The sequence below is a fragment of the Paramisgurnus dabryanus genome, chromosome 1, assembly GCF_030506205.2.
Source record: "Paramisgurnus dabryanus chromosome 1, PD_genome_1.1, whole genome shotgun sequence".
Taxonomy (NCBI): Eukaryota; Metazoa; Chordata; class Actinopteri; order Cypriniformes; family Cobitidae; genus Paramisgurnus; species Paramisgurnus dabryanus.
Genome location: NC_133337.1, coordinates 53,678,611 through 53,739,558, shown reverse-complemented (window position 1 = coordinate 53,739,558; position 60,948 = coordinate 53,678,611). Strand labels below are relative to the sequence as shown.

Genomic DNA, 60,948 nt, shown 5'->3' with positions numbered 1-60,948 from the left:
TTTAAAGTTAATCTTTAACTGTTAAAGTAGTATTATATGGTAAATCATAAACTTACTTCTCGGTCACTCACTTGCGTCATCATGTGACAATAAAAATGATTTGAGAATGAACCATGTTGTGAATATGCAGGTAAACACCAGCAGGGGGCGCGACGCTCACGGCTCATTGTTGCGTTTACCGGCGCGTATGCGTGTTTGTGTATCCGTGAGTGTGTGTGTGTGTGTCAGTCCGTGTGACTCGTAATATGTGTCAAGAGTGTGAGGGGAGATTTCTCTATGTAACAGACTGAAGCTAATGTGTTTAACAGCAGAGCTCAGAAAAACAGAGGTTTGTCGAAGTAACAAGGTTTTCTCAATTGAATCCATCACTGCAAAAACGGGACTTATGCGAGAACAGTGCACTTGTCAATAAAACAAAGATTTACCAAGGAAACTTCTTGTCAGGAGGTGGTGAAGGAAATAAGCCGGACAAGTCAGAAGAGGATATTTATTTTGGGAAATCGTAATATGAAAAAGGACCAGGTCGAGATATTAGGTTTTGTCCCTCAGAAAGAAATCGTCTATAACAAACTTCTCCCGTACGCAGAGAGACTAGACCGCGAATCAAATGACATTTTGGCCCAGATTAAAGGGAACTTGGGTCGGGCTGTCCAGCTTCGAGAATTATGGCCCGGGGTTTTGTTTTGGACCAGGAAACTGTCCACGTAAGTAATTTTGTGAACCCAAAATGTTTTACTTTATAGTTTTAACCAGTTTTTATTGTTGTGAATAATACAATCAACGTAGCTTAGCGACACCGGTAGCTTTTAGCCGCTAACTCGACAGCTAATAGCTAAAGCTACCTGAGTCACTCAGCTGCCCTTGCTCTTATATAAACATCACCATGCCATTTTCTGGTGCTATCTTATGGTCTTTTATTATTTTTTAGCGTAAAATCAGTCTTCAGTCTAGCTTGTCAGTGTAGTTTCGGAAAGCAAATAAACGAAAATGAGGGTTTGCTGTAAGCTCATTTCTAAGCTAATCGCTAACAGGCTAACATCAGTGTTGGATAAGCTGCAGCCACATGCATCTCTGCAACTAGTGGTTATGATTTTCATAAAAATACAATTGAGTCAGAGAAAACGGTGTTAAGATTGTTGAACAGCATAAGTTATAACGTTACATTGAATGCTTTATGCTTTATTGATTTGCTTTATTTAGTTTGGTTCATTGTTGACATTTCAAAGTGTTAGACAGTGAAGTTTATCTAGGCTCATTAACACGCAAACAGCTGCTTAACTTTAACGTTACATGTTTAGTTTTAGTAGTTTTATTAGTCATGTTGCATTGCACGTGCGTTATGATACAGTATGAAGTGCATTATTATTGTTGTTTGTATGGCTGCTGCACTGACTTTTACTATTGTCTGTTAAAGCGGTTTGTGTTATACAAAGTACTTGACAGCAACTCTGCTTAAATGGGCAAGATGTTTACTTTGGCACCTAACCCCATCCTCAGGCCAAAAATGGAAATGAATGAGGTCTGTTAACATGTAGTTAAATGTGTTAAAAGTCTCTCTTACATAATCCACTTTCAGGAGCCACGTTAGCCTGACTCAGCGTTTGTCAGACTCATAGCTCTGTGTTATTACATGATCACAAGGTGGCCTTCATGTTTGCTTGTTTAGCGATAAGATCAGCCACCCATTTGTGCCCCCATCCAAACAAAACAAAACCAACCTTTCTTACAAGACAGTTTTCTTTTAATGTCAATGTTATAACTGCGATTTTGGGTGGTGGATGTCTACTTTCACGTGTCTATTATGTGATAGTTTATATTGCTTTGTGTATTGACACAGTGTTTATTGATAAATGAAATGGTCATAATCGTAAAAAAAAAAAAGGAGTAACAGCACACCCACTGACAGGTCTTACTCACCCACTATCATCTGTTATCCGTATCTCACCGCTATGACACGGTTTTGATCCCTCACAGGTACCTCCGTCTATATGGGAGAAAGTTCAATAAGGAGGACCATGTGTTCTTCATCAAGCTTCTGTACGAGCTGGTCACCATCCCCAAGCTGGAGATCAGCATGATGCAAAGCTTTGCACGACTTCTCGTCAGCTTACTGAAGTATGCAGATCCGTCCCAACCAAACACCTCATCACTGCCAACATCATAGAAGTGTTATAGTTAAAATAACTAATGATGTAATTTAATTGGTGTTTCTTAACGCTGCGTTCTTTCATACAGGAAGAAAGAACTGCTTTCCCAGGATGACTTGGAGTTGCCTTGGAGGCCTTTGTACGATCTCTATGAGAGTATCCTGTACTCCAAAACCGAGCATCTTGGTCTTAACTGGTTCCCAAAGTAGGTCTCTTTCTCATTTTTCTGCCTATCTGTCATCATCTGACTCACTTTCATCTGCTGTGAGCTGTGGCTAATCGTCTAAATGTCCTTAAAACAGTATTTTATGTTAAGACTGGATACCTTGTGACCAAAATCGGTCCTCACACTTATTTATCACAGAATTCCACTCCACTTTAAATGTTTGTTTATTAAAAAGTTTGCCTATTTTGTTTTTGTTTCAAAATAGCAAAAGGAAGATAAGGGTGGACCAACAGTACTTTTATATCATGTATGATATATATTTTGCAAGACATTTGACCAAAAAATGTTTTGGACACGTTTGCTGAATATATTATGTAGCTTTTTGTTAAAGGCGGAGTCCATGATGTTTGAAAGCCAGTGTTGATATTTGAAATCGCCTAAACAAACACGCCCCTACCCCAATAGAATCTGGACCTTCTGTTGATAGACCCGCCCCACACATACGCAACCCGGCATTTGATTTGATTTGATTGGCTATAAGTGTGTTTTGGTAGTCGGCCCGTCTCCTTTTCCAAACCGTTTTTCAAACATCGTGGACTCCGCCTTTAAATGTTTTAATTGTTACAATTAATCCTTTCTGTAAGATCTGCCCCCATAGTATGTATGGAATAAGCTCCCAGATTCTGTGCAGGCCTGCTCAGTGAACAGTGAAATAAAGTGTTTGTATCTGTGTCTTAGAGCCACGTGTGTCTATTTAAAGTAGGTCAGTGTAGTGTGTAAGGTAAAGTCATGGAAAAAAGCTTGTGCCGTATTCGGTTCTTGGAAATCAAGCACATTAATATATTGCCTGAGGTTTAGCGGTTTGTCTTTTTTTGATTTTCCTTTGACGTTTTCTTTTGCCGTTTTTAATAAATGCCGCTGTCTTGTAACCAGGGCCTAAAACTAACTTTTTGCCACACTTTCACATGGCCGGTGACTTGAGAAAATTTACTGGCCATAAATATTTTTTACTGGCCATGAAACAATTTTTTCAAACTACATCTACACTAGTGCTGTGACGGACTGCAGCTGATCTGTGAATCGGCTTATGTAAGCGTTTTTGTGTATGCACAGATGCACATGCGGTTGAATGTGCCCGGTCAAGCTTCAGTCAGACGTGATCACTATTCCCTTCAAAGATCAGAACTCTTGATGTGTAGACTATAGAGTTGCGCTACTGTTTCTCATACTGTAGTCCATTAACATACATTTGGCGAAAAGAGCAATGAAAAACAACATAACGCTTTCTGTGGGGCGACTGTTTATGCTGCACCGTTGGAATTCGCCCTCCGTCTGTGTGTGTACGTTTAAGTGCACTCAAAAGTTCACACATGGAGAGACGCGTTTCAAAAAGCTAGCGGACATAAAATGTGTCTGTTCTTCACAGGACACATACAAACAAAATTATCTTCACAGTATTCTTTTTCTAATAAATACATTTGTTTATGTCTTAAGTTTATGTATGAATTAGAGTCAAAAACCAGTCTGTTTATTTGGTCTTTAAAGGCGGAGTCCATGATGTTTGAAAGCCAGTGTTGATATTTGAAATCGCCTAAACAAACACGCCCCTACCCCAATAGAATCTGGACCTTCTGTTGATAGACCCGCCCCACACATACGCAACCCGGCATTTGATTTGATTTGATTGGCTATAAGTGTGTTTTGGTAGTCGGCCCGTCTCCTTTTCCAAACCGTTTTTCAAACATCGTGGACTCCGCCTTTAAGAGACAGTATTAACCTACTTAAGTCTGTGTCATTAATGTTGATCAAACAACACAATACAAAGGGAAAATCACTCCTGTAGCTCTAAAAAATAATAATAATTGTATTTAATTCATACAATAAAGACAGTGTAATTATTCATATTGGATTTCTGTACCTAATGCTAATTTTAGATCTTACTTAATGCGCAACTTTCTTCTTTTTTATAAATGTTTGTAATTTCTTTATTTGTTATTAGATTTTTCCCACCACTTTTTTTTGCTGATCCGAAAAATGATCCGATTTGTGTCTCAAAAACCGTTATTGTAATACGAACTGTGAGTTTTATGATCCATCACACCACTAATCTACACTAACTAAACATATTTAAAGATGGAGTGGGTGATTTTGAAAAATGTTAACTTTAGTCTGCCAGCATTGAAATCACAATCCCACCCTTCATTCAAATCACCATCCAAAGCTTCTCCAAAATGCATGAACAGACCGCTTCGTCATGTCTCATTCACAAGTGAAAAAACTTTGCAAGTACTGAGTTAATAACACTACTAAAACAAGCAAACATAAATAAAGATTTTAAAATCGGATTTAGATGCATCAAGTTTTGATTGTGTAGATGTAGAAATTTGCTTGTAAGTTATATGAATATCGTAAACAAAAGGTACATAAACATAATGCATTTCTATAAATCCATCGAAATAGAATCATATAAAAAACTGCAACCCCTTTGACCCTTTCAGACCTTTGCCTCTTGCAGCTGTCTACATCAGCTCTTGCTGATCCTGAATGAAAATGTTGTTGCCGTTTCAAAAAATGTCCTTTGTGCTTCCTGTGCAAATTGCATTCGTTTAGTCATTGTATAAGGTCCGAATGCAATGCTTGGTTGAACATTTTTTGGTCCTATGCATTTCACAGACAACATATATTTATAAAAATACATTGGACAACTTAACATATTGATTGCTATCAGGATGTAAGGACACTTCCCCTACTACACTGCCTTCATGTAAACATCAGCTAACCTGAACTGACAAAAATACTACTTTTACAGTTTACAATTAGCATTAACCTAAACATTTTCAACATCAAACATTAGTTGATGCCAAAAACCCTAGCTTCAACAAACAATGATTAACTATTACTTATCAGCTATCATTAAAAAAGAAATTGTTTATTGTAAATTTATGCTAGCTAGCTTGATATGCTTTCAGTCAGTCTTTTTTACACTCATTTCCTTTTTACCTCATTCTCCTCACATTTCTGTATTCACATTCAAGCCAGTTTCTAATTTATTGTTATTGAAACGTTGAGCACTAAGGAGTTGTATTGTTTGCGCATCAAGTTAACAGTTTTGGTGGAGTCTGACTTCTCGCGGCGCTGTGCAGAGTGACTTAATTATGACGTGCTCCCTATACCATAATGTTATAATTACTGATTGGTCTGTGCAGCGCTGCATGAAGTCGACAACACACATAAGCGGCGCGCTATGCCTAGAATTTAAAAAAACATGTCACCAGCCAACTGGCGATTTGTCAATTTCATATACTTACCAATGCCGATTTTTATTGGTACATTTGGCTTTTGGTGAGTTTTAAGTTTAGGCCCTGCTTGTAACACAACCATATTCATTAAGCTTAGCATCTACAGTGTTTTTATTGGTCGATTACAACTGTGACATTAATGATGTTGGTATGTTTAGCACTGGCTTACACATCTTTCCTTTTCTCACATTCAGTTATCGAGCAGAAGCCTCAACTAAACAAAAAATGCTTAATTTTGTGCGCAAGCGGTAAGCACAGCCCGTGTTTTACATGTTGTACTGTACTTTTTAAGGGCAGCCGCTTATGTTTAATTGCATGCGTCCGAAATTAAAGGCAAACCAACTATCTACATTACAAATGGCACCACAGCTTACACATGCGTCTGTATGTGCAATACTTGTTTTTGGAATCTAGAAACATGCATCACAACTTTTGATTTGTCCAGTGCAATTCCTGGTGGCTCAGGGGTGTCAGTCAGCCCTGTTTAACTTTAAAGTTAATTGTTTTCGCCTTGCAAACAATATCACCTATTGACTATGAAAAAAAAATTTTTTTAAAGGTAACCAATATGTTACCCACTATGAGATACACCTCCTCCAGGAATGAGACTATTTTTATCTTGCTATTTTAATCTTGCCTGCAATTGAGAGGGAAGGTGGAGTTTATTTTCTGTAGCGCCGAGTGAAAGATCAACAGCTGCTGTGTCTAGAATGCACAGATGAATATTAGGAGGTGAATTTGCTGTTTAGTAATTTTAATGTGTGGGTTTTTAGGTTTTTAATATATGATTTATTACTTTTACTGTAGCAATATAAGAGACACTGTTTATTGGTCCACAAAAAGTAAACAAATGAAATCTTTATACATTGTATAGAATTACAATGTATGTATAATTGTGGCAATACTTTACAATAAGGTTGTATTTGTTAAATGTGTCATATGAAGTTGCTAAAAATAACATTATTTTGTGTATTTGGTGTAATGCAAAGTGTTTACGCGGTATAAGGTTAAAAATGCATTATGTAAAAAATTTATACCGCACATTATTGTTGCTCCTCTATGCCCCACGTTTCTGAAACGTGCCGGTTTTAACAAAACTCATCTTTCTAAAAAGAGTGGTGTGCTCTGATTGGCCAGCTATACAGTGCACTGTGGCCAAATACTTTGTGATGGAAATGTTAAGGGCCTTACCATTTAGAATATCAGCCACCAAAGCACATCATCTCCACGACATGACAGCGGTGGAAACAAGCAAGAATAAAAGTTATGCCGCCTTTGTTTGCATATACATTTGGGTGGTGTTATGCAAATCTTACCATATAGAGATGTAGATACTTTATGTTGGGCCATGTTTGAATAGAGGCATTTTAGGAAGGTGTGGGTGAGCCTTTACTTTTAGAAAGAATATCTCTTTGGGTTTGAGATTTAATCTTTGTTAACTTCCATAGACTGTTTCAGCAGTAACAACATAAACAAGCGGCTTTCGTGGATCACACGTAACTTTTGGTAAACTCCGCAAAGACTCAATAACAACAAAGTCCTTTTAAAGGGGTTTATTTTTGATAAGCTAAATAAACAACAAGTTGATTACCTTAGTTCAACTCGTAGTTAAAACGTATCAAAAACTACACTAAGCTAATGTAACTGTGTGAAATGTGGTACTAAATGTATGCAATCTTAACGACGGATTAACCTTCCATCAAATAGTGTTAATCCATGATCGCCGTCTTTAGGAAACCAAAACTGTTGTTATTTTCGACGAGGTGTTTGTTCCAGAGTTTTATTTAGCAACTAGTCAGACCATTAAACGAACAGAGACTGGAAGTTAAGTTACGATCAGACGCGTAATAGCGTCACCGCATGTGTGTACGATGAAACCGTCTATTTGCACAAATAGTTTTTAATACTTCAAAGACTAGGGGTGCACCGATATATAGGCCGATGATGCTGGCTATGCATCTCAATGAATTACGGTGAAATGCTGCTACATCCAAAAGCCAGAGGGCGCTCTTGTGCAGAAACTTAATATGCGCTGCAGACGAGTAACTATGCACACGCAGCTATGACATGCAGCTCCAGGAAATGGCTTAAGGATATATTTATATTGCTATTTTTCAAATCTTTTCAGGTATTTTCATGATAATAAAGAATATGTATAATGATTATGTTTGACGAGTGTTGCTTTTTCAAATGGATGTTATAAACAAGTCAAACTAACAATTATTTCAGATCGATAAGGACTTACTGATCAAATGCCGAGGTACATGAAATAGCTGTGAATATTATTAAGAATAGTTATCGTCCATGTATTATTAGTGTATATCGGCATTTATTGGTGCACCCCTATCAAACACAAAGGAAAACATGAGATCGCATCATATGACCCCTTTAACATTAGTAAAGGCATTAGCTAATGTAAACTAACAATGAGCAATATAGTTTCTCAGCGTTTTTGATTTTACTAAAGGAGTTGTTCACCCCAAAATGAAAATTTACAGATTATTTACTCACCCCATGTCATCCAAGATGTTTATGTCTTTCTTTTTTCAGTCGAATGTAATCAGAGTTGTATTAAATAATATTCTGGCTCTTCCTTGCTTCATAATGGCATTGACAGGTGGTCAATGTTTTGAAGTTCCAAAAGTGCATCCATCTATCATGTAAAGTTATCCATATATAATAACTCATATTTTGACTTTTAATGATGGCTATAACGTGAATATGGCGGCATGAAATTGGTTGCCATGTGTTTCACGTGTCACTGTTATTGTTGGATGAAATGTGGGTGAGTAAATAATCAATACATTTCCATTTTGGGGGTAAACTACTATTTTAATGTTATTTAATGGCAATAAAAATGTTCATGTTTTTTTCATGTTGCAATAACTAATGTTAACAGTAACAACTTTTGATTTAAATGTATAAGTAAATGCAGAAATTAACATGAACTAAGTTTAATAAATGCTGTTGAACTGACAATGAACAAAACTTCATGTTAGTTAATGCAATTGCTAATGTTTACAAATGCACCATTATTGTAAAGTGTAACCATAATTATTTACTTATAGTAAGTATGACATTGAGGCATTTTTAATATCATCAATACACAGCCAATATGTCTCACAAATTTGATGTGAAAACAACTTCAATGTGACCTGTCCTGTATTTAATGTTTTTGTGCCCAGTGTTATAAAAAGCACACTAGGGCAACCTGATAACCTGGCATGTTACACCCATGCCAAGTCTGGTGTTGGGAATCCTTCGTTTAAACTTTCACAAAACACACTATAGTTGGGTTTCTGCTTTGCACGTGGTCTAATCGCATCCGGCCTTCAGCCTAGCTTTTGTTAAACTGTGAAATGTATTTTTTATCCATTCATGTGACTCTTTCCTCTCTCTCTCTAGCTCAGTGGAGAACGTGTTAAAGACACTAGTAAAGAGCTGCAGGCCGTAAGTGTTTCCTCAATCCTCTGTTACCTCCCTTCACGCACCATTGTGCCATCAGTTAAGGCCTATAAATGTTTGACCCTTTTGACAAAAGAATTGCACTTGGTGTTAATCAGATTTCCACTGTGCTTTTGAAAAAATCATGTAATCAGGCCGTTGTTAGACAAGCCCGCGGCTTTCACTCTTGAGCCGATTACAGCTCTTTTAACACACCACACTGATGAGTGTTCATATTCCTCCCAAGATACTGTTTTGCATATTGTCGTATAACAAAACAAGCCACCGCTATGAGTAAATGGCATGTAATTACTGATGTTTTTCATAATGTATTTTTGTGCATTTGTGTAGTTATTTCCCTAAGACTGCCACACAGGAGATGCTGGATGAGTGGCGGCCGTTATTGTGCCCATTTGATGTCACTATGCAGAAGGCCATTAGCTACTTTGAGCTTTTCCTGCCCACCATCATGCCCCCAGAACAGCACCACAAAGGCTTCAAGTAAGACCAGTATTGAATAACAAGAGTGTTGATCTGTAATCAAATTGACTCATCTTTTTAAGTTTGATTATGCAAATATGGATATTGGAGTGCCAGTATGACCCTGTCTTATGAAAGGTTTCATACATGTTTTAGGTTATGGTTTGATGAACTCATAGATCTGTGGGTCTCAGTCCAGAACTTGCCTGCTTGGGAGGGTGTAAGTACTTTTCATGTTTTTGTGAAGCTATGTCTGTGACCCCACATATGTGTAAAAAGCACTTTTATGACCACTTCAAAAAATCTTTTTGACTATTATACCCTGAGCCATTTGTTAACTGTTGTTTTCTTTACAGAATCTTGTCAATCTTTTTGCTCGTCTTGCTAATGACAACATTGGTTATATAAACTGGGATCCATACATTCCCAAGGTACTGTTCTGCTAATGCCAAATATCTAAATGACTTCATGTATGTTATCAGTGTGTTCTTACAGTATACATTGTTGTTGTTTTCACTTAGATCTTCACCAGAATACTTCGTAGCTTTAATCTGCCTGTTGGCACCAGCCAAATGATAGTTCCCAGGTACGTGACCAACTCTTACGATATTGGTCACGTTGTCCTTTGGGTTTCAGCCATGCTGGTAAGTATCATGGGTCACTCGTTCTATAAAACAAAATCGTGCCTTTATTTACAGATAACTTGCAATAATGCATTTTATCATCTTTATCAGGGTGGCTCACAGAACCAGGCCCAGAAACAACTTAATGGGCTCTTCAGCAGTATAGCATCCTTTTACCACCCCTCCAACAACGGCCGATGGCTGGTAAGATACAGCACAGCTTTTAGCAAACGAACCAGCCATTGCTTTTTGTAAAAAGCAACCCTGAAGCAGTGCACAACAGATACTTTTGTGTAATGAATGTGCCAGTTAAAGAGTTTTTGTCTTATTAGTTATTTGAAAATTTTCCATATTCATCTGCATATATCTACATACACAACCCCTGTTTTTTGTTATGGTCATACCCCCTGATTCCTTTTTTTTTCATCAGTTTAGAATAATAGTAAAGTCATACAATACTATTATGTTGCACAAATGATAGTTATCTAACTAGAACAAATAAACTAATATTTTATTTTATTTAGGTTAAGAATAAAGACAATTTTTTATTTGAAAGGTGACAGAAAATGAAAAAAAAATAACGTTTTTACCTTGTCTTAGTTCATGGGTCACCAAACTAAGGCCCGTGGGCCGAATCAGGCCCGCCACCCCCCCTTTGACCGGCCCCCCAGCCCCTCTGCCCCCCACTACTTGAACCGGCCCTATGAGGCAATTTTATTTTTGTAATTGTTTTTTTGGAAAGTATTTTATAACATGATTTTTTTTAAGATGAAAAATGATATTTAGTTATAAAATTAACTATATGCTCGTGATCAAGCGGTGACAGACAACGCATGTGCAGATAACTGTCACAGAACTGGAAGTGTTTAGGACGGCAAAATAGCTAGCATTAAACGAAAAGTTGATAAGAGAGTTTTCAAAGAACAGCTGACCAACGATTATTTTTCTGTTCAGTGTAAGGAGCGTGCAGTTTGTATTAAATTTAAAGAAAGTGTGGCAGTTTTCAATGAATATAATCTGTGTCGTCATCATGAAACCAGCCACAAACAGTATGCTAGCTAGCGAGGGGAAGCAAGAGAAGAAAGGATTCGGAGGATGAAAGGCGTACTCTGGTAAACCAGGCTGCTATAAGGTAGCTCAACTACTAGCTACCCATGGAAAGCTGTTTACTGATGGGGACTTTAGCTGTGCCAGGCCAGTAATCTCTACTGCTGGTGGTCATACAATTGGTCTGGGTCATACAATTCTTAATAGCTGACCCGGCCCCCCATCACAGTCAGGAACGATAATGTGGCCCCCAGAGAAAAAAGTTTGGTGACCCCTGTCTTAGTTGAATAACGGTAGTCTACCCGCATTCACGAACATATGAAAAGTGCTAGACATTCTAAACATCTCAGTTTCATAGAAATTCCTTTTTAAAAATGTCCGCCAGAAAATAGCCCAATCTGAACAACGGATACATATTACGTAAAATGCATCTCATCCCCCCACACTCTCATTCAGTTTCTTCCCCTTCAAAATAATTTGCATACATCTGGCCTCTCGTCTTCAACGGGAAGTAAATTGCTGCAGTGTTTGCGAAATTCAAGGCAAAATGGTGAGGTGTGCTATTCTATCTGTAAAATTTTGGTCTGTTGGTGTTCTGAAGACGGCAAAGTTTACATTCTTTGAGTGCCAGCAAAGGCAAGCCAATCAGTGTTAAGTGTTTGCATTTCATAATGAGGTTGCCATTAAGCATGAAGGGATGCCAAATAGGTGCAAAAACACGTTTAAAATCCCTAATATAGCTTTCTGAGAGAGGTTTTTAGAAAGCTTACAAACACAACCAAAATGTTGTTGTCTACATGTCACATCACACAAATACCCCATTCAATCATTCAATGTCACCTTTAATATCTATGCCCAAGTTCTGACTGGTAGTCTAAATAAATTCTGTTTTTTAAAATCCAATGATTTTTGACCCTGTTCAAGATGTGAGTGTCTGTCATATCTGTTTATTCCTTCTGCCTATCTCATATTTTCTTCTCCAGATGAAGTTGATGAAGCTTCTACAGCGTCTGCCTGCCAGTGTGGTTCGGCGGCTACACCGGGAACGCTATAAGAAACCTTGCTGGATCAGTCCTGTTCCCCCCAGCCACAGGCTCACTGACCAGGATGTGACCGATTTTGTAGAGAGCATGAAGCAGCCAGTGCTAATGGCCATGTTTAGCAAGACAGGCAGCATGGATGCAGCCCAGGCCCTTCAGAATCTCGCCCTTATGAGACCGGAGCTGGTCATCCCTCCTGTGCTGGAGAAGTGAGTGTTTAAGTTGTTTTGGGTTTTTTCATGATACCCAGACTTATTTTTAAATTGTCTGTTCTCACCAATAATGTATCCTGCTTTATAAATCTTAAAATCATGAAGTCACGAATCTCTTCGTTTTTTTACATATTTATTCTACATTACATAAATTTGATTGTTAGTGCATTTAATAATGAGGCTCCTGGGTTTTATTTGATATTCTGTAACATTTAATCAGATGTATATTATATAAAATGTTTTGTTAATATTCTCACAGCTTTATTGTAGCACATATTGTGGCCTTTTATCTATTGCCGGGGGTTTACAAATCCAATCTTTGTAAATAGGCTTTGTAAGCAGTCTTAAAATCCCACGTAAAGCTTCTGGGTGTAATGTTTGAATGTGCTGCCCCCTGCAGGACCTATCCAGCTATGGAGACCCTGACGGAGCCACACCAGCTCACCGCCACCCTCAGCTGCATGATTGGCATGGCCCGCAGTCTCCTCAGTGGTGGCCGGCATTATCCTGAAGGGCCGGCACACGTCTTGCCCCTGCTTATGAGAGCCTTGCCCGGTGTTGACCCCAATGACTTCAGCAAATGCATGGTGGGTAAAATGTGAAGGATGGGTTTATGAAACAGTTGCACTTGTATAGAAATAAAGTTATCGATCTACTGAAGTTTGTGTATTAACCCCAATTTTTTTGTGTTTTTAGATCACGTTCCAGTTCATTGCTACTTTTACTACTTTAGTGCCTTTGGTGGATTGTTCGTCGGCCCTCCATGAGAAGAATGACTTGACAGAGGTGAGGCTTCACTGCAAAGATGTCACATCATTGTAGTTTAGTCTAATTTAGTCTAACTATAACGGATTATTCATTTGTTGTAGATGGAGAGAGAGTTGTGTTCAGCCTCTGCAGAGTTCGAAGACTTTGTTCTGCAGTTTATGGACAGGTGTGTCTTTCCTCAAATGTGCATGCTTGAATGATCGATATATAGTATACAGCCCTGCATTTTTGTAACTAACATCTGGATTTGTGGACGTCTGTAGGTGTTTCGCGTTGATTGACAGCAGCACGCTGGAGCAGACGCGCGAGGAGACTGAGACTGAAAAGATGACTCATTTGGAGAGTCTGGTGGAGCTGGGGCTCTCATCCACATTCAGCACCATTCTCACACAGTGTTCCATGGAGATCTTCAAGGTGTTGCATATGATTAGACTCACAATGTTCTTATTAGGTTTATCTACATGACTGTCTTTTCGGGCTGTGACGGTGGCAGTATTTTGGTAAGGTTCCATTTCAGAAAAGAAGGGGGACAGCGTCACGGTCGCGTTTCTGCGTGGTTTTATACGCAAAATGTGAAGCACCCTTGATTCATCTTATTTATTTAAGCATTGTAGATATTGCAGCTAGAAATGCTTATGAGTAGTCGCGACTAATCGTTTGCAGAATAAAAGTTTTGGTTTACATAATATATGTGGGTGTACTGTGTATAATAGTTATGTATAAATTCACACACACACACACACGCGCGCGTGCACGCACGCATGTTTATAATTAAGAAACATTTGCATGTGTATATACATGTTTATATTTATATATAATCTATATTATATATAAATATAAATATTTATTATGTTAATATATTTTTTCTTAAAATTATACATGTATGTTTGTGTATTTATATAAACATAATTATTATACACCGTACACACACACATATTATGTAAACAAAAACTTTAATTCTGCAAACGATTAGTCACGACTAATCGTGAGGCAGCACTAATTGAAACTCATGAGTTTCACCAATCAGAGAGGTTCATTAATTTTTTTAAGCATGCAGTATTTGCTTGGCTATTTGGATGGGTACTCGAGACGGCGCACCCACGGGATCGACCCCTTTGTGCGGGTCAATGACGTGACGTTAATTATTTTGTGTCCGTATGGATAAATTAAATGTAAAAGGGTTAAAATTTTTAAATAAATTTGCAGATAACTTGCATACATTCTCTTTTTTGAGGACCAAGTCTAAAATGTCTGGTTTTATTTAATTTTAAAAGAATATTTGGGGGATAATTGCAAAAATGTTGATGTGGTGTAACCGATCTGTGTCATTTGGTGTAACTAGTATTTTTTTTAATTAAAATATAAATATATTCATAAAAAATGTGGAATCAAATATAATCATCTAGTTTAGTGTAATATGATTTTTTTACATAAATGTTTACATAATTTGTTAAAGATTATTTAGAAAACAGAGGCATATGTCAGGACAAATATTTCAAAAACGCATTAAAATGTACATAAAAAATAACAAATAAAATTATATTTTTAAAATATAATATTCTTTTGATGATTACGCTTACATGCCATCAAGGTGGATAAAATATTTAATATTTCTCATTCTTTGGCACAATTGCTGGTTACACCATTTGACATTGTCTTAACATTCATAAAAAATGGTGCAAATGTAATTTTTATTGCATAAAATAACATAAATACACTCTGGATTGAAATAAACCTGATGCATGCTTTTAAAACAAGTAAAAAAAAATAATTCTCTTCTTGCCAAATATTGCATATTTGCATATTTTTTGGAGGACTTTAATCCATGAAGCAACACACGGTTCAAGTGAGGAACCTTTTTTGGGGGTTATAATGTTTCCAGCCGTGCTGAAAACGCATTCTGATGTTGTGTTGGTAGTGTAGATTGATACTTCTTTGCAACCTTGACCAAGAGAGAATATCTTTCCTCATTATTCTGCCCCGAACCAGCTGGTCATCACTGATATCAGGTGCCTCCCCTTGCAAATAGCATGCAGTTGAGTCTGTTTGCGTTCACACAAACTCGCTGTACTTTATACTTTTCATAGTTTGTGACGTGCACACTACCGCAGCTCGTGCCATCTTTTTATGCTCAACGTAGTAGTTTGTGGCACCCATATTTAATTTTAATCATGCTGGTGCAACACTGATTCATACACAAGTAAACACTCTTTTAACAGTTGTTCTTTGCTCTGGTTCTGTCCATAGGTTGCTCTTGAGAAAGTCTTCAACTTTGCCACCACCAACATCTTTGAGACACGTGTTGCAGGCAGAATGGTGGCCGACATGTGCAGAGCCGCTGCTAAGGTAATCATTGCCCATCACACACACACACACACGCACACACACAAATGTGTGGCCGCATTTACTCAACTCTGCTCTTGTTTCCTTCAGTGTCACCCTGCTGAGTCTCTCAGGCTGTTTGTACCACACTGCTGCAACTCCATTACTCACCTTACTGCCAGTACGTACATGAAAATAAATGACCTGATGTTTGTGTCATCTTGAACACATTAACCTGTCTGCATTCTCACAGTGAGATTGTGTCCGTTTCAGATGAGGATGTTTCAAATGAGGAAGAACTGGACAAAGAACTGCTCTGGAACCTTCAGCTGCTGTCTGAGGTCTGAACACCATAATTGCTTTTTTGTCATACTCCACATAAAAGATACTGAAGCTCTGTTAAAAAAACATGATATATTTAGGCATGCAAAAACCTGCAATGCCTTTATAGTCAGCTTGTTTACTTTTTGGATGAGGTAATCACGAATTATCCATGATAAAGCTTGATTGTGGTGTTGATTATTAATATTACATATGTGGTAGTTTTTGTTGAGTAGTATTTTAACTTTACAAAATAAATGAATAATGCACAAGTTGGTTGTTTAACACTCCAAAATGAATGGTGGGCATGTCTTACATCATCAACCCCTCTCGTTGATCTTTAGGTTACTCGTGTGGATGGAGAAAAGCTCCTGCCGTACCGTACGCAGCTGGTGCAGATTCTGCAGCTAACCCTGCGGCTGCGCTGTAAGCAGGGCTACACGCTGGCCTGTAATCTGCTCCACCACATTCTGCGCTCCACAGTGCTCACTTACCCCACAGATTACTGCAGTGTGCCTGGCGGGTTTAGCAGGCCTCTGCAAGAGCACCTGCCTATTAAGGTACTATCAATGAATATAGATACTACAGTATGTAAGAAATAATTGATGACGGAACTTTGTTGATCTGGCTTCTGCCCTCTCCACAGGACTGGGGTCGCCCAGGAGACCTGTGGAACCTAGAGATTAAGTGGCATGTGCCGAGCGTGGAGGAGACAGCATTTGTCTTCTACATCCTGGACTTGCTGTTACAGCCAGAGCTCCAGCGCCTGCAGAGATATGCACAAGGAGAGCAAAACATGAGCAGGTTAGTGGTCAAGCACATGGGCAGTGGCTTCAATAGGATATAGGGGTGAGAGTCTTGGATTCTTAAAACATTTTACACTGCAAAAAAAAAAATTTCTGTACAAATATCTAAAAATTCTTAAATGAAGATGCATTTTCTTGATGAGCAAAATGACCTAAGAAAATAAGTAATTTTTTGACAAAAACATATTTTTTTTACAAATTTTTACATGTTTATATTGGAAAATAGTCAAAATTTAGAATTTTTCTTTTTGACTTTTTTGTATTTTTTACATTTTTATATTGGAAAATAGTTACAATTTTGAATTTTATCTTTTTAACTTTTTTTGTATTTTTTTTCTTTTTTTACATTTTTTATATTGTAAAATAGTTACAATTTTGATTTTTTTTCTTTTTGACTTTTTGTATTTTTTTCTTTTTTACATGTTTATATTGGAAAATAGTCAAAATTTAGAATTTTTCTTTTTGACTTTTTTGTATTTTTTACACCTTTTTTGTATTTTTTACATTTTTATATTGGAAAATAGTTACAATTTTGAATTTTTTTTTTTTACATTTTTATATTAGAAAATAGTTACAATTTTGATTTTTTTTTCTTTTTGACTTTTTTTTGTATTTTTTTTTCTTTTTTACATGTTTATATTGGAAAATAGTCAAAATTTAGAATTTTTTCTTTTTAACCTTTTTTGTATTTTTTTTCTTTTTTACATTTTTATATTGGAAAATAGTTACAATTTGGAATTTTTTATTTTTTAACCTTTTTTTGTATTTTTTGTTTCTTTTTTACTTTTTATATTGGAAAATAGTTTTTCTTTTTGACATTTTTTTTATTTCATGGTCTTTTCTTAAATACTGAAGTACAGTTTGGGATAGTATTGATTCTAATTGATAAATGGTGTAACTACTAAATTAAAAAAACATTTCACTTACATTTACTTCCTGCAGGGATGATGTTCTTCAGAGTCTGAATATAGTCCAGCACTGTTTGCTGGGAGCTGGCAGCATGCTCCCCCCTTTAAACGGACCACCAGTCACTGGCCTGTAAGTCCTAAAACCCACATAGATAACAAATATACATTATAGAAAATATTGTTTTTGTTTATTCTCTGCTTTTGATTCTCTATTTTTGTAGTGTACCCAGCATGATTAGTCTGGAGGAAACAAAGCTGTACATTGGTGTTGACTATGGTAAGCCACAAATGAAACATGTTGTGTTTAATACCGCTGTTATGAATGTGCTGTAAGAGCGATTTATCATATTTTATAGTTATAGAGGTTATAAAATTGGTCTCTGTAATACTGCTGTTTATGTCACAGACATGTCCAGAGAGAATTACCGGGAAGCTATCTGCAAAGTAATGAGACAGTTGCTTCGTGAGTGCTTTTTATTTATAACCTTTTGCTCCTAAAGCGGGTAAAAACTACATTAGCCATAATTCTTGAAACACTTACCAACAGCTACTTTTTCTGTAGATTACATTCTGGAACACTCCGAGGATGACACCAAATCACTTTTTGCCATTATCAAGGTGTGTGTTTGCAGGAGATAAACAATTTATTGACCAGTAAATTAACCAGTCAGTCAGTGGCTGTGTGCGAAGCTTTAGCGTTGTGACGTCACATTAACAAGAGAATCGAAACAGCATGTCTAATAAGACTGCTTTGGTTTAATGGGGATTAAAAAAAAGTATCAGTATTTTTTTCATTATAGGGTTGTTGTGTTTACACACTGCCAATACGGGTTTATAGCCAAACATGGATTTTGCGTAATAGGTGCCCTTTAAGGTGTTGACTATGTTCTGGATCATGACTGCCATTTGTTCTCTTTTCCTTTAGATCATCAGCGACCTAATGCATTTCAAAGGTTCCCACAAACACGAGTTTGACTCCCGTTGGAAGAGTTTTACCCTGGTGAAGAAGTCCATGGAGAACAGGGTAAGAAGCTGAGTCTGGGAAATCTAAAGCCACTGTGGCATTCAGTATTTGAAAGGGTACTTTTTTTCTTTTCAGCTTCATGGAAAAAAACAGCACATTCGAGCGCTTCTAATCGACAGGGTTCTTCTTCAGCATGAGGTATAAGCTAACACTGCTTTTTTTTAAAGTAATTTTGGCTCAAATACATTTTTTAAAGTGCTATATATGTTTTTTTGTTCTTCACTTGTAGATGCGCAAGTTGTTGGTAGAAGGTTGTGAATACAAAACCGTTCATCAAGACCTGCTAAGGGACCTTCTGCGTCTCTCCACCAGCACCTACAGCCAGGTTTGAATCCACATTGGCCATCCTACCGTGTTTAAAGCATCCACCTTATCTAAAGTATTTTAAAAAGTTTTTTTGCCCCTCAGGTCCGCAGCAAGGCCCAGAACGTGTTGTTTTCAGCACTAGGCACATATAACTTCTGCTGCAGAGACATTACTCCACTTGTCCTCGAGCTGCTGAAGCCAACACGGACCGATGTCACCCAGCAACAGTTCAAGGTACACGTCACGTCCACCTTTTTTACTTGTCATTGTCTGCACATGCAGTACTTGCTTATTTATTTTGAGTTGTATTTACCTGTAGGGGGCACTGTACTGCTTGCTTGGGAACCATGGTGGAGTGTGCCTTGCTAACCTACATGACTGGGACTGCATTGCTCAGACGTGGCCGGCCATAGTTCGCTCTGGCCTCAGCTCAGCTATGTCCCTGGAGAAACCATCCATCGTCAGGCTTTTCGATGACCTTGCGGATAAGGTCCACCGCCAATATGAGACCATCGGCATCGATTTCACCGTGAGACATTTACCCTATTTATACATTTTAGGTGTGAAGGTAGTGCCTGTAATGTCTTTCAGTTTTTTCAGTGAATTGTATGCAGTGTGTATGGTAACAATCCAAGCACTCATTCTTACACCCTTATCCTCTTGCATTTTTCTGGTTGAGTTTTCAGGTACCTGAGAGCGCAGTGTTTCTGGGCCAATGCATCACAAACTCAAGCCAACCCACTCCACACATGGGCACCCCTACAGACCAGGAGCTGAAGCAGGGCCTGGCACTTCAACAGGCCAAAAACCAGGAGGCAGAGCGGTGAGTAATAGATACAAACACACTAAGGGGTGGTTTTCCAGACAGGGATTACCGGTATCTTAAACCAGGACTAGGCCTTAGTTTAATTAGGAAATATAACTAGTTTTAACAAACATGCCTTACTAAAAACATTACTTGTGTGCATTTTGAAGCAAAACAAAGGGCACTGATATATTTTAAGATATGTCAGTGCAAGTTTTTTTCAGTTTGGACAGCCCTTACATTTATTTTAGTCTAGGACTAGTATAATCCCTGTCCAGGAAATCGCCCTTAAAAGTGTAAGATCAATATTAAGTCAACATTAGTCTGACTGCTGCAAAAAGATTTTTAGGAGAGATGCATGAACTCTTTTACCTCTGTAAACATAACATTTACTGACACTGATGTCATTAACACATTTTGTGTGTTTCGTCTTTTAGGAAATATGAACATCTTGTGAGAGCTCTGTTGGAATGTCTAGACAACCGGGACTTGTAAGTGCTAAACAGTTTCAAAAAATTGTACTTGTACAACAGCGTCACACATTTGTTAATAAAATGTTACGCATCTCATCAGGCCTTGGAAGTTTGAGCACATTACTATTGGCTTCCTGTCTCTACTCATAAGAGATGACTATCCTCTACCCGCCTCTGCAGTGCGCTTCTTTGTACAGAGTCTTAACCATGATGCTCTTGTTGTTCGCAAGGTATGTGGTACATACATGAGAGATATATCTATATATATCTATATTAACAGCGTTATGTAATTTCATATGGTCAGCAAAATGCAGTGTAAATATTCACGATGTCACTCAGCATATAAGCATTGTGTTTAATTTTTGCATGCGTACGTGCTTGGCCTGTTATGTTGAGTATATTAATGAGTTTTGCTGATGTAGATGGCGATCGCTGCAGTGGCCGGAATACTTAAACAGCTCAAAAGACCCCGGAAAAAAGTACCCATCAGTCCATATGATAAAAGTAAGGAAACTTTGTTGGTCTTATTCCTGAAGTAAGGAAAAACAGTTATGTTACTTGTCCATCTGTCATTTAAGGTTTCGCTCATTACATGTGTGCTGTGTTGCAGGTGGCGTAACAGAGCCGGAGGGGCTGGTGGCAGGTGACAGGCCAGGAAATAACTGGCTGCAGTATCACAGCGACAGCCTGCCACAAACCCAGCAGGCCTGGGACAGTTTCTGCTTTGTTGAAAAGACACACTGGGGCTACTACTGCTGGCCAAAGTAAATACTGTCTGCCATTAACCTAGTTTGAAGAACTTTCAAGTAGTTTGGCTTTAAAATACATTTGATTGCGCTTATGTTATGTGTAACATTAACCTACTGCTTTTAATAAGACATGCTTGGCAATGCTATGGTTAAAGGAAAACATCACTGTTTTTCAATGTTTTACTATGTTCTTACCTCAACTTAGACAAATTAATACATGCATGTCTTTAATCAATGCGTGCACTTTATCTTTGTACAGTGCATCGTGAATGTGTTAGCATTTAGCCTAGCCCCATTCATTCCTTAGGATCCAAACAGGGATGAAATTAGAAGCCACCAAACACTTTCTGGTGACACAAAACGTGGTGTTTTTTTTAAGCGGATAAACTATATTGTATGATGGAAGAGCACTTAGTTTGGAGCACTTAGACCTCGGGCGCAGTAATATTGCTTGAAGTTTGAATGAGAGGGAAGTAGCAGGGAGTGATGATGTTACTGCACACCGAGGTCGAAGTGCTGCAAACTAAGTGCTTTTCCGCCATGCAAAATAGTTCTCATTTTTTATCATTTTAATCGCCACGTTTTATTTTGTGTCACCATACTTACTCGTGTAACTACTCATGTAACAGTCTTTAAATAGGGAAAACCTGGAAGTGTTTGGTGGCTTCTAAATTCCTCCCTGTTTGGATCCTCAGGAATGAATGGGGCTAGGCTAAATGCTAACACATTCACGATGCTCTGTACAAAGATTAAGTGCATGCATTGAAAAAAGATAGTTTTGTTTTAATTAGTCTAAGTTAAAGTAAGAACATAGTAAAAAAATTAAAAACGGTGGTGTTCTTTGAGAGCCTCTATTCAGCCTTTTTTCTCACTGTCTCGCTTTTTTATTTTTTTTAAAGCAAGTTGATGGTTTATGCCCCACCAGATGAACAGCCCAAGAATCTCTGTCCTGACAACATGAGTGAGGTATACTTGCGTTCATCTTAACTGTGCTGCTACTTGTTCTGTAAATCTACTGACAAACCTGATGGCACTTTTGCTCACATTTGCTTAATTTAATTTTCCTACAGAGAGAGCGCATTATCTATGACAAGTTCACAGATCCCACATTCATTAAACAGCTCATAGAGTTCTTGTCCCTGGAGGACCGAAAGGGCAAAGACAAGTTCAATCCTCGTCGCTTCTGTCTTTTTAAGGTACTCTCATCATACATTTATCAAGGTTGAGGAGATATACATGTACCTTCCCTTAAAGAGCACCAATGGTTGGATTCACGATTTTACATTTCCTTTACATTTCCTTGGGTGTGTAAGTGTGTATTAGTACATGTTAACGATAAAGCTACATACCCCAAAGTAAACAATGAGGCGAGTTATTGTCTCCAACGTAAATCTCTTTTCTTGTACTACAACAAACACACGGATTTTAGGCAACAGTTTACTTCCTGGGATTGGTGATGTAGACAAGACCAACATTATCATAATTCCTCCCGCTTTATCGTAATTCCTGTTAGCATTGCGTGCAAATCTTTCAAACATGGTAAGGAGCGTCACATTTCCAGCTGAAAGTATTCAGGCCAATCACAACGTACAGATTACCTGGCCAATCAGGGACAGTTTTGTACAAAATCTGTGCGTTTCAGGAAGACCGGGAAATCTGGAGCTACAAAAATGTACATTATGTGAAAAATAATGTTTTGTAACCATAAACAACACAAACACGTATTATACCAAATACACAAAATAACGTTGTTTTTTAGAAATGAAACAGGTGTTCTTTAAATGGATAGTTCGACCAAAAATGATATTAAACCCATGATTTACTCACCCCCAAGCTGTCCGAGTTGCATATGTGCATCGTTTTTCAGAGAAACACATTTTCGGATATTTTAGAAAATGTTTTAGATCTTTCAGTTGATTAAATGTAATGATACGGGGTCCACCCATAGTCCACGACCTTCAAGTCCAAAAAAAGTGCGTCCAACCTTCACAAAATAAATCCAAACGGCTCCAGGAGGATAAACAAAGGTCTTCTGAGGGTAATCCGCGCGGTGTTGTTGTAGAAATATCCATATTTAAAACTTTATTAACCAAAATAACTACCTTCCGGTAGCGCCGCCATCTTAGACTCCTCTGTATTCAGGAGAGAGTATTAGCGTAGTGTACGCACTTTTCTTAGTGACGTATGACAAATTCGGAGGGCGGGGGCACAGAGCAGCAGCAGAGTAGCCTCCGTAGGCTGCGTAAGCTCTCATCCTGAATGCGGACGCGACTAAGATGGCGGCGCTACCGGAAGGTATTTATTTTTGTTAATAAAGTTTTAAATATGGATATTTCTACAACAACACCGCGCGGATTACCCTCAGATGACATTTGTTTATCATCCTGGAGCCGTTTGGATTTAATTTGTGAAGGATGGACGCACTTTTTTTGGACTTGAAGGTCATGGACCCCGTAACATTACATTTAATCAACTGAAAGATCTAAAACATTTTCTAAAATATCCGAAAATGTGTTTGTCTGAAAAACGATGGACATATGCAACTCGGACAGCTTGGGGGTGAGTAAATGATGGGTTTAATATCATTTTTGGCCGAACTATCCCTTTAAAGAGAAGTTGTTTTGTAGGAGGTTAGAAAAAAACTAACAAAATAGAGATTAAATTACACTAGGGCATCCACACACACACACACACACACACACGTAGTTTACTCTTAAATATATACATGGATGTTTATACACTTTAACAACCAAAAATATTATGCAAACACAAACTTTTATTTTGTATGCGATTTAATCGTTTGACAGCCCTAAACAATACATAAACTGACCAGAGTTTGGTGATCTAAACCAGTGGTTCTTAACGTTATTCCTGGAGGCCCACTGCCCTGCATGTTTTGTATGTCTCTTTTATCTGGCAGACTCAGTTCAGTTCATTGAGATCTCTTCTAATGAGCTGATGATTTGAATCAGGTGTGTTAAATAAGGGAGACATACAAAATGTGCAGGGCAGTGGGCCTCGAGGAATAACGTTAAGAACCACTGATCTAAACTACATTACAAAATTGTTAATTTAATTTGTGAATTGTAACTATATTGCTATATGTTGAACTACCTTGATGACATATAACGTCTACAACCCACCAGATTTTTCTGCACTTAGTTTTAAGTGCATGATTAACTTTTATAAGCATATTTAGAGTTCAAAGGATATATTAAATCCCCTATAATTCCTCTGGCCTCCTTTTTGGGTTCCCACCTGAATTAAAACATTTAAATGTATTGGCCCATTAGCATTCTGTATCATTACTATTACCAAACGGACAGCTCATGCAGTATGCGCCCATGACTTGTGAAGGACACTGAAAATAGGTCAAATGTACCCCTCTGCAAGTCTTTGCATTGAACTTATTCACCTGCCATGCTCACCTGTGGTTTAAGACAGAATACAGATGGCCTGCTTTTTCATTCCACAGGGACTTTTCCGGAACTACAGCGACGCCTTTTTGCCCGTTCTCAAACCTCATATGGAGAAGCTGGCAGGCGACTCTCATGAGAGCACCCAGCGCTGTGTTGCTGAGATCATTGCAGGCCTGGTTAGAGGCAGCAAGCACTGGAGCTTTGGCAAGGTGGGTACCACATCCTTTGGCATCCTTTACCGCATTATTGTAGCCATTTATATTTAATGATACTTTTATCTAAATCAAATTACAAATGGGAGAGCTTTCATTAAAAGCGACCCGCAAATGAGAGAGCATAACCATAAAACCTCTTTTTCTCTCAATAGGTGGAGGCACTATGGAAGTTCCTGAGTCCCTTGATGCGAACGGCATTATCCAACATTACCGTTGAGACCTACGCTGACTGGGGCACATGTGTGGCTACAGCATGTGTATGTTGTCACAATTTTTCCTGTTGTAAAACTGTATGTCAGCTGGACCCCTATTCAATAAAGGGGGTTTTCTTAAAGGCACACTAGTTTCAAATTTATCAAAATAGATTTTGGGTCACAAATGGACCTCAGGGGGAAGATTTTCTAAAGGTGTGGGAACTGACTATTGTGATGTTTGATGTTACAGGAGAGCCGAGATCCACGAAAGCTCCACTGGCTTCTTGAGATGCTTATGGAGTGTCCTCTCAGTGGGGAAGGAGGATCCTTTGTAGATGCGTGGTATGAAGTGTATAGACATTTTTATGTGTAGTAAACATAAATAATGCTTACACTGACGGTGAATCTCTTGTTTTCTTGTAGTCGCCTATATGTGCTTCAGGGTGGTCTGGCACAGCAGGAGTGGAGGGTCTCAGAGCTTCTGCACAGACTATTGAGTTACCTGGAGCCCAAACTCACCCAGGTTTATAAGAACGTGAGAGAGCGCATCGGCAGGTAAGTCAGGAATTTCGGTCACAATAATCTTAATTCTTCGTAGGTTTTCTCCTAAACTAAAATTTGCTTCTTTAACAGCGTGCTGACGTACATTTTCATGATTGATGTCGCCCTGCCGTACACGCAACCTACAAAATCCCCACGCATCGCCGAATTCACCGAGAGGGTGCTGTCTAAACTAAAGCCTCTGATCGAGGGTGACGAGGAGATCCAAAACCATGTGGTGGAGGAGAACGGAGTGGGTGAGCAGGATGAAAGGACCCAGGCCATCAAACTCCTCAAAACGGTTCTGAAGTGGCAGATGGCCAGCGCCGGGCGCTCGTTCTCGACCCCAGTGCCACAGCAACTACAGCTACTACCCCTGCTTTTTAAGGTCCTGCTTTCTCTTTGTCAATGTGTGCTTTTTGTTTTATTTGTGCTCTGTCTGTCGCTGACTTCCACTGTTCATCTGCAGATCGCTCCTGTTGAAAATGACGACAGCTATGATGAGCTAAAGAGAGATGCAAAAACCTGCCTGTCCCTCATGTCTCAGGGGCTTCTGTATCCTGAGCAGATCCCTCTGGTTTTGGAGGTGCTACAAGAGGTAAGGACACGCTACACACAACCCCTAATAACTGTTCAAAAGGCTGAATCTGACTCTGGGTGTCTAGCTGATCCTGAATTACCAGATTGTAAATTTATATTGTCAGATTATTTGCTTGTTTTACGATTTGCATTGAATCATTTTGCATTTGAAACGGTTACCTGGGGTGACACATATATGATGATTTTTCACCATAAAGATCGCCGGCAGCAGCTCTTGGCACGCACGGTTTTCGGTGCTGACGTACCTACAGATAATGGTGTTCTATAATCTGTTCACCATACTGAGCACTGAGCAGACGGTTCAGGATGTAAGAGCACTGGTCATCAGGCTGCTGGAGGACGAACAACTGGAGGTACCTTAAACAGCGTCATTAATTGTTCAGTTCATGTTAAAAAATAAATAAACATTCACGCCCCTCTTTATGTATCTAGGTGAGGGAGATGGCTGCCACCACTCTCAGCGGATTCCTGCAGTGCAACTTCCTAACCATGGACGCCTCTATGCAGACCCATTTTGAGGCTTTATGTAAAACCAGACTCCCAAAAAAGAGAAAAAGAGACTTGGGATCTGTAATGGACACAATCCCTTCAGTCGGTATGATACACACTTTTATCAGTGCTGTAATTGTGTGGCATGGCACTGGGGACGATAGCGGGCCTTCATGACGATAGTTTGCCCATTATAGTTTTAAATTATCATCATAGTTTCACATTAACAGGCGCATAGTTTAATGACTGATAAACCAAGCAAAAGTATCACAACAACCAAAGCACTAAAAAATTAACAAATAAATGAGTAAATTATTGCCCCGCCCCTGATACTATTGTGTATTGTCTCACAGGCTGATGATAGGGCGACCTCACTATGGGGCATATCGTGCAACACTAATGGCACAGCATTCATGCAAGCATGCATGTTAATTTCCTGCCTACGACTGTCCTGTCACAAACAGCCTGATTATAAAAAAACTAAAGTTTACAATAATTAATATCTTTAGACATCCCTGAACAATTTACTTAAAGGCGGAGTCCATGATCTCTGAAAGCCAATGTTGACATTTGAAATCACCTAAACAAACACGCCCCTACCCCAATAGAATCTGTACCTTCATTTGATAGTCCCGCCCCACACATACGCAACCCAGGCAACGATGTCGGTTAGTAGACACGCACCTTACTGCTGATTGGCTACAAGTCTGTGTGGTTGGCCCAACTCCCTTTTCCAAAGTGTTTTTCAAAAATCACGCACCCCGCCTTTAAGTAACCCATCAAGATAAATATTTTATCTGTTTTGATTCTCTTGTTAATGTGATGTCACACTGATAAAGCTCTGGCCACCGCTACATGCCTGACTGGTTAATTTCACCCAAAAGTCTTCTTTTTATTGTAAAAAGAGGCATAATATGTGCCCTTTAAGGATGTTTTGACTGAAAACCAGGCAAAGAATCATTCACATAACTTCCTACTCATGTATCGATTGACATGAACGCTATGTGTTTGTCTGTCCACAGATCTGGTACGGCGTCATGCAGGAGTGCTAGGACTCAGCGCTTGCATCTTATCCAGCCCGTATGATGTCCCAACCTGGATGCCTCAGCTCCTCATGGATCTCAGCGCACACCTCAATGACACACAGCCTATCGAGGTACACCAGTCGTTCACTTTTAGGGACTGTTATATTAATTACAAATCAATACAAGTCTCTCTGTCTGGTTTAGATGACTGTGAAAAAGACTCTGTCTAATTTCCGCCGTACTCATCACGACAACTGGCTGGAACACAAGCAGCAGTTCACGGATGATCAGCTTGTGGTGCTCACGGACCTTCTCGTGTCACCCTGCTACTATGCATAGACTGGTATGAAACGCAGCCACTCGTATCATCTACAGTTTGTGCATGACATAGGCAGTGCATTTAATGTAATAAAATTTCCTTTTAATTTTAATCTGATCAAAACTTATCTGTTTCTTTTCAGGTTGTGACCTTGTTGCTGCAGGTTTTAGTTATTTCTTTTTAAATTTATATTCAAAGAATTTAAAAATATGGGGTGATGAGAGGGAAACTCAGATGATTTGTTCATCTGACGCGGCAGCATCTGTTGCAGAATCTCTCAAACCCAAGAGCGCATGGGAGGAGGAGGCATGTATAGGCATGAAGGAATCACACGGTGTACTGAGATTAATGACCTACAAATTCACTCTGTACGTACTGTTTGTATGTATATATATCTACCCCTTATTTTTGCATTTCAACTATACTTAATATTTAAGGTTCACCAGCGCAGGGATGTACGGCCTGCAGTCTATAATATTGTACAGATAGTGTTATTTTTTTTCTCATCCTCTGTGTGTACGTAAACTTTGTGATGAAGGACAGAACGCCCTCTTCATATTCCGATTCTCAAGCTTTTTTCCACTGATCCTCATCAGCATCCTCTTCGAGTTAAGGTTTGTGATCTTAAGGAAGGGTTGTCTTAAACCCGGTAATTGAAATCAATACATACAGAATTCATAATGTTAAGTGTTTTATTTTCAACACACAAATTGCCGATGCCACCAAATTTGAATCAAGCGAAATGTGTTTTTGGTTAACTGGAATTGTCATTCCATCTGTGCTTTTTTGGCATTTCATTCTCTGTAAGCATGTGATTTTTGTGACGTAATGAGACATCACAGACCATCATCTTTAAACCACAAGACCTACATCAGTACGGCATATTAAAATTTACGTGGCGTTCTCCAGTAGTAATTCTTTGGAAAAAGTTTGTGCTGAGCCCGTGTTATGAATCATCGCCTAAGGATGCACGTCTAAGTACTGTGTTATTATTGTGGTATGTGTGAAGTCAGCTGTTTGTGGTCAGGTGAGGTACAGCACTCTGCTCACATGCCATTATAACAGGGTTTTGTTTTGTGTCCTGTGCGTTTTCTGTATTTATTTGTGTATGTATTTTATGTACCGTACGTATGCATTTATCTATGCATAAGACTGAGACTTCCGCTAGTAAGAACAGCCCGATCGGATTAAATTTGAGGCCAGTTGGTGCGAGATACATATGCATGTCAGTGTGAGTGTGCATGTTTGTGGTTTGGCCGAGTTATGGTTGAGTGTATCAATACGTTGAGCTTATCGGCATGTGACCGGAATCTCGAAGGTCTCCATCCTCTCACACTGGAATATTTTATTTTTTTGTCATTAATTTCTCCAGCCTCAGTACAGGACTACATTAGATCGTCCTCTGAATCTCTCTCAGACACATACATGGCGCCAGAAAGGGCTTCAGGTTATAGCCTGGTTAGTTCTGTTTTACATTATGGAGTGTGCATTACAGAATTATTATTTAGCTTAGTGCCAAAACTGCAGCGATCTTTCTCTATTTTTTTAGATGTTTGCTTTGTTTTACTCAAGAGGCCAATAAATGTATTGTTTTTAACAAATGGAAATGGCCTTTTTCTTCGTTTGGCTAACTTTGGACACTAATATATACTAACATTATTAGTAGAGCTTAGGAAAAAATAAAGAGCCAGTACATAATATGTGATGTTGGTAATTACAGTACCCATTTTGTCATGTGATTCTTAAAGCTCTGCTCGGCCTTCAAGACCTGTTGGGAAAATTTCTCTGCCAATTCAAGAGAAACAAGAACAGTTATTTTTTGCACTATGTGATATCAATTAGTTATTTTAATATCTAACAATCTAAAATCAAAATTATTTTAGCATTATTTTTGAAATCGATAAAGTAAAATGTCTGTATGCACTTTGGTTGTAAGGAATTTGGAGAGAGAACATGGTTAAAGTTCCAATGAAATCAAAACTGACAATACTTGTTTTTTTTTTATGTAATATTGCAGTGTTTTTTATAAACAATTCATCTGTGCAAGTCATCATTATATTTTTTTAATCCATGTGCCCTCATAAACTTCAACCAAAATCTGAAAATGTACGATCATTCTCTGATGACATCAGTTAGACGGCTTGGGCGGGAGCATCCGTTAACTCCGCCCCTCCAACTGTCAAGCCACACTCACATTACCAGCGACTTTGTCGCTGGTCTCTTTTAAAAAGGTCGTTAGAAGGCGTTTCTTAATCTGGTTGTCATAAACAAATGAGTACCGTCCACTCCAGTAACTGACAAGAGACAGATGACGTGAACTCATCATTTGCATAAAGTTAAACTTTTCTCAACTTTGTTGCACGACTGGACACGCCCCATCTACTCGCCAACAGTCACTGACGCCGGAAGCTTCCGTTGAAATCAATAAGATCACGTTGCTCTGTTACTGCTAGTTGCTGCTAAGCAGTAGCATAGTGATGCAATCTCATTGATTTCAATGAAAGCTTGGCGACTTCTGGCGACACGAGCAACAGTGACCATTGGTGACTGGATTTGTCTCGCGACAAAAATGAGAAATGTTTAACTTTATGCAAATTATGAGCGACTTTCGGGAGCGACTTCCAATGAGAACGAAGCAGTGGAGTTCACGTCATCCTTCTCTCGTCAGTAAAGGGAGTGGACGGCACTCAATTGTTTATGACAACCATATTTAAAAAAAACGCCTCTTTTGAAAGAGACGAGCGACACACAGCGACAAAGTTGTTTATAATGTGAATGTACCTTTAGGCTTAAGTCTTCTGACAGTTCCACAAGTCTGTGCGGAACAAAAAAGGGGCATTTCCCAATTTTGGGGTGTTTTCAGACTTTGATTAGGCGTTTTAACCATCCAATCAAAAAAGTACGGAAGCCCTGAAAAGCCATACATCATTATTTTTTTAACACCTATTTCAGTTTGAAGACGCCCCAAAATTGGGAAACGCCTCTTTGTTCCGCAGAGAGCTCCTTCTCAAAAAAATGCATTTGGTAATCGCCCACTCAATTAAAGTCAATCAGACAAAGAGGTGAAAAAACCCCTATTTCAGTTTGATGACGCCCCAAAATTGGGAAACGCCTCTTTTTGTTCCGCAGAGACCTCCTTCTCAAAAAAATGCATTTGGTAATCGCCCACTCAATTTAGGTCAATCAGACAGAGAGGTGAAAAAACACCTTTTTCAGTTTGATGACGCCCCAAAATTGGGAAACGCCTCTTTTTGTTCCGCAGAGACCTCCTTCTCAAAAAAATGCATTTGGTAATCGCCCACTCAATTTAAGTCAATCAGACAAAGAGGTGAAAAAACACCTTTTTCAGTTTGATGACGCCCCAAAATTGGGAAACGCCTCTTTTTGTTTCGCAGAGACCGCTTCTTGACGGTTCCATTACTGAATGAAACACGTTTTCTATATCTAATTTAAGCACAGTGGAAAATACAAGCCACACCCACTATTTTACGTGCGTGATAGAGTGCCGCAGGGATGATGTATTTTTGTTTTTTTTGCCTATTCATTTTTGCTGTAGACACTTGTATTAACGCAAAATAAACTCTGTGTTTAACAAAAGTTTATGACACTTATGCGTCAATCATGCGGCAAATGGTTTCACTTATTCAACTATTGTGTTTCACTCTGAAATACGCCACAACACTGGATCGTAAAGAGGATCGCAACTTCCAATTCACTGGGACTTTAACTGTGATATAAACAATGCCAAAAACGAGAATTAAAAAGTTTTTATTAGATTCTGAATGCTGTGGTTAAGTTAAGTTACATGGTAAAGTTGGTAAGGAATTTAATTGATTAGAGATGGCTTTGCTTTTTTCAACTGTGTATAACATGCAATAGACCAAAACCAACTCCTAATGATTCATTTCCAAATGTTGTCACAAGTGTCAACGTGCCAGACGTGATATATGTCACAAACATTTGGCCTAAATTCCAGAAAACATTAAATACTCCTATTTGCACAGAACAACAAGATTTCAAGTGCATCTTATCTGAGTTCATCAAGTAATCCCTTTAAGTCCTAGTGCATAAAAGAAACCCTTAAAACAAATGTCCTAAATTCCTGAGTTCTTCAGAGGATTAGGGATAAAGTAGATTATAACAGATCACTCCTTGTCCTGTTTCTGCAGTTCTCTCACAAGACGCTCCAAAGAGAACAGGTGTTCATCCGAGTCCTCGGGTGATAGTTGCCTAAGGGCATCGGCAAGCTCAAACAGGTAATCTGTATTTTTGCCACTGGGGCCTACAGACTTAACAATCTGCTGAGCAATTGTCTCCAAAGGAGCTGGGCCAAGGTAATTAGGGTTGTTGCAGGATCCTATGTAGAGCAATGTGTCCGGCATGGGCTGGTGTTGTTTCTCTTTGGGATAAAATGTAACGCATATCACTCCGTACCCACCCTTCTCTCTGTAGTCTAGATATTCTTTCACCTCCTTTTCCCGGCCCGATGGCAACTTGTAAGCAACACCCCATACACAACCCTGCAAAGGCAAATTTATAGAAAATTATGGAGTTTGTTCAATAAAATGCATTTAAATACAGTGTAATTGTAAAACAACCATTTGCGTATATGCTATTACTGTGTTTATATTAGTTAAAAGTAAGAAGTTTTCAAGTCTGTCAAATTATTGGAACGTTATATAGATTATACACAAAAATACACATGGTAAAAAGTATATAATATTATATCTACATACATAAACAATAAAAAAATCATTAAATAAAATGTTTATTGTTTTTTGTTTAAATATAAACATATTATAAAAAGTTTAATTTTATAAACATGTTATAATGTACATTATAGCTTTAATTTACATATTAAAAATTAATTTCTTAATAGGACTACTATTATAATTTCAATTACCTTTACTGTCCTATAGACAAATACGTCACTTGCTTTACAGTAAGCATCAGTAATATACACTTTTTTGTATTTATACTTACAGCCTATATATTTCATATACATTTATATTTCCCTGTATTTCTCTTCCCTATATTTTAAATTGAAAATGAATTTATCTGCATTATTTTAGCTATCAGCTGCTTAGATATCGGTTGATATTATTGGCCGATTATCTGCATATGATTACCGAAGGCACAATATTTTGAAACAATATTAAAAACTGGTAAACAGTATTTACCTCAGGGTCCTCTATTAATGTCACCACTCGCCCAGGCTGAAATAAATATATAGATAAAAAAAGTAGTTATAGATATGTTGTTGTTGTATATTAAAAGCACTAACTGTGTTCACTGTGACTGTAAACTAGTAACGTTACGTTGTTTGTTATGGATACGGAGAACTTCAGTCCATACCTTTCCAGGCACCCCTCGGTGATCCGTACTTCCCTGCCAAAACCTGCGACTGAATCCTTTTACGAAACCAACACGTCTGTCTTCGTACGGAAAGTCCACTTTCCAAATCAGAGATCCGTATCCGAAAACCCACATCTTTGTGCTGACAGTTTACAGCATGTGTGTCATTGACGTGTCGCTCCTTGTGTTTATATACGACTGCCGTGTCTGACTTGGTAGTTTTACATGTTTGGTATAGGTGTGGACATATTGGTACTTCTAGAGATTGCAAACAAACAAAAATAAAACCCTCGAGTCTCGACCTACACCTACGGGCTGATGAATGACATATCTATACGGAAATATCCAAATGTTGACTCACCTTGGTGATCCAGAAAGTCGATTGTTTGTTTTTACGTATGTAACAACACTGACATGCTTTCGCGACATATAAATCTTAAAATATTTATAATAAAACACACAGCTTTACCTGAGGATAACCTGAGACTAGACACTGGACGGAATGGCATTTTTCAAAATAAAAGTCAGCGTTGCATTCTTCAAACACAAACATTTAGGTCCACATGTTTTACAGTATAATTATACAGTTTTTACCACAGTTGATGTTAGCAATCATGCATGGTTTACCAACCATTCATAGTCACTTTAGCTGCGCTATTATATATATATATATATATATTTAAACAGTATGGGGAACAAAAAAATTAAATTATAACGTTAGACCGGTTTTCAATGTAGTTACATAACAAAAACTGATCATATGTAAAGAAGTGGAACAGGGTTAGGATTAATGGGAGGAACAAAAGAAAATATGCATGCATACGTTAAATTTTTTATTTTTTGCTGTAACAATGAGGGCCGCTATTATGTTGTGTCAAGGGAAGAAAATTATTTATTGAAATAAGCAAACGTTATAATCAGTGCAGTCTGTGCGTTACAACTAAAGGTACTTTAAAATTTAAAGCAAATTACCGAGTCTAAACTTTAAGAACGTAAATACACGGAACGCAAAATAACATGCTTGTTACCCAGCCGGAACTGTAAACCACCCAATCAGAAAACGGCATCACCGGAACTTACCGTCGGGAAACATATCCGATCGCATATGAATTAATTTCCTCATTCGTGCTGTTTACTGTTACATTTGGGCTATACAATGGTATTCGCGGCATCGTTTGTAATGTTCATAAAGACATGAGGTATTAAAGTGAAGCCGATTGATACGTACAATTGACGTAAACGGGGCACAACAGTCATCAACAGCGTTATTGTGATCAATGCACTGTTACTTTCCCAGGCTGTTATTAATATAACCCAGTTAATGTCAAGTGACAACTTTCGTGCTTTACTATTATAAAATTAAACCTGTGTACTTGGCACTCCAAAATAAGATGTAATTAGAATATGTACACTTAAATACAGTACAGCCACATGCACCTTTTCAGCAATGCGTATTAGGGCAAAAGAAAAACAATCAGATGGACTTCACTGAATGTTATAAAGACACCTGCTCAGCCGTGGCTCTGGCTGCCCGGGAGGGAAAGGTGGGACAGGTGCAGAGCCTCATCCAGCGAGGTTTTGCTGTGGATGTGAAAGACAACCGGGGCTGGAACCCCCTGCATGAAGCTGCTGCAGCCGGATCCGCGGAATGTGTTGGCCGTCTTCTGTCCGTTGCAGGTAACGAGCTTCTGCTAGTGTGATATAAATGTATAAGTAGTAGTGGTCAAGTTGACTCGTCGTCTCGCAGTACCCGGATGAGCGGTTGTTATCAGGATCGACTGACCAATCAGAATTAAGTATTGCTGTGCAATAACAGAATAATATAACACATCATCTTCTCTTCAGTCAGCTGTGAAGACTATGTGAATACCTTAACGCATAACTCCGAGACCCCGCTTTACTTTGCTGCGAGGGAAGGGCACCTGCGGGCAGTCAGATGTCTTATTAAGGGTGGTGCGGACCTTAACAGGACAACCAATGACCTCTCCTGTCCCCTCTTTGCAGGTAAACCAAAAGTATCTGAGACCATCATGTAATGGTTTTTGTTATGTATCCTATTTGTTTTTAAATATGTTGGCATTTCTTGTTTCAAGCTGTAGATGGTGGGCACAAAAAGGTGGTGGAGCTGCTGGTAAGAAATGGAGCAGAAGTGAACAGGACTCACTCTGTGTCAGGCTGGTCTTGTCTTCATCAAGCTGTTTACAAGGTATAGCTTTAATTCTGTGATTCGTGAAGCATTTTGTTCTTGACATTTACGTACTGTATGCACAAATGCTGAATTCCTGCCTTAGTGATACATTGGTTCTTTCCCAGTCAAGCATTTAGTTAATGCTTAATGCATTTAACTGTCTATGTCAAAAAAAAAAAAAAAAAATGAAATCTCTCTTAACATTTCTTAGGACCATTCTGAGATTGTTAGGTACTTGGTGGGCAAGTGCCATCTTGAGCCAGTGGACGACTATGGGATAACACCTTTATTTCTCGCTGCACAGTATGGACATCCCCGGTGCTTAGAGATTCTTGCATATGCTGGTAAGGTTACTTAAATTATTATCTCAAATAAGCCAAGCCAAAGGTACACAGCAGTCATGAATAAAGTTTGGTAAGCACAGGTTTTTATTCCCCGCAGGCGCAAATGTGAACTGCCAGGCAAACGATCTGGCCACCCCAATGCTCATCGCTGCTCAAGAGGGCCATATAAGTTGTGTGGAGTGTTTACTGAACTTCGGCGCTGATCCGAACCTGTACTGCAATGAGGGCCGCTGGCAGCTACCCATCCATGCTGCAGCACAGTTTGGTCGGCTTAGGTATGGCAGCTTGGTTAGCAACTAATTTCTTCAATGCCCTACTTTACACATACGAATGTAACAGTGGCCTTTTAGTTATACTGCATTATTCTTGATGTCTGTCTTTTGTTATTTTGTATAGTATTTTAGGAAAACTGATTTCTGTAACAAACCGAGAATGTGACCAGGGTGAAGGAAAGGTCAGTCCTGTTTACTTGGCAGTACTTGGCGGACAAGTGGGCAGCCTTCGGACCCTTCTAAAGGAAGGCTACAGCCCGGACGCACAAAGCTGTCGACAGTTTGGCCACAGCTGCCCTTTGGACATGGCTCTATGGTACAACTCTTGGAAGTACGACATAAATATACAATTATACCCCGCTTTCCATTTTATACACAAACACCATGACTCTGTTTATTCTTTCTCTTGTGTTTCAGCCTGGACAGCGAATGGCACCAGACTCGAAAGATCACTTTGATGCTTTTAGCTGCAGGGGCCCAAATAAGCATGGACACTTATGCCTTAACATTACATGGCCATGTACCCAAGCACCTTCCTTTGATCCTGAAGCACGTTGGACTTCCTCAGCATGACCAACTTGGGGAGTTGGTCAAGAGAGCTCTTGCTGTGGTGCAAAGCGCATCCTTCTGGCTCCCCCTGCTGCTCAAAGCCGGAATGGACCCCACACTCTTCCTGCAGGTTGAAATGTAAGCAACACATTTGGACAATTATTTTAATCATCAGCGGACTTCCCATGCATGGTTTTTAATAAATGATTGTGCTTTATTAATGTCAAAGTTAAAAACCACAGTGTTAAGCTCTTCATTTCCCTCTGACTGTTGTGTTCTAATTGGTTGCAGGCTTGAAGAAGCTGAGAGCAGTGTGCTTAATTTCTTTCTGGAGTTCATAAATTGGAAGACTTTGCCCTCTACGATGCTTCAGATTCTGTCTCACCGGCGAGCAGATGGCACGTGGATGCCAAGGAAACATTTCGGTAAAAAAATATTTTTTGGTCATTTATTTGTTTGCATCTGCGTTTATTTCATGAGAATCAGTTACTGCGGTAGTACAATGAATCAGTTCTCAAAACTGATTTGTGGCCCTGCCTTACAAATCGCAGCTAGTTTTTTTTACTCTTTATGTAAAAAAAAAATCACTTAAAAAGAACATTCTGTGAAAATATAACTTTGATATATTTAATATTGACTGAGTAAGGTCAATTGAAATCAAACTTTAATGCTCCTAATGTATAGAAATATAGATTATGAGACTTTAGCCTGGATGCCACACAAACAGTTTTAGACATTACTAAATATTGTAGACATTACTAATTTCTGATTCTCAACATGATTATAGCCATAAAACTGGAATGCTTTAAAGGCGGGGTTAATGATCTCTGAAAGCCAATGTTGACCGTTGAATCACCTAAACAAACACGCCCCTACCCCAATAGAATCTGGACCTTCTTTTGATAGACTCGCCCTACACATACGCAACCCAGGCAACGATGACGGTTAGTAGACACGCACCTTACTGCTGATTGGCTACAAGTGTGTTTTGGTACTCGGCCCCACCCCCTTTTCCACAGCGTTTTTCAAAAATCATGCACCCCAAATTTAAAAAGAATAAAGAATTGTTGTGATTATTTCTGTTTATTATTTATTGTTACGTTAGTCCATAAAAATGAATGAATGAATCAATCAACTCTTTTTTTTTATTTTGCTTAATTTAGTGAAAAATTGTGCAGAAAGCCGACTATGAATATACTTAACAAGATAGTAAATCTAATTGGCTGCATTGGCTGGGTGCCAAAAATTGTGGTTAGTCAAAAACAACGGTGTATAAAGTGCTCAGATGCAAAAGCTGCTAACTGCCACCACCATCTAAATTGAGATAATGATATTTAACCGAATGCACGTATATTTATACGTTTATCAAATACTTTTGCTTCAAATCTGGTAAATCCCGCTTAAAAGGAATATTACACTTTCATTAAAAAATCAGATAATTTACTAACATCCTTGTCATCCAAGATGTTTATGTCTTTCTTTATTCAGTCAAGAAGAAATTAAGATTTTGAGGAAAACATTCCAGGTTTTTTCTTATTTAATAGACTTGATTGTTCCTCTACAGTTCACTGTTTCAATGCAGTTTAAAATTGAAGTTTCAATGCAGCTTCAAAGGGCTCTAAATGATCCCAACCAAGGCATAAGGGTATTAATTGTAATTTTCGTTTACGTAATCACTTACGTTATTCAACCTTGAATGTTTTCTTCAAAAAACAAAAGACATAAACATCTTGGATGATGTGGGGGTGAGTAAATTATAAGGATTTTTTACTTATAAAAAATACTTAAGTGAAATATTTCTTTAAAAACATTTTTTTACCTGGTAAAAGAAGGTTTATGATATATATTAGAATATTCATTTATTTAAATATTTTAGCCTTTTACCTTTATCTAGAGAGGACTGTAAAGAGTGACTGCAGATTTTTAAAACATTTTTTGCTTGTACTTAGAGGGTTTTGCTGCGAAATAGTCAAATTTGTTATTTTATTTTCAATTATTTTATTCATTTATTTGTCAGGGACTATGCACAGACTAACATTAATCTCAAATAGAGAGAATATATGCCCTGCACCAGATTAAGCTACTAGTAATTTCCATCTGTAGTCCTTGGGCAGGTCACTAGATAAACAATTTCTCTAAAAAGTCTAACATACACAAATTTAATAAAAACAACTCCCTCTTAAATTATCATGAGCACTTCAGTTCAACAATAAAAACAACAATTCATCAATTAATTTCAGCAATAAAAACTGCCCACTAAAAACACACAATTTTAAATCCATCGATTATATTAAACACTTAAATGTGGAGTTAACAATAAATAAAAAAGTAAATGTAATTGAACGTATTATTTCAGTTCATCAATTTCTGTAGTCACTAGAAAAAAAGAATTACACACATACTATTTCATTAACATTGTTTACGTTAGAAAGATTAGTTGCACCAAATGATTTCTAAAAAATCTAACAATATAAACCCTGAATCCTGCTCTTATTTAGTAAAAATTTATATTAATAATAATGTTAATGTTGACAAGTCTGTTTGCTCAATAGCCATAGTTTTAACCCATGTGAGAAAGTATAGTAATTGGGACATGTTTTAAGCTCAACCGGTAGAGAGTTCCACTTTTTTACTGCCAAACACCAACCAAATGACTAATGTGACATATGTGAAAATAATGCATTTCATTTACTGAATAACTTTTTCATTTCTATTAAATGCAATATAAAAAAATTCAAATTTTCAAGAAAATGTTTTTAAATATTTACGATTAGTTGAGAGACATTTTTTAGTTATTTCCCAGTACTGCTGCATTTTATATGTATCATCTGATGTGATAAAAGCCTACAGCTCAGAAATCCATTTTCTTACAGATTCAATTCCTGCTTTAACACATCTGTGCAGACTGGCAGTGCGGGCATCGGTGGGCAGCGATGCTCTGTCTAAGATCTCCTTCATACAGCAGCTGCCTGTTCCCACACTTCTCCAGGACTACCTTCAGTTCAGTGACGTCCACGGCAGCATGACAGTCAGTCCTCCTGTCTAATTAAGTTTCCTCAACTTGTTCCACTGCAGTATTTTGTACATAATGTTAATAAAATATAATATTCATTAGATTTGTCCTTTCATTACTTTGATATTTACAAAATGTGCGAGGAGGAAAATTTTGAATAACACCAATTTATCACGAACCGTTACATTCCCTTCTTCCATAGCTGGCCTTCAGACTGAGTTGCTGTTGAAATTCACCTCTGCTCCGTGTCTTTGGTCTGCTTCGTTATCTTATTTCTCTCAGCAGCTCTCTTCTCTGTCTGTCTCCAAGGTCACGCTGCCTGAAAGAAGCATACTCTCTGCGAATGTTAATTGCCAACGCGGACACACTCGTTTAGAGGCGCTATATGCTTTTGGTAGTGCTATTTGTTTTGTATGGGTTTATTTTACCTTTTAGGCATCTGTATACAGCACATCGTGAATAGCTTGACGTTACATTTGAAGTTGTGTGTAGCGGTCGTGACGCTGTCAGTCTGTTAGTTTTGTGAATAGAAGCTCGCCTTAACAAATCCACAGAGGGAAATTGATTGTAAAAGGCTGAGATTGAAAATTTACACCTTGGAACAGGCACTTTATATTTAATCATTAAGTTGCTTGGCAACCACAAACAGCCTACTGTTATTTATTTAACTATTATTAAAGCTACTTTTTAAAATTAAAATTGTTTAATTTATAAAATATAATTTTATAAAAAAAAATATATATACAATATAATTTGTATTATATATATATATATTTTTATTACAGACGATGCTGTAACTTGACTATCGGTAAACCCCTTTCTTATTATGTCCCTGTTTGAAAACAACAAAAAAGTCATAGAAATAGTAATGGATTTAATGGTATTTTTACTGGTTTTAATGGAAGCTATAATGCTCTCTTTTGGGTATCTACTTGTAATGTGCTTGGGTTCTGTTGGTGGGATGTTATCTGGTGGATGGAAACCAACATCATTAATTTAGCTGGAATTAGACCCAAAACACACTACATAAAGGAATTTTGGCCTTAATGGTTTAAAGGGACACTCCACTTTTTTTGGAAAATATTGCTCATTTTCCAGCTCATCTAGAGTTAAACATTTACGGTTTTGGAATCCATTCAGCTGATCTCTGGGTCTGACGCTAGCACTTTTAGCATAGCTTAGCACAAATCATTGAATGTGATTAGACCATTAGCGTGGGACAAAAAAATTACCAAAGAGTTTCAATATTTTTCCTATTTAAAACTTGACTCATCTGAAGTTGCATCGTGTAATAAGACAGACAGAAAATTAAAAGTTGTGATTTTCTAGGCAGGAATATACTCGCATTCTGGCGTAATAATCAGGGACTTTGCTAATGTAACATGGCTGCAGCAGGCGTAGTGATATTACGCACTGAACGAAAATAGTCCCCTGCCATTGAAATAACCAAAGGGACTATTTTTGGGCAGTGCGCATGCGCAATATCACTACGCCTGCTGCAGCCATGTTACATCATCAAAGAGATGCACCAATATATCAGCCAATGATGTCAGCTAATAGTCATGGCCACATGTATAACCCCTGTTACACAGAAAAAGAAGTGAAGCCTAAGTGAGCCACCTAGTTTTTCGAAACATCAATGGTGGGTATCAAGATTTCTAGTCCTTTGTGGAAGGGACAATTGATTTAGAAAATGGAGAAAATTTATTAGAAATATTAGAGATGCACCGATATATCGGCCAATAATCTGTATTGGTCTATAAGAGCAATTTTTCGGCTATCGACCGTTAGTTTTAAAACAGATGATAGTCATGACTAGGGATGCAGCGATTAACCGGTTTCACTATTAACCGCGCTTTAAAATGTCACGGTTAAGTAACCGTAAAGCCTTCGCTACACCGCGTGTTTTTGTTTCACGCACGCACAAACCAGATCCACGAACCACCAAGAGGCGCATGCGTCATGATGCATTGTATGACAAAGCTCCGCGTTCAAAAGAATATGTGCGCGTGACGCGTCTCTTGGTTGTTCGTGCATCTGGATTGTGCATTGTATGACAAAGCTCCGCGTTCAAAAGAATATGTGCGCGTGACGCGTCTCTTGGTTGTTCGTGCATCTGGTTTGTGTGTGCGTGTGCGTGGATGTGTGCGCGCGCACCTGCATCTGTACGTGAAAGAGCCACACTCCAATCGGTCTACTCTGTACAGCATTAAAAACCTCCTGCTCGCGGATCAAACCCGGGCGGGGCTCCTGGTGGTCTGACTGCATTTCATTACGTTGAATTATTTTAACGCGTTAATGATTAATTAATGAATAGCATTAGTTAACATGTTAATCTTGCCACCCCTAATATTTATATTTGACTTTTGTGTAATATTAAGCTTCACCTGTCAAAATGACTTGCAGTACCTGGTTCAGGATGACCCTGTGTAATTATTCATTTTGAGAGGCTCTTATCATTTTTACTTCATATATTTTACTTCAATACTTCAAACAAACCAAAATAATATAACTTTATTCAGTCCAAATGTAAAGTTACATTTATTCAAAAGATCATTAAAATGAATAGCCTGGTTTCAAAGGCACCTATACGGTTTAAGTCAAAGCCAGCCAAGTTATTATTATTATCATTTGTCCAAGAATTGTAGAGAAAATACACAAACTGAAAATACAGAAAAATGTAGCAATTGTTCAAAAATTTATTCATGTGATTTTATACATTAATGTTGTAAAATAAATGAATCCTTAATAACCGTTATAACCGTACAACCGTGATTATTTATCAGACTATAACCGTACCATCAAAATCTATAATCGCTGCATCCCTAGTCATGACTGATATATCCTGTTAATCAAAAGAGAACAGGAAAATGAAATGAATTTGATTCTGTGAATTCTGTGTATAAACGGTTTCAGCAGTAACAACATAAACAAGCGGCTTCGTGGTCATCACGTAACTTCCGGTAAACTCCGCGAAGAATAAATAACAACAAAGTCCTTTTAAAGTAGTTTATTTCTATAACAAGCAAAATAAGCAACACATAGATTACATAGGAACCCAAAACATTGGTTATTTTCGACGAGGTATTTGTTTAAGAGTTCGTTCAGTTTCAGCAACTAGTCAGACCGTTAAACAAACAGAAACCGTAAGTAAAGTTCGGACCAGCCGCTTATCGCGTCACCGCACGTGCGCCCTTTGAAACGGTCTATAGAAAATGTAAAGAAACATCACTAGTTTAATTTTCAATGTTAATTGTCATTACATGAATGAATAACATTTAGAAAATTGTATCTTCCGAATTAAGTAAGTTAATATAATCATCAAACTATCGGCATCTGCCGATGTCAGTCTGAATTATATTTGTATCTGTGGAAAAATGTTGTGTGCATCTCTATTTCTAATGGTGGGATGTTATGTGGCAAATGGGACCCCACATTTTTTTTATTGTTATAACTGTAAACAGATAACGTGTCATGATTACATTTGTAATAGAAAGACAATGTATTGTTTTATAAGACAGGGAGCGTAATATGTGGTATATAAATCTTATGGATATATTGTAGGCCTATACCGTCTGCAAACAGCAGGGGGAGAACACGTACAACTGTGCGGTGCTCGGCACCTTGCAGCTTTACAACATGAAAAGGGAGGGGGCACTTCTGTTCCTTCTCCGGTGTTTCAAATTCAGAGCAAACCGGAGCCGGTGTCTCAGCAACTCCGTGCCTTGTTCGAGACAATCAGGCCAGCTCTCTGTGGGAGACTGTGGAAAGGCAAGGCATCAGTAATCATGTGCATTAAGCTTTTTTGTGCTGCAGGTAAGCTCAGGTCCAACAGTCAGGCTTTGATTTGCAATCAGGCTTTTGAAATCCAGCCAAAGGACTGAGTCTGACGTTCCTTTATTCATTCTTTCACACAAGCAGCAGCATCTAACAAGAATAGAGCTTTAGATTTTATTTGTTGTTTATGGTACACCCTATAAAATAAAATAAAAGTAAATTTTTGATCTGTAGACCCCAAGTACCCCCTTGGTGAGAGACTTGTCCAGAAAACTACGTACATAATTGATGCAACGCAATGTAAAATGTATCTACCGTTGGTGAAACGTGATGCACACGCACGGTCTATAAAAAGCCCCTCTGACGTACCTCCCCACTTCATTCACTTGGAGCCTGAATTGTTAAGCATCCTCCACCTTTCACATACTAAATTTTGTTGATTCCAGAATAGCCCATTATTTCGAGTCAGAAGAAGCTTCTAGGAAAAACATCATTACGCTGTGAAGCACATCGCCTGTCTCTTCATTTAGTCACATGACACGTCTCGCATTGAAGTGCGCAGGCTTTTCAGAAATGTGATAAGTGATTCTTTAAGCTTTAAGGATTGGAGAAACTGTAGCTGACCATAACTCTGTTTTGAACTATAGCTATAACATTATAGCTTTTCTGAATTAATACTGTGAAACAGCTCTTTATTTTTACAGATATATGCTACATAGAAAGATTAAGTTTCGATGCACGATCTAGTTAGGAAACACAGTGCCATTGTCGTTAGTTCATTGTGCTATATTCTCACCATAGACCTAAATTGCGAGGACACGGTTGCCTGGCGACCTGCTGATGGAAAGTATCTGCGCAAATATTTCCAAGGAAGCTGTTTTCTCCAGACCTTCTTGAACGTCCTTAACATTTTTCAATACCGAGCGTTAATAAAAAGTTAATGAGACTTACATTATGGATTCTAGATATTAAAGAACGAATACATTAAAGATGCTTTGCTTAGATAACATCACCTGTTGGGAATCATCCAACATCGCTGCTGTACGAATGATTTATTTTCTGCCGTATGATTAGATAATTCTTGCCTTTTTGATGGAAGAGTACTGCATCTTATTGCATTTGTGCATAGTCTGTTACCCACTGCTAACCCACTCCAAGGAAATAAACAAGGGTGATGGGCTTCAGTTTGCTCTCACTGAACATGAGATTAATGTGTTTTTCTAAGTCAATTTGTTGTTTTATCTTCCAGGTCCTACATGTCTCATCTCATTGATTTTACTCTTTGCCACCTCACAAACAGGTCATTATGTATTCGTTTGCTTGTGTTTGTGTCGGAATGTTTTTTTTTATCTGTAATCTGGCCGAAGGAAATGGGCCGTTTCATTTGGACATTTGTTTCAGGAAGCCGAGGAAGAGTGGGGTAATGTTGATGTATAAAACTTGCTTTTGCTCGTTACCGGGTGGAGATGTTTCGTAAATGTGACTGTTAAAGGGATAGTTCAACCAAATGTAAAAACAATGTGATCATTTACTCCCGCTCGTGTCGTTACAAACCTGTATAACTGTCTTTATTTCTCGAAACACAAAAGTTAACAATATAATGATTTTTCAGTTGGGTGGATTCAGCACAGTGACAATAGTTTATGACTCGCTTAAACGCTTAATAAAACACCCAGAAGCGTCAGCAGGAAAGTATGAGCGACTCGCACAAACAACTTTTATGATACTTTATAGATCTTTTTGAATCTGCTTCAACATTCAACAAATTATCTTTTGTGTTCTCATATATGTGGGGGTGGGAGATGGGGCCAGGGGGCCCCAGTTTTATCACATTTTATAAAATACGTTAATTTATCATAAATTCTGTGTAATTAAACCTAAGAAAAATAAGGCTATTAACTGACAGCACTACATTGTATCATATGTTTAGTTTTAAAGGTGCGAAGGAGTCCTTCCTTGGGGATTTTCTTTACATAATAAAAAGGGATTTTTAGTAGGGTGAGCGGGGCAAAAACTAACTCGAGGTTAGTTGTAACACGGACCGTTTACGTTATGCATAGGGTTGAGCGATTTGTTTTTCCTGTATTGATTCCACGCTGCCAAAAGACAGTCTCCCACAAATTACTGGGAATGTATAATGTTTTTCCATAGAGTTATTGATGGAGTTACAGAATTTGATTTTGAGACTTTAGTATGGTTTTTACAGACTGGGTCACATAAAATGTTTTGTCAAAGTTGTGCTTTTTCTCACATATTTAGACATTTATAATTGAACTATGGTTAGATGAGGGATGAATAGTGTAGATACCTGTCTAATATAGACAGATATATAAACAATATCCACTTCAAGTACATAGACAATAGTATTGAAATATTTGCCTGCAAACTTAATTTTAGCAAGTGTTACAACTAACCCCCTGCCTGTTACAATTAACCCCACCTATGGGGTAAGTTGTAACGTTTGCACTTCTGTCATGTTTGGTGTAATTGTCCAAGAATGGTAAGTACTAGAAACAAACTTCAAATGGTCATTTGTAGCAGAGATGTCTGTGTTTTGCTTGTGTAAAATATAATTAATCAAACTCTATTTTTTTTAATTACTGAGCCAAAACCAAAAACAGTTAGGTTGTGCCCCGCTCTCCTCTACATTTGGGCAGTACCCCCTAATACCATATGTACAGATATGTATACATTTGGGACAAATGTGAGGCATTAATATGCACTTCTTGGTACCACTAAATACCTCTAACCCAGCAAGCAATTTTGCGGCTAATAGACGTCTAGTAGCCGTCTAAACACCCCCCTGACGTCTAGGCTAAAATAAGGCTAATTTTGGGCTGTCAGTGAAAATCTAGTAGACGTCTATCATAGCCCAAGAAATAGACTAGTCATCAAATAGACGGCTATTAAACGTCTACATATATACGTCTAATAGACGGTGAATGTGGGTCTAGGCTAAAACAAGGCTAATTTTGGGCTGTCAGTGAAAATCTAGTAGACGTCTATCATAGCCCAAGAATAGACTAGCCGTTAAATAGACGGCTATTAAACGACTACACGTGTGTGTCTAATAAACAACAAAAGAATGGCTAAAGAATTCTTTTTAATCCATTAAAAAAGGTTCTCATAAACATGCAATCATGCAATTTATTACAAAAAATATTGTTAATACAATAGAAATTCAGATAAGACAAAATGAAGAAAAACTACTTTTAACAAAAAGAATAAAAACAGTAACAAAATAAAAGCATATATAACAAAATACAATTTTAAAAATGAAATAACATCTAAACATTAACGAACTATCTTCAGTTCACGTCAACTTATTAATTGTACTAATTTCTATACCCCCCCCCCCCCGTGCTCCCTGGTGCCTGTTTGAAATGCCCCCATTGCATCCTTCACTTCCAGTTCTGTTGCTGCTGGGAAGTTGTTCAACACAGCATCTGCCAAATATGATATGAAAAGAATGCATGAGACAAGTATTTCTGCTTTATGTTAAATGTGATAGTCATTCTCTTTTGAAAAAGTCATATATAAATATTGACAGGCAACAGTAATCATACCGTTCTCATTACTAACAGAAGTGCATGTTTCTCTGCGTGTGTTTAATGACATTTTTGGAACTAGCAAAAGAGGCTTAAAGGCAGGGTATCTGATTTTTTTTTAGTTATGCTGGTTGAAAGTCTCCTCAAATATTGATAGCTCTCACTATGTTAAGTTGTCTAAATGTGTATTTTTATATATTTGTGTCATCTATAAAAGGCGTAGGACCAAAAAACGTTCAACAAATCATTGAACCCTGACCGAATGCAATAATTGGACGTGGGCATGGGCCAGCTACCGGTTTGAAGGTATACAGAGATTTTCAGAGTCAAGGTTTTAAAAAAAATCACAAAAATTTTCTGTGATACCGTTTTCAATGTATGAACTGTGTTTACACAAAGTGAATTAAATCATGTAATTGAATTCATGTTTACATTTACAATTGAAAGAATATTATCATTTAAAGGCTTTATTTTTACCTGGCATAAACGTTGTTTGTTGCTTAAAAATAAAATGTATTGTGTCCAGTTGAAAAGTTGATGTTTTAATATGCAGACATTTGAAAATAACACATTTTAGTGTCACAATGGCAATACCACAACACCGTGGTATTTTTGTTGCTTATGTAGTTTGTTTACGAATTAGTGTAATGATATTTATCTTTTCAAATTTCTAAACGTGCTGTATTTATTTCGGATTAAAAAAAGTTGTTTATGTTGGTTACTTTGGTAATGTTATTCACTTTGTCAGTCTTACTGGTTAATGAGATAGGAGTGTGCTTCTGGTTGGTGCGTGTAGGCTAAAGTTAGTATTTTTCAAAATCAAATACCCTGCCCTTTAAGATGCCAAGCATAAAATATTCACAATACAATCTTATTGACATAAAACCTGTCAAATGTCTAAAAATAAAACATCTAAACAATATTGTGTGGATGAGTAAACTGTTGTATCGGCAAAGAGTAATTTAATCTGGGGCTTTTAATATTTAGAAAATATTAAGGCAGTACCGGACTGTCGTCAATTACTCCTCACATAACCTAATGTTATATTAAAAGTACTATTTTGTGAAACACCATTCAGCCTAAAACTACATACAAACACACTTACCTTTAATAACTGAGAACTGATGTTTTTTCAAATGCTTGCTTCTGTAGTGGACCACCACCCCACTCTAACTCTAAAATAGAAAAGACAATGTCGTTAACAGTTGCAGACTGAAATATTTATACATAGCAGATGCCTATGTCAGTAATTGTACAGTATTGTATGCTTCAGTGTACAAGTGTTTACCAACCTTAAAGGTTAATGCCCACTGACCTGCAAGTTTCCCTCACTAACACAATACAACTCTTTTTTCCAACAGACTGAAGGCCTGTAAGACTTAGCTAAGTTACTGCTGTTACTAAAAAGCAGCCTACAAATCACTCATGTGTTCTTCAGTGTAACGTTACGTTACATAGACTCATTTACCTCCACTATTTTATTACATTGCAGGTTGTACTGTTTAGGTTTTATAAAACATGGGTTACTTACTACGTTACACTGTTAAGTAACCGGCAAGAATGTCGCGATGCCAACAACAAATAAAGTAAATCAATTTTAAACACATGTAAAATAAAATAATAAAATAAAACTTACAAGACCAAACGAGTGTGGTACATACTTTCCTCGTGGCTGCTCGCTGATGTTGTTGCTTTTCAAACAGCGGAAATCTTTCTCGCGAGATTTGGCCCCGTGTTTGTGTACTGCTGCCATCTAGCGGTTCGGAGTTGTAACTGGATTTTGTTTATCTTTGAAATACGGTCAAATAATGAATGTTATGCGTGACAGCAGATATTCAGATAAGATAAATTAAACCAAACATCTTAATTTCACTGGTGTCTTTGCATGCCTGATAAAATATCATAATTCTTGCAAGTTATTTTGGCAAAAACAAAATTTTATTAAATTCAAGGTTATTTTGGGCTATGGTTTGTTCGTAGTCGGTCTATTTATGAGCTAAATAGTGGCTATGTACGACGGTGCATAAAACACTTTAAAGAAATTAAACAAACCTTGTAATCGCTGTTAACTTTGCTTACAATGACATACCATACATCTCACAAGTTATTTTGGCAAAAACCACATGTAATTAAATTAATGGTTATTTCTGGGCTAAACGTGGGTTATTCGTAGTCGGTCTATTTGTAAGCTAAATAGTGGCTAGTACAGACGGTGTATAAAACACTTTAAAGAAATGAAACAAAATACCTTAATCGCTTTGAACTTTGTTTACATGATTAAATATCATACATCTCACAAATCATTTTGGCAAAACAACATGTAATTAAATTAATGGTTATTTCTGGGCTAAACGTGGGTTATTCGTAGTCGGTCTATTTGTAAGCTAAATAACTGTTAGTGGCTAAGTACAGACGGTGCATAAAACACTTTAAAGAAATGAAACAAAATACCTTAATTGCTTTGAACTTTGTTTACATTATTTAATATCATACATCTCACAAATAATTTTGGCAAAACAACATGTAATTAAATTAATGGTTATTTCTGGGCTAAACGTGGGTTATTCGTAGTCGGTCTATTTATGAGCTAAATTATGACTACGTACAGACGATGCATAAAACACTTTAAAGAAATGAAAAGAAATACCTTGTAATCGCTGTTAACTTTGCTTACATGATAAAATAGCATCCATCTCACAAATTATTTTGTCAAAAACCACATGTAACCAAATTAAAGTTTAATTGGGCTAGAAGTGGGCTAGGAACAGCCCGGCTATATCGGGTCTATACTGAAACGAGACGTTGAAATGACGGCTATTGCTTGCTGGGAAGGTACTAAGGTGAACTCTTTAGATGCAAATGTATACTTTTTGAAAGATTGTCTGCCAGTTTTTATATTTTGACCTTGAGAGTGCAGTGTCCAGAAGAGACATTATGGCAAATAAGTAGGCTTATAACAAAACTTTAGAAAAAGTCTATGTTAGTGGCGTATCCGCTCTCTTTGTACTTACAGGAACAGATTAGTAGAAATAATTGGTGTGGATCAGTACTTACATCACACGGGTGTTCCAGGTGTGCAACACTCGCCGGTTATGTGGAGAAGTTGCTGATTGAGAGAAATGTGAACATCCCTGGTGAGGTAAGCGTCCGTTTAAATAATGACTGTAGTCAATCACTTAGACATTGTGTTAATCAGCCAGGTACAGAGCCCGGCAGAAGAGAAGATGGAAGAGATTACTGCAGTAATGCACACTCTTAAAAATAAAGGTGCCAGAAAAAAACTAAAAAGGCTTTTTTGTTCCATAGATAAGTATCTTGGCCGCATCAGCGTAATTTAAATTTTAAAAAATTTGGATATTTAATAGTTTTCAGTATCTTGACATTTCTTATCAGTTAAGATAAATGATGCTTTATATTTCACTGAAAATTAGATCTCACTTCACTCGTCTCGCTTAAAAATTGATAAAACAATTCTGGAATGGACACTAAGTATTTTAAAGGTCCTGTTCTTTCTGTGTTTTTAAAGGTTTGATTGTGTTTACAGGGCGCAATAAAACATGTCTTCATGTTTTACGTGTAAAAAATGCAGTATTTTTCACACAATTTACTTATCTGTATACCGTTGTTTTCACAATTCTAAAAACGGGCTGATGTCTTCCTTGTTCTATGAAGTCCCTCCTTTAGAAATACATAATGAGTTCTGATTGTGTAGTTTGTTTAGTGTGTTGTGATTCGACAGCAGCAGAGGCGGCCTTAGCTATGTTTCAACCGTTTCAATTGAAACGGGCCCCGCCCTAAAGGAGGGCCCCAGCCAGGCGCAAGAATGTTTGAACGTGGGGCTATGATTCCTGCACGGGGGAGCTCACATTGTCAGTGCCTGTGGATGTTAAGCAATCACATATCTTTCATTTTAAATCAATTAATTTCTGCTCTTTATTTTCTCTCGGACGTTCATACGCGCTTTAGCCTGTAGAAATCGGATTATTAATATGAAATGAATGTATTTTATAAAAAAAATATAGAACTGCATTAATATTTATTAAATGTCATTTAAATTATTTTTAAAAGTAATTTCTTTCATTTTTATAAATCAATGTAGAATCGTTTACAGCAGCATCACAGTGCTTCATAAAAACTCTAAGAAAACGTGCACATGTGGATAATTCTAGAGGTTTAATTATTCTTTAGCATCGGGATCACTAGACGAGAGCTTAATAGCCTTATTTTTGTGAAAACCGACATTTCTTAAATGTGTTACCTGTCGTAGTTAGCCCGTGCGCATTCATTCCGACAAATTTTCCGTCACAAATGGAGAGAATATCAATTTGAAGTACTCATCGCTATATGCCCTATTTATTCCCTTCAAATATCAGAGCTGTGCAGAGAGTTGCGCAATTGTGTCTCATTGCGTGACTGTGACAGCTAAAATACACTTGGAGAATAGAGCAATGAAAGCAACGTCATTTTCATTTTATCTGGAGTGAAAGTTTAAGCGGCTCCCGTCCCTAAGTGCCCTTCAAGGGCGCAAAAACGCAGTTTTGAATTCGACCATGCTCTCTCTCATCAGGCTTGTCTGTGCAAGTGCGATTCCAGGTTTTTAATAATACATTATTTTAGGGACTGATTTCAATGGGGTTTTTTTTAAATAATATTATTGGATTTTATACTAACCTTAATGCAGTATTTAATTGTATTTAAAATATGTGTATAACATCTGTGTGCATTTACTGACTGCCTTTAATATATTTTGTGCATGACGGCATTTTCCTCTAACGCAACATCATATCAACTTTATTCAAGACACAAAGGTCCATAGAGACAACACTATACAAAAATAAAACATACACACAATGTTCCATTAAATTAACATAATGAACATAATGACCAAGAACTTTAGATAAATGAGGGGTGATTTTTTTTTTACAGTGGCTTGGAAATCGTCTATTTTTGTTTTGCTCCCGCATAACAATGTAAACTGTTTTTATAATAGCCTATTGAACAAAGATGCCGTCAGCTCTCGTTCAGATTTTTATTGAGCACGAGGTGACAAAATCGCTGGACAAAGATAAACTTATCAGGGAATTCTCAGCACCCAAACACAGAAAGGTGGATTTCTAATAAGGTTTAGGTGAAATCTACGCTCGCCGCCAGGTGAGCTGTCTACGGTGCTGAAAAAACGCGGAGCCCATCCTTATTTATAAGTTCGGTTCAGTGTCAGTCAGACACTTGTCTTGTTTGCTTTTGTTAAATAATTCAAGTTGAGGGGATGTTTGAGATGTTTTTTTTTTAAAGTCAGCCCAGACAGCTGAAAATATACTGCGCAAATCAATTAAGCAGAGAATTTAGCGTCCATGAAAGGGCGAGGCAACTATAATTGTATAGTTGTAATTAAATAAGGTTGGATCATTTCTTTTGAGCTGCCTGTTCGTGAAGCTAAAAGTGCACGTAATAAAATAATATACCACTGATGCAAACCAACAGGAATCCTTGCTTTTTGCTCTATTATGCTTATGTTTTATGTGGGTAGGGCCTCCTATTAGTTATTGAAACGGGCCACCAGATGCTTAAGGCCGGCTCTGGACAGCAGTTTAGCTTAGCAGAGCCATTGAACCAAAGCTGCCGACTGACGTATTCCTGTGGGCGGAGGTTATTCAAAAACTTTTTTTTTATTGACGTCCTTCAACCGAGAAGTAGAGGGCTGTAGTCCAACTTTGAACTTTATAATTTTTCAGGTATTTTTATGCTCTCACAGCTACATAACACACTAACTAAAGTGTGAAAAATGGGATCAGTAAGCATGTGACCTTTAATTATCTAAGCACATAGACTGCATGGCGCACAGTCTTAGAGGGCGTGTCCAAATTCACTTTTGCTAATTTAATAATAGGAAAATAGTTTTTGCGCCCAGCACACAGTCTAAAAGGGGTTGTTCCTATTCTCGTAATGAGTAATGGGTGTGTTTCGGGCGTAACATGCAATAAACTAATGAATGTCTCATCTCCCATCCCCATGGCTCACGCCATGCCGATTCCATATTTAGATTCCCGAATTTGTAAACTGAAAAACTAAACCTGTAGCCTAGGTGAAGCAGCTCTTTACACCTTCTAACATCTCGTAATTGGTCCTCATTTATGTCCAGGAGACTTTATAATAATCTTTACCTTTTTAATTCTTAAATTTTTATATTTAAAAATCATTTGTGTACTGTCCATGTGTGTAATAAGCAAGCACATATTATCCTCTTGTTTATAGCTGCATATTACTAACGTGCTCTTTAAATAGCAAAAACAACATTGCGCCATTGACTTTAGCCTTTAGACCAGGTATTAGTTGGTCAATGGCATAGTCCAGTGGTTCTCAAACTGGGGGCCACGAGATGGTGCCAGGGGGCCCCAATTTTATGACATTTTACATTTAATTTATCATGAATTCTGTGTAATTAAACCTAAAATAATAAAGCTACCAACCAACAGCACTACTTTGTATAATTTAATATGTTGAAATGTTTAATTTTAGAACTGTTTTTTGGCATACATTTTCTTTGGGGGGCCGCAATGGAATGCACTGTACACAAGGGGGGGCCGCACACGTAAAAAGTTTGAGAACCACTGGCATAGTCTATTTTAGTTGCCTCAAAATAGCAATGTGCCAACAATGCGCCTAAGTTTTCAGATGGATGCAAAATCATTTGCTATTTAAACAACGTGGCGAATGTAAAAATGATAACTGTGCCGTCCTAAAACTCTTAAATAACACGTGTGTCTAGGGGTGGTCCGATACTACTTTTTTGTGTCGATACCACAACCTTGAGTATCTGTCCATAACGATCCAATACCATCTCTATCGCCCTTTTAATCAATGAAGCTGCAAATAACACATGTTAGCTGTACAAAAACTTAAACTGAGCTACAGAACTCAAACATTTTATTGTGCAACAAATGACTGTGCAAATTTAAGACTATATGGAACATTGTGCAATACTACTGCTTCATTTTTATTTAAATGTTTCAAACAGACCAGTAACAACATTTTTAGTTAGTCAACACAAAAATTCATAATGAAGTTTAAGGTGTAACTTTTGACAATTTAAAGTGCAACTTTGTGCAAATTCATGTTGCTCAGCAAGTTGTGTTTTACCCCAAGTTGCCATGACAAGGTCCGTGTTGGTATTGGATCGGATTGCACTCCCCGACTTCTACAATATTCAATCCGGCCATTTTCGCAAATATCGGTCTAATATCGACCGTATCGGCCCACCCCTACTTGTGTCCCCGGGTGTATGATAGAGTCAATTGCAAAAAAAACAGTGGAGCCCTACATTTTTAAAAAAAATTGCTTTGGACATAATATAATAATATTTGGCATAAAGTACACTGAAAATCAAGCTAAAGTGATTTTATTTTTTGTGATTTGCTGTTTTCTTCATGAAATAATCCTAAATAAAGGACATATAATAAAAATATATTAAGGTCATATCAAAGATTGAAATAAGTAAAATCAAACTCTGATGCTCCTAATCTCATAATAAGGTTATGCAACGTTAGCCTGGATTTCACAGACAGGGTCCCCCCTTACAAAAGGGGAAGTCACTTGTGGCTCACACAGTGGAATAAGGAGGGCTTGGCAACAATTTTAGTCCAATCAATCACAAGTAATATCTTATCACAAAGTACTTTGGTATTGCAATTAAACTTTTTTCATTCATAATACAATGATAGGGAAAATGAAACCTACTCTTTTTTTAAACAGTTTTTTCTCCAATATTTCCATTTAAATATATTTAAGTGGTTCCTAAGATGGATTATACATTTCTAAGTTTGTGACTTTGAATGAAAGTTTGGGAATCCCTGGGGCCTAATTTATAAAATGTTGCATACAGTCCTAAATTTGATCTTATGATGATTTCTCAAAAGTGCAAACATGTGATTCATAAAATGAACGTACACACAGAAAACATAGGCCTCACTTTCAGATGTCAAATCTATAAATCGCAAATAATCTTGAAATTATGCGCAGCTGAACAGTTTCAGATCTTCGCCTTTGTCTTATTAATCTCATTTACATATAAAAGAGCAATGTTTAAATCTGTCATTGTTTAAATTTGTTTCAAACTGCAAGAATGGCTTATATTTCCAAAACCTGCAGCAATCGGACAAACTAAATTGCGTACGTCTGCTCAGACCCTAACGTGGCACTAAGCACTTTTCCACGCCAAAGACGTGGATATATTTATAAATATAAACGTTGTTGTGGATTTTTACGTGTGCACACTCTATGATTAAATGTGTGCGTACTTACGCTTTATAACCAACGTCGACCTGACGTCCAGATGTAAAGTCAAGTTGATGCCAAAACCAAAAGCCAGCCTAATGTACAGATGTAACGTCGGGCAGATGTTCCTTTTTGGTTGGAAATGAAAATCGGGTTTAAAACACATCAGAAACCAACATTAGCCTGACATCAAGCTCTAACATTGTGCAGACGTTTCCGTTATGTTTCAAAATAAAAATCGCAATTTTTAGTGCTGGGAAAAGATTAATCGCGATTAATTGCATTCAAAATAAATGCTGATTTTTGGCATAATATGTGTGTGTACTGAGTGTAATTATTATGTATATTTGACCACACACACATACATATAGTCATTTCAGATTTTTTTATTTATATATACTTTTTTAAAATGTATGTATAATTTAGAATATATAAAAATATAACTTAATATATATATATATATATATATATATATATATATATATATATATATATATATATATATATATATATATATATATATATATATATATATATATATATATATATATATATATGAAGAGTTTGGTTCCAAAACGCAATAAATCCATTTTGACAAATTTTGGTAAAAACGTGTTTTCTATACCAAGAAAGTGACAAGATGAAAACCACTATTTTCTGTTACAAACTTTCACATAGCATCTTTAGGTTATAAAAACATAAAAAATTCAAATCCATAACTTGATTTTCAAAGATTTATTATAAAAACGGATTATTTTTTCCACAAAATGCAATAAATCCATAACAAGTTTTTATTCAAAATGCTATAAATCTATTGAATCAATCGCCTATATTAATGTGCATTCATCTTTGCCATGTTATATTCATTTAGTTGACTAGTTGTACACACTAATTAAAAATATAAACATTAATGTCATTAATCAAAACACTTACTTTGTCATATTAAGAACACTGTCATTGCTGGGGTTATACTTGACGTCGTGGCTTAACGTTTTTCACAGCGATCAGCTGTAAAATGTTTTGGTCCTGCTCGATTTTCATTGACTTTGAGTAAAATTATGGAAAGTTTTTCATAAGATCCCCTGGGGTCAATGTGTTATCATGACAGAAACTTGATGCTGTCGGCCCGGGCAAACAAGCACCCGTCTCTTGCGAAAATTATTAGATGTTGATGGCTTACGTTTCTTTCCCGTCACAGAAAACCATCACAGGTTTATCAATGCCATTAAAGTATTATTTTGTTTTTGTTTGTTTGCTGATCAGGAAGTACATAGTAGATGAGGAAAACAAGGAATCCGTGTACTGCTATCTGTGTAGTGGATTTATGGCATTCTGTAGAAAAGGGGGAGTGGCGTTTATTGCATTTTGGAAAAAAGGGAAAAAAGATAACACAATAACATGGCGGATAATGGATTTTGCGTCAAATTAAGATTTTACTTTTAAATACTGACCTGATATAATACTGATTCTGGCAGTAACTCATTTTTTTCAAAAATGGCATTTATTGCGTTTTGGAACCAAACTCTTCATATATATATATATATATATATATATATATATATATATATATATATATATATATATACATATAAATGTTTCTTAAATACATACATGAATGTGTGTGTATTTATATATACATAATAATTACACACAGCATACATTATATCCTTCCCAACGTTGCCGAGGCGACTCCGTTGAGTCAAGTGACAAACGTGTCGGCACGACTCCGTCGAGTCCGTCCCAACGTTGCTAAGGCGACTCCGTCAAGTCAAGTGCCAAGCGTGTCGGCACGACTCCAGGACGATGCCAGGACACAGCCAAAAGGTGCCTTTTGCTTTTGGTTGGCTAGACTCACGCCACAACTCAGCCGAATGCTGTTTCACAACGCTGTGAACCAAAGAGAGACAGAGCCAGATATTCCCAATGTTAGCCATATTCGTCCCAGAACATTTTGCTGTCTGGGAATGCCCCTGGTCTAAATAACCTTTTTCACTACAAAGAACCTCTTGTCCAATGAAACGGTTTCTCATGCGACCATACACTTTGACAAGCTACCTTTTAAGCAGCTTTGTTTTTAAGAGTGTAAGGGAAAACACAGAGACTCTGGCAGCAGACTAATCTTTTATGGTCCTGTACCCTCCATCCAACCATTCATGTTTATCTATTGTGTGTGTGTGTGGGTGTTATTGTCTTTGCATGACTACATTAGCCTTATCAAAGCCTGAAATAAAATTTTTAATTAACCTATATTAAAAGCGGGCCACTCTTCTTAATGAGTTTCTTGAATAATTAAATAGGCAAACTGGCACGTTTTCACACTTCATGTGCTCTGCCGGAGAGGTCCGTGGTCAATCCACGCCTGTGGTGACCCTGCTAAAATAATTTGCCTGGTCTCTTATTCCCCGGGGGAAGAATCAGTTATAACCTTGTATGCGATCTTAGTGTTTGAACAGTTTATTCTCAACGACTGCACCACCACTTGCAAGTCCATGAGAAATGACCTCTTGGCAACCTCAACACCAGAAGACTTAACTCATTCACAGACCCACAGGCCAGACTATCAGAAGTGCCGTCTGATGAAAGCGCACCAAAAGAGGTTCTGGTGACAGCCATGGCAGAGGGAAAAAAAGACAAGTGTTAGATCATTTAAATGCTAATTATCCATTTTCAATCCCTCATAAACTTTAACTGCAAGCCTTTGAGATTTGAGCAAAAATAACATCTTGAGAAAGAACGTTCTCTTGGGAGCCAAAGTCTTTCCACTTTCAGTTTTTTTCAGCTGTAAAATGAGAAGTATTACTCACAAGAGGAAATTAACACATTCACCATTTTAGTTTATATAATGCATATGAGCTTTTCCCATTTGCAATCTGTAAAGGTATTATTTATGCCACAGGCATCCTTGTCTTTGGTATTATATAGTGTGTCAATTTATTGTGCCATTTGAGTTAATCACAAGCGTCAAGGCTACAATATCCAAGAACTAGAAAGTCTTTCATTATCCACAATATCATGTGAACCATAAGAAACTGAACATCCCACCCTAAACTGATTCATTGTTCGGTTTATTTTCGTTGTTAACTGACGTAAGCTGAGTCATTGGCTTAAAATGCTCCTCAGTTACACAAAAGTTTTTGTTTTTTTGCCTTATTCTCATTCTCTTGCGCTTTTCATATGTGTCACTTGGTAGGAGGAACTGTGAAAAAAAGAGGATTTGAAATCTGTCCCCGATGGGAATATTCTGACTCACTTCCTCTAGAGAGATTGCATACTTGAGCTGCGTCCGAAATGGCATACTGTGACAGTAGTTACTGAATTAGATGAAGTACCTACTCATTGACCATTAAAACAGTATTATATGGTATGAATACACTCACCTAAAGGATTATTAGGAACACCTGTTCAATTTCTCATTAATGCAATTATCTAATCAACCATGCAAATGGCAGTTGCTTCAATGCATTTAGGGGAGGTGGTCCTGGTCAAGACAATCTCCTGACAAACTCCAAACTGGATGTCAGAATGGGAAAGAAAGGTGATTTAAGCAATTTTGAGCGTGGCATGGTTATTGGTGCCAGACGGGCCGGTCTGAGTTTTTCACAATCTGCTCAGTTACTGGGATTTTCACGCACAGCCATTTCTAGGGTTTACAAAGAATGGTGTGAAAAGGGAAAAACATTCAGTATGCGGCAGTCCTGTGAGTGAAAATGCCTTGTTGCTGCTGGAGGTCAGAGGAGAATGGGCCGACTAATTCAAGCTGATAGAAGAGCAACTTTGACTGAAATAACCACTCGTTACAACCAAGATATGCAGCAAAGCATCTGTGAAGCCACAACACGCACAACCTTGAGGCGGATGATGGGCTACAACAGCAGAAGACCCCACTGGGTACCACTCATATCCACTACAAATAGGAAAAAGAGGCTACAGTTTGGACAAGCTCACCAAAATTGGACAGTTGAAGACTGGAAAAATGCTGCCTGGTCTGATGAGTCTCGATTTCTGTTGAGACATTCAGATGGTAGAATCAGAATTTGGCGTAAACAGAATGAGAACATGGATCCATCATGCCTTGTTACCACCGTGCAGGGTGGTGATGGTGGGGTAATGGTGTGGGGGATGTTTTCTTGGCATACTTTAGGCCAATAGGCCATCGTTTAAATGCCACAGCCTACCTGAGCATTGTTTCTGACCATGTCCATCCCTTTATGACCACCATGTACCCATCCTCTGATGGCTACTTCCAGCAGGATAATGCACCATGACACAAAGCTTAAATAATTTCAAATTGTTTTCTTGAACATGACAATAAGTTCACTGTACTAAAATAGCCCCCACTGTCACCAGATCTCAACTCAATAGAGCATCTTTGGATGTGGTGGAACAGGAGCTTTGTGCCCTGGATGTGCATCCCACAAATCTCCATCAACTGCAAGATGCTATCCTATCAATATGGGCCAACATTTCTAAAGAATGCATTTAGCACCTCGTTCAATCAATGCCACGTAGAATTAAGGCAGTTCTAAAGGCGAAAGGGGGTCAAACACAGTATTTGTATGGTGTTCCTAATAATCCTTTAGGTGAGTGTATAAATAATATGAATGAATTCGGATGTACTACATCTGCCATGTTGATACATCACAAGACATATGTCGTCATGTTAACTGGAATGATGTTAAACAAATGCAATTTAAACACAAAGGAGTCACTTATGGGCATTTTTGAATAAAACAATGCCCTTTTGTTATCTTGTTTGTTGGATAACTCCTCTCCTGGGGGATCAGGGGATAGCAAAGCTTCCATTGAATGAACACTTCGGAATCATCCAGGTACTTTTCACTTATTGTTTTTCAAAAATACTATGAATTCGTACATACTACTCTGCTTTTCACCTACTTATATAGTATGAAAGTAGCAGGGCAGGTGGTTTCGGATGCAGCCTTGGACTTTGGTGTAGTATAGCATGCTTAAAGTCTAAAAATCTACTTTTATGGATGTTGATCGGAAGAATGTCCATTGTTTATTGTCTGGTCGACACTAGACAGCTTCAGCAACTATTAAAATTTATACCACTCCGGTCCTTTGAATTAGCCTATTTAAAAATAATGCACACCTGCGGTGTAACAGCATTACCACCTTGGGTGTGCATTATTATTGTCAATTATTCCTTACATAAATTTTACCTATATTAATTAAATACTGTCACATGTAGAACAGGATTTTTATGTGCAGATGGAGGTAAGATTTAATTGTTTGGTATCCAGTGTCACCAGTGCTGATCAATAATGCCAATAAAGACTGATGTCTGACATACATGAACAGTGTATTCGAAATCTACACTTTGACAGTTCATCAATCAACCGGCTGCCACTAGATGTCATAGTATAATCATCCATTCGTCTTCACTGTTGTTACTGCCTCTTGACAACGCTGTTCATTAAGACATAATAGATAGCACTGATGTCAGCCTCACTGCATTCTTTCCAGCCCTAAATTCCTTGGTGTGCTAATGGCTGCATTGTTGCCACAATGTTTGACTAGAAACGGATAAATGCATTTAATACCCAAAAGATTTTGTTCATGGCACTTAATTCGTCCCCTTTCCCGTGTTATTTTTCATCCTCTGTGAAGCATGTGAACCCGCTGGGGTTGTCTCATATTTTGTGTAGTAGTCGTCCTTTTGTCTTGGGTTTCTGTCATTTTCTTAGTAGCTACTGGTTCTTCTGGGTGAGCAGCAATTCACAAAGCTCTTCCTAGGGACTGCACAGAGCTTTGCCTGATTGAGAATCGCCTCCGGAGGGAACCCATTGCTAAAGTGTGACTGCAGTCTTCTCAAGGTCCTCTAAAAGTCGAATGCAGAAAATCAACTTGGCTCGCAGCAAGCGTTTCA

General features: G+C 37.7%; 3 protein-coding genes and 1 long non-coding RNA gene across 10 annotated transcripts; 2 read left to right on the top strand and 2 right to left on the bottom strand.

Moving 5' to 3' along the window:
• Positions 1-211: 211 nt before the first annotated feature.
• psme4b (proteasome activator subunit 4b) lies at positions 212-29,463 on the top strand. Of its 4 annotated transcripts, XM_065242306.2 has the most exons (47): positions 213-704; positions 1,975-2,115; positions 2,236-2,352; positions 5,807-5,860; positions 9,018-9,062; positions 9,408-9,557; positions 9,693-9,756; positions 9,893-9,967; positions 10,058-10,180; positions 10,271-10,363; positions 12,190-12,455; positions 12,859-13,045; positions 13,155-13,244; positions 13,328-13,392; positions 13,490-13,640; positions 15,474-15,572; positions 15,660-15,729; positions 15,822-15,889; positions 16,214-16,429; positions 16,516-16,673; positions 17,618-17,713; positions 17,805-17,860; positions 17,990-18,046; positions 18,146-18,201; positions 18,509-18,607; positions 18,683-18,745; positions 18,837-18,932; positions 19,016-19,147; positions 19,233-19,442; positions 19,600-19,736; positions 20,156-20,209; positions 20,292-20,421; positions 20,614-20,695; positions 20,802-20,955; positions 21,840-21,906; positions 22,011-22,136; positions 24,416-24,568; positions 24,727-24,831; positions 25,019-25,110; positions 25,192-25,323; positions 25,402-25,696; positions 25,778-25,906; positions 26,106-26,261; positions 26,341-26,503; positions 27,420-27,553; positions 27,627-27,765; positions 27,884-29,463. In XM_065242306.2, the coding sequence occupies exons 1-46, from the start codon at positions 508-510 to the stop codon at positions 27,759-27,761; spliced, it is 5,538 nt and encodes a 1,845-aa protein (XP_065098378.1). In that variant the 5' UTR covers positions 213-507; the 3' UTR covers positions 27,762-27,765; positions 27,884-29,463. The 4 variants fall into 4 exon arrangements, with proteins under 4 accessions (XP_065098375.1, XP_065098377.1, XP_065098378.1 ...); XM_065242303.2 differs by having other exon boundaries at positions 212-704; positions 10,058-10,363; XM_065242307.2 differs by lacking the exon at positions 5,807-5,860.
• Positions 29,464-31,493: 2,030 nt separating this feature from the next.
• On the bottom strand, positions 31,494-33,706 carry chac2 (ChaC, cation transport regulator homolog 2 (E. coli)). Of its 2 annotated transcripts, XM_065242312.2 has the most exons (4): positions 33,458-33,706; positions 33,097-33,354; positions 32,922-32,957; positions 31,494-32,261 (listed from the first exon to the last, which is right to left on the bottom strand). In XM_065242312.2, exons 2-4 carry the CDS (start codon positions 33,229-33,231, stop codon positions 31,887-31,889), a joined length of 546 nt encoding a protein of 181 aa, XP_065098384.1. In that variant the 5' UTR covers positions 33,232-33,354; positions 33,458-33,706; the 3' UTR covers positions 31,494-31,886. The 2 variants fall into 2 exon arrangements, with proteins under 2 accessions (XP_065098384.1, XP_065098383.1); XM_065242311.2 differs by having other exon boundaries at positions 33,097-33,706.
• A 101-nt stretch (positions 33,707-33,807) lies between these two features.
• asb3 (ankyrin repeat and SOCS box containing 3) lies at positions 33,808-39,563 on the top strand. 3 transcript variants are annotated; one of them, XM_065242310.2, is made up of 9 exons: positions 33,808-34,773; positions 34,942-35,100; positions 35,190-35,302; positions 35,496-35,628; positions 35,726-35,903; positions 36,025-36,231; positions 36,318-36,587; positions 36,741-36,874; positions 39,354-39,563. In XM_065242310.2, exons 1-9 carry the CDS (start codon positions 34,575-34,577, stop codon positions 39,473-39,475), a joined length of 1,515 nt encoding a protein of 504 aa, XP_065098382.1. In that variant the 5' UTR covers positions 33,808-34,574; the 3' UTR covers positions 39,476-39,563. The 3 variants fall into 3 exon arrangements, with proteins under 3 accessions (XP_065098382.1, XP_065098380.1, XP_065098381.1); XM_065242308.2 differs by having other exon boundaries at positions 33,810-34,773; positions 39,323-39,563; XM_065242309.2 differs by having other exon boundaries at positions 33,812-34,773; positions 36,025-36,216; positions 39,323-39,563.
• Positions 39,564-46,329: 6,766 nt separating this feature from the next.
• LOC135720602 (uncharacterized) lies at positions 46,330-47,947 on the bottom strand. The gene is made up of 2 exons (XR_010521308.2): positions 47,893-47,947; positions 46,330-46,685 (listed from the first exon to the last, which is right to left on the bottom strand). It is a non-coding gene; the product is annotated as an uncharacterized lncRNA (long non-coding RNA).
• Between the last annotated feature and the right edge of the window lie 13,001 nt (positions 47,948-60,948).

Bases quoted from the DNA above. Each gene is read 5' to 3' on its own strand.
- psme4b (XM_065242303.2), top strand. From the start codon at position 508: ATGAAAAAGGACCAGGTCGAGATATTAGGTTTTGTCCCTCAGAAAGAA. The intron at 10,364-12,189 runs GTAAGATACAGC...TTTCTTCTCCAG, and splicing joins CCAACAACGGCCGATGGCTG to ATGAAGTTGATGAAGCTTCT. The intron at 25,111-25,191 runs GTATGAAGTGTA...GTTTTCTTGTAG, and splicing joins GGATCCTTTGTAGATGCGTG to TCGCCTATATGTGCTTCAGG.
- chac2 (XM_065242311.2), bottom strand. From the start codon at position 33,231: ATGTGGGTTTTCGGATACGGATCTCTGATTTGGAAAGTGGACTTTCCG. The intron at 32,958-33,096 runs GTATGGACTGAA...TATTTATTTCAG, and splicing joins ACCGAGGGGTGCCTGGAAAG to CCTGGGCGAGTGGTGACATT. The intron at 32,262-32,921 runs GTAAATACTGTT...TTGCCTTTGCAG, and splicing joins CATTAATAGAGGACCCTGAG to GGTTGTGTATGGGGTGTTGC.
- asb3 (XM_065242308.2), top strand. From the start codon at position 34,575: ATGGACTTCACTGAATGTTATAAAGACACCTGCTCAGCCGTGGCTCTG. The intron at 35,101-35,189 runs GTAAACCAAAAG...TCTTGTTTCAAG, and splicing joins CTCCTGTCCCCTCTTTGCAG to CTGTAGATGGTGGGCACAAA. The intron at 35,629-35,725 runs GTAAGGTTACTT...TATTCCCCGCAG, and splicing joins AGAGATTCTTGCATATGCTG to GCGCAAATGTGAACTGCCAG.